This window comes from Acomys minous, assembly GCF_964271855.1.
Source record: "Acomys minous genome assembly, chromosome: 11".
Lineage (NCBI taxonomy): Eukaryota > Metazoa > Chordata > Mammalia > Rodentia > Muridae > Acomys > Acomys minous.
This window is the reverse complement of record NC_140492.1, coordinates 42,961,814-43,033,902: the sequence shown is the minus strand read 5'-3', so window position 1 is coordinate 43,033,902 and position 72,089 is coordinate 42,961,814. Positions and strand designations below refer to the sequence as shown.

At 41.3% G+C, this 72,089-nt stretch overlaps 2 long non-coding RNA genes across 3 annotated transcripts; one reads left to right on the top strand and one right to left on the bottom strand.

Annotated features, from left to right (window-relative positions):
* Positions 1 to 13,010: 13,010 nt before the first annotated feature.
* LOC311609001 lies at positions 13,011 to 13,692 on the bottom strand. The gene is made up of 2 exons (XR_014783222.1): positions 13,363 to 13,692; positions 13,011 to 13,221 (listed from the first exon to the last, which is right to left on the bottom strand). It is a non-coding gene; the product is annotated as an uncharacterized lncRNA (long non-coding RNA).
* A 7,642-nt stretch (positions 13,693 to 21,334) lies between these two features.
* Positions 21,335 to 46,836, top strand: LOC311608555. Of its 2 annotated transcripts, XR_014783008.1 has the most exons (6): positions 21,335 to 21,394; positions 35,222 to 35,316; positions 41,687 to 41,870; positions 42,125 to 42,355; positions 45,035 to 45,200; positions 45,816 to 46,836. It is a non-coding gene; the product is annotated as an uncharacterized lncRNA (long non-coding RNA). The 2 variants fall into 2 exon arrangements; XR_014783007.1 differs by lacking the exon at positions 41,687 to 41,870.
* Positions 46,837 to 72,089: the final 25,253 nt, after the last annotated feature.

Here is a 72,089-nt window from a genome sequence, read left to right as displayed (position 1 = left end):
GAGCTGAGTGGTTAGTCAGTCAGGCAGAATCAATGAGCAACCCTGTCGCAAAAAGTACAGTAGAAATCAATGGAGGAAGGAGGACACCTATAGTCAACCTCTACTGACTTTCGTGTGCTTGTTGTTCAAATGCCACCACTCCATACATACACATACATACATATACACTCACGCACACACGCACACACCCACATCAAAAAAACAAAACAAAAAAAAACTGTTCTGAAGTTCTACTGTCAATCTTTTACTATTCTCCTACAGTAATTATAATATCTCTTTACTCTTAAGGGATTTGGCTATAAAAGTTTAATAAATACAACCCCTGTATTACATAAAACACTGATGAAAAAGAAAAAATAAATAAAACATTAACTGATCCTGAGATAACTTTTATACAGAAAGGTCTTCTTTTTTAGAGTTGGCAGTTATGCTGGACCCTCTAATTGGCTGTGAAACCTCTCCTAAAGTGCCAAATTAAAATGTTTTTTAAAAAATCATTTCACCATTCTCCTTCATGTCTTTGAAAGCACTAGTAGACATGAAATTATGAAGTGAAATGTTTTCTGAAAATAATGGTTCAAATACCTAGATATCAAGTCATAGTTCCCAGTTAATTTTCATTATAATTTCATTAAGAGTTTCACAAGAGAACAAAAAGTAACCCTGTAACTACATGTGAACCTCACATACAAATGTCACCACCATTACTCAAGCATATGACACACATCTGTAACCTACTATTTGAACCTCAAGTTCAAGGCTAGCCTGCCCAAAGTAGCAAGAATTCATCTTTGAAAAAGAAAGGGGTGGGGAAGCCAGGTGGGGATAGCAACATGGGCACACACTCTTGATCCCAGAACTCAAGAGGCAGAGGCACATGGATCTCTGAGTTCCAAGTAAGCCTGGTCTACAGAGTGAGTTCCAGCGCACCCCAGGGCTACTCAGTCCTGTCTCAAAAAACAAACACCAACAAAAACTAAAAAGAAAAGAATAGAAGGAAAGAGAGAGAAAAGAAAGGGAATAGAGTGAGGTGACCCTAACATAAACATACTCAAAGCTCATTCTTTGTCACTATATGGTCCTTCTAATTCCCATCTTATGTTAAAAAAAAAAAAAATGTTGCCAGTGGACAAACTTTTCCCATTACCTTAAACACTTATTTACATGTACAAATACATCTAAGAAAATCAGGAATTTAGGATTCATTTCATTGATATTTTTCAGGCCTTATGACATAAACAACTAAAACACATTTTTCCTAAGCCACTGCTGTTCTGAGTAACAGAAATTTAAACAAGTTGAAAATAAGAGGGGGAAAAAATCTTAGCTCAAAAAGACAAAGTCTGTCTTGCACAGGGGCAGCTCTCTAGAAGAATGGCCAGAATATGTAAATCTTGCCCTCAGGGGAAGCAGTACAAGCTCAGTCACCTGGGTCAGGCACTAAGTTTAAGCACGCATCTTCATCTATGGAATGGGAATAATGCCCTATAGCTACCTCACAGACAGTTCTTAAGTACACGCAGGCTCTAAGTTACACAAGGTGTAAGATTTTACGACTGCGCAGTAGTATCATGGGTTATAGCCTGGCCATAAAGATCCGATAACGTAATGACTATCTCCAGATAAGAACAGAGCAGCCTTAACTATTACTCACAGATCATACCAAAATGCAAGAAGATCTCTAAGAAATTAATCTTGCATTCTCCTATGGAAAGCCTGCGCAGACTAGGCTGTCACTGTAAGACAATAAATAGGGAACTTCCTGCATTTGCTACAAGGTATTAGAAAAGCAAATTAGAACACTGCAGCTTATTTCGTGTGCAGATGTGAAACTGCTTTAAATAAACATGTACCTGTCTTGATCAGTATGGCAGAGGCAAAGGACTGTATTCATGTTGCTAGTTTCTAAAGGAGAAAGCTAAAGGCACAGGTTCTCCAGGAGATAATGTCCACTCTCCCCAAATCTGACATCAGTCACTAACACAAAAGGCAATTGAAAATTGTCACTCCAAGGTTAGGAAGTTCCATGAGGTCAGTGCCTAGAACACGACAGGAGCTCAAAATGAGCATGCAGAGCAAGGCTGATGGTACAGGTGAACAGGATCTAGCTAGAAATTTCTACCTTAAGATAAAAAGTCATCTACTTAAGGTAAGTAAGTATTGTAAAACTGTAAGGAAAATGGTGTAAAATAACTTTGTGATGTTTATTTACAAATAAGTTCAGTCCTACTTGCGATAGTGTACGGTCAGGATGGCACATGACATACCCAGTCTTAGTACTGGGGAAGGAGGAACAAGAGCAGCGCAGTTTAGGTCACCAAAGAACTTCCCTGTGGGCAGCACTGGCACAGCACAGAATTCATTTACAGGCCTTGATCCATCCTATAGGCCACAGGCTCTTACACACAATGTGCAGTATAAAAAAAACCAATTCAACAAAACTTAATCAGACACCTACTAACCACATCCTACAACACATACCACACAGGGTACAAAGATAAGTAAAATCAGATCTCACCGTCTCAGACAGTCTTGATTTTACCTTTCCGATCTGAGGTCTCCACAGCCATTCCCTGGAGACTTTCTTGCTAGCTCTCTAACCCCTACAGGTTCAGCATCCCAACTACCCATACAGGATCTATCTCCACACATCATCCTGAAACTTTTCATAGCACCCAACAACCTGCAGCTCTGTCAGACACCTCACACTGAGCTACAGGGTCTGCACTCCTCTGCTGGAAGCTAGAGAGTATAGCAGGCACTTTGAGAGACACAAAAAGCACAGCAGTGACAAACAATCCCCTTTCTTAGCAGATTCCTTATACTGGAGCTAGACTGTGTCCTTACCCTTACCAAACACCGTGATTTACATATCCATTTAATACTGTTGTGGAGGTCCTGCCATGTTCTATATGATAACAGACATTGCAATGAACAGGCAACTTAAAATTGGTATGGCACTGCCTAGTTTTGATATGTGGTTTCCAGAGTGGGTTTCTTGAGCCCCAAAATATAAACAAGACGGTCTATTTGGAATGAGAGGAAAAAATTAAAAGAGTTTTATTTTATAAAGTTGACCTTAGTAACTTTCTAATCTTTTACTTTGTTGTATAATAACCCATTACATGCCATTCATAAATAAAGAGACATCAAGGATATATGCTCAAATTCTTTCACTGATGAGAACATCATTTTAAACCTGGAGGCAGTGGCTTGGATGAGTGTACACTCAGGATGAGATGTTTGGGCCTCAGAGGGTTAACCTGGGTTCTCCATTGCTCTATTTTCTCTCATTTACGTTAAAAACATGCTTTCGGGAAATGGCTAGAGATGACTCCGTGAGCAAATGTAAAGTCCAAGTCCATCTTAACTTTTCTTTTTCATCATGCTTTATCACCCTCTATCCACCAGCCCCATAACTCATGGATACGATGAGCCCTTGACTTTCTGTTTCAGGGTAGGTATGTGTTAGTACGCCATTAGAAGTACACTACCACTGGAGCCATCGTCTCTTTGCTCTGCAGACTCTACTCTTCATTATCAGTTCTGGTTGCCACAGCAATAATGAGTTTCATTATGACATTTTCACACGTATGTATCATTGTACCTTGCTCATATGCACACCTCCATTACCCCCATCCATTCCTCGCTATGACATTTTCACACGTATGTATCATTGCACCTTGCTCATATGCACACCTCCACTACCCCCATCCGCTCCTCACTATGACATTTTCACACGTATGTATCATTGCACCTTGTTCATATGCACACCTCCACTACCCCCATCCGCTCCTCACTATGACATTTTCACACGTATGTATCATTGCACCTTGTTCATATGCACACCTCCACTACCCCCATCCGCTCCTCACTATGACATTTTCACACGTATGTATCATTGCACCTTGTTCATATGCACACCTCCACTACCCCCATCCGCTCCTCACTATGACATTTTCACACGTATGTATCATTGCACCTTGTTCATATGCACACCTCCACTACCCCCATCCGCTCCTCACTATGACATTTTCACACGTATGTATCATTGCACCTTGTTCATATGCACACCTCCACTACCCCCTCATCCTCTCCTCACTATGACATTTTCACACGTATGTATCATTGTACCTTGTTCATATGCACACCTCCACTACCCCTCATCCGCTCCTCGCTATAACATTTTCACACGTATGTATCATTGTACCTTGTTCATATGCACACCTCCACTACCCCCCATCCGCTCCTCACTGTCCACTTCTTTCCTACAAATTGTCTCTCTTTTGCTTTCATGTATATAGGGGTGTGTGGGTGTGGGGGGTGTGTGGGTGTGAGGGTGTGTGGGGGTGTAGGTAAATCTAGACTTCATGAAAGTGTTGTATTTTGCTCCCTGCCCCGTTACCTTCTTTTGTTCACCTCTCTGCCCTCCCTTAGTTTAGTCTTCCTCTCCTATAGTCCTCTTTTACTTTCATGTCATGGGAGAAGAAACATGACATTCATTTGAATCTGAACTCTTTGAACCTGATGATCTTCAGCCCCATTTTCCTGCAACAAAACATATTATTTACAACTGAAAAAAAAAATCTCATTGTACACCAAACCACATCCTTTATCCATTCATCTGTTGGTTGGCATCCAAGCTGGTTCCATAATCGACTACCATGAAAGGCACAGCAAGAAATAATAAACATGGATGCTTGTGGATTCTTGTGACTTAGATTTCAGGGGCCTACCCAGAGTGGTGCAGCAAGACTCCTACGGTGGTTCCATCCTCAGCGTTTTGAGGAACCTCCATACTGATTTCCGTTATAGTTGTACCAGCTTACAACTGCACTAGTATGAGGAGTGTCTCTTCCCTACATCCTCACCAACATTCGCTGTCATTTGTTTTCTTCACAATAGTCATTCTGACTCAGGTGAGACAAAATCTCAGTGAAGTTTTTTTGTTTTGTTTTTTGTTTTTTGTTTTGTTTTGGTTTGGTTTGTTTTGGTTTTTTTTTTTGGTTTTTCGAGACAGGGTCTCTCTGTGTAGCCTTGGCTGTCCTGGACTCACTTTGTAGACCAGGCTGGCCTCGAACTCACAGCGATCCGCCTGCCTCTGCCTCTCAAGTGCTGGGATTAAAGGCATTAACCACCACACCCGGCTCTCAGTGAAGTTTTAATTTGAGTTTCCCTGATGACTGACAAAGGATGCTGAATAATTTTTCAAATATATATTCACCAATTCTGTTTCTTCTTTCAAAAACTATTCAACTTATTTGGCCATTTATTAAGCAGTTAATATGGGTTTTTGGTGTTATATTTTGGAGCTCTTTGTAGAGTCGAATGTACAGCTGGCAAAGGTCATCTTCTCATCCTACAGGTTCTCTCTCTAAATTCTGACTGCTCGCAGTGTAGAACAGACCCTCATGCAAGCACATTCGTCAACTGTTGTGATTAATTCTTGTGCTACTGAAGACCTTTTCAGAAAGTGTTTCCCTATCGTGAAGTGTTTGCTGGTATTTTCCTCTAGCAGTTGCAGAGTTTCCATCTTATGTTCAGACTTTGATAAATCTTGAATTTGATTTTATATAGGGTGAAAAACACAAATCTATTTTTATTCTTCTGTATGTGGCTTTCCAAACTTCCTAATAACAGTTCTTGAAAAGGCTGTCTTTTTTCCAATATCTGGTTATTTTTGTTTGTTTGTTTGGGGTTTTGGTGGTGGTGGTGGTGGTGGGGTTTTTTTTACATTTTTCAACAATTAAGTGGGGTTATAGAAATGGCTTAGCAAGTAAGAGCACTTGCTGCATAATTATCAAGGGCGGTTTGGATCATAGATCCAATGCAACAAGTCAGGTGTCCTTTGCATGCCTGTAACCCCAGAGATGTGGGAACAAGGGAGGGTATTGCTGACTCTAGCATATCCCAGAAAATGAAAGCCCAAAGCTCAAAGAGGGACCCTGATCCAAAGAAACAGGCATAGAGTGAAACAAGAATACAAGATAAGGCCTTCTTCTGGCCTCTGCACATGGACAGGCATGTGTACCTATACAACACATGTGCACATACACTGTCAAAGACACAGACATACACACATTAAATAATTAAATAAATTTTTTAGTTAGCTGGCTATAACTGAGTGGGTTCATTTTGTGGTTCTTTATCTTATTTCATTGGTCTATACAGCACTTTCTACTGTTTTGGAAATTATAGCTATTAATAGTATAGTTATTATTATCTATAGTATAATTTGAGATCTGGTGCCATGATGCCACTAGAAAAATAATACTATATTTATGCAGTTTCTCAATACATATTTTAGGGAATACTGATTAAATTAAGATTTGGGGATAAAACTTCAATCTAAAGCTGGGCATAGTGGTGCATGCCTTTAATCCCAGCACTCAGAGAGGCAGAGGCAGGTAGATCTCTGTGAGTTCAAGGCCAACATGGTCTACAAAGCAAGTCCAGGACAGCCAAGGCTACACAGAGAGACCCTGTCTTGAAACAAATAAATAAAAATAAAACAAAACTACAATCAGTGAAACCAGTAGCCACTGCTAAGTGAATGTCAATTAGAAATAAACATGAAATATACTAAAACTACATCAACAAAAGCATTTTTTTTTCTATTTTGAAAGACAGTCAAAACTTTTTAGAAAGTCACTTACTTAATGAAGAAAAGCACACATTCTCCTGGCTCTTCAGATCTGCATATCAGCTCAGAGGCTACCTGTTTATTTGAATTCTGTGTATCAGGAATACTGCACGGGATCACGTGCAGGGAAATTAAATGGGAAGCAAGAAGTTCATGGCAACAGTCGTGAGTGTGCCCTCAGAGGTGCAGCTTTGTGTACACAGAGTGATCCCATTCAAGGCCTTCCATACTACACCAGAATGTGTGTATTATTTATGCAGAGATTATAAGTAGAAAATCATGGACATAAAACAAAGCCCAGCCTTACAACAGATCTGAATGAGTGTTCAGGGTCTTGAGCTTTTCCAGCACCAAGTAAGAATGTGTGCCTACAGATGAGACTTGTAAAGACATCCATTATTTCCATAAGGAGTGGGAAATAATAAGATTTAATGCTTTTTCTTCAATGAAGTCAAATGGCTCCAAAACAGAAACTAGAAAAAAGACTCACCAATTATTAATCGCCATGTTTCTGTCCTCCTTGCTACTCTGATAAAAACATTACAGGCATTATCCATGCTGTGACTTTATAAAGAAGTATTTTCCTAGAGTAGCTTCTTCCTTATGATACCATTTTCGAGTGTATTTGCTATAAAAGCACCCAGAGCTGACAACTGGGAACACTGAGTACAGTATTTTAGAAACAAAATTTCACTCCACCCTGGGCTGAGAGTCAGAAGTCACCAAGGGAAAGAGAGAGCCACAAATCAAATTACATGAAATATACAAAAGCCATAATTATAAGATCACAGCCTACTCATTATAAATAAATGAAAATACTTACCAAAGTGGAGTATCTGCCAGATCACAACTTCCTAAAGAAAAAGCTGTAAACCTAAGTACAGATAGAGAATATCCTAGATAATCTGAAAACTATTTGATGAAGAAATAGGCATAACTTACTATTACCTCTCATGAGCCTCTGTGAAATCCATGTTAATACCTGAACTAGAAATATTTTTAAGATACTTCTAATTAGTACAACTTACCTAAGTGAAAGTATTAGTGACTGTAGTACGCATTTGCACTGGCATGTCTTCCGGCCCTTTCACATCTAGTTCAAAGTCACTGTTCTACTCTACTCTATTAGCCATGCTCTTAGCATTGGTGAATACGGAGCCCTCTCTGAGATACTACACAAACACTTCTGTTCAGTCACACTATCATCGCAGATTGAGACACTAATAGCAGTAACTAAAAAGCAACCTCTTAAAACTTGACCAAAATATAGCCCTGAATTTAAGTGTTACCAAAGTTAGTGCCTATCAGAAGAATATACTTATACTTAATTAAAATTAAAAACTAACATTACAAACTCAATTCTTTCTTATTGAAATTGACTTGTGGTGAGTTGTTTTTGTTTTTGTTTCGGGGGGGTTGGTTTTGCTTTTTGGTTTTTTGGTTTGTTTGGGGTTTTCTTGGTTTGGGGGGGGTTGGTGTTTTTGTTTGTTTGTTTGTTTTGTTTTCTTTTTTTTGAGAAAGATCTCAGTATTTAGCCCTGACTAGCTTGGAATCATTATGGAAAACAGAATGGCCTGGGATTTGCCACCATCCTCCAAAGTCTCTGTCTTACAAATGCTGGGATTAAACATATGCCACCGCCGAATAGAAAATTTGATTTTTAAAAATAGACCCCAGTGCTCAGATAAATTAGTTTTATAATTAATGACAATTAGGACAAAGACAAGTGTCACAAGAACAAAGTCTTCCACCCATGTTCCAGTGTTCAACTCCTGTGCTAGAACTGGCCTGTTTTTCAATGGTACTTACTTAGGACTACTGTATACACCATCTATTAGAACAATCATGTGTATTAATGAATATGATAGGCATTTAGATCTTCTTCTTTGAGGACAAGGTTTGTTTTATATTTACTTTTATATCTCCCAAGTCCAGGTCAAGTATCAACCAATACACAGTAAGCATGGTGAATCCATAAATGTTGACTTTAATTGACAAGAGTTTTAACTAGTTAAATCTCATTAGCACTTGATCGAATTTCTTTATTAGGAAAATATTATTTGAGTATAACTTAAGATATCAAGGAGAAAGAAGTACTCCAATTATCATTAATTAAACTAATTCGAGTTACAGGCTACTTGATGAGAACAGTATGAAAGCAGCGGGGGCTGGGGAGGGTAAAACAATAAACAGAAAGGCAGCACCGTTGGTTTAATATTATTTGACCAATGCAAGAAAAGTGATATTCTAAAAAGATGACCATCCGCAAGAGCTACTTTACTAAAATATGTTATTTACAAGGTTCAGGAATAAAGAGACAGGAGAGACAAGAAAGAACGAGGAAAGAGACACACTTGCAATCTTTTATAATAGAACTAGGCTGAGTGTTGAATTTTCAGACTTAAAAATAATTTGAGGAACTGGAATTTAGCTCAGTGGTAGAGCACTTACCTAGCAAGTGCAAGGTAACTAGCACAAACAACCTAGCTGGGCGCTGGTGGCACACCCCTTTAACCCTAGTGTTTGGGAGGCAGAGGTAGGTGCATCTCTTGAGTTCAAGGCCAGTCTGATCTATAAAGGAAGTTCCAGGACAGCCAGAAATACACACAGAAACCCTCCCCCCCCCACCCCCCCCCTCTCTCTCACACACACACACACACACACACACACACACACACACACACACAGAGGCGTAGGAGAGCTGCTCAGTGGCAAGAGCTCTTACTGTTTTTGCTAAGGACCAGGGTTTGGTTCCCAGCATATGCACAGCAGCCCAGAATGTCTATAACTCCAATCCCAGGGGATCTGACACCCTCTTCTGGCATCCACTGGCATTGAATGAATATATGTGGAAAAGACACATGCAGGCAAAACACTTACACACATAAAATAAAAATAAATCTTAAAAAAAAAAGACTAATTTGAGTATGGATCTTAGTAATAAAACATGTAACTATATTTTCTGTATATTTATATACACATTTTCCTATGTAAACTTTTATTTTATAGAATCTATTCTACTTATCACAACAAAAACATGTTTCTTAAGTAAAAATAAAAGGAGACATATATTGCAACCCACTTTCAAAAACTGATGAATTTGGAACTTTAAATTCTATACATAATTCATGTAGGATCAACAAGAACTTAGATATGATCACGGGGAAATAAAATAATTCACTAATTTTTCCACAAATACTGAATTTTCTTTCAAGGTAAATGTCAGAAAACTACTTTATAATATTCCCCATGTTATATTGTCAATTCCTCTAGTAAAATGTATTCACTGATTGGGTATTTTAAAACTCCAAAATATAAACACCACATACTATTAAGTTAAAAAAAAAAAGTCAACTGCTCATAAAAGAAACAAAACATTAGGCACCTTCAGGGACCTTCTCACAAGATTCCATTAGAAGTGATAAAGAACAGAGTTCCATCGTTTCAGAATGAAGACTTCTCTTTTGAGAGAAAGAAAGTCTGGGGACTTCCTGGAGGAATTTTTCTCCAAACTTTCTCATGTCTAGCTTCTTGGAATGTGACCCTAATGGCAGGTAAATACAGACAAAGCCCCCCAGGAGACCACAGCACTGCACACTGGCAGTGTACACCTGGCAAAATCCCTCTAGCTGTGTGACCTCAGACACAATATTTATCCTGAGACTTGGTTTCACTGTCATTAACACAGAGGCAAGAAGGCTCTCAATCCAGGTTAAGTTTCTCTCTTCCTTCCAGATTAAAACACTTGGTACACCATTCCACAAAACACACCCAAGCTTCCCAGTATTAATCAAACTACTAGCCATCCTGTCACCTTCAAAACTAAGAATGAGGAGTTTAGTTCAATCTACTTCACCAAAACAACAGGTGTCTTCATTTCACACAGGCCCGCTGAAGGTTCCTCATAACACTGCCCTAATTGACACTTAGATGTAGGAACGTTTACAAGTCCCGAACTCATTTATCAGCAGTTTTATTATATGAGCAGCATTAAATACTAAAATTACTCAAAACCAATAAACTTTTTTAAGTAAATAAAAAGTTTTAAAAATAAAATATACCTCCATATCTTTGTTTCAAAATATTCTCAGGCAGTATTGCTGAGCACAGGCTCAAAGGGAGACTGGAGGAAGAAGGAAGGGAAAGGAGGAGAGAGGGGGATGAGAGATAAAAGAAGCAGCCCAAGATGAAAAGGAAGGCAAGGTAAAGAAGAGAAGGGAAGAAAGTGAAATAGGAAATTTAAATTTCCACAACAGCTACAGGCAGATTTATTTCTCTCTCGTTTTGTTTTGTGTACCACTACACCCTATTTGTAATGTACATTTAGGTAAGTCTTAAAAGGCACACTCAAAAAAAAAATTAAATTAAAGCCAGGCATAGTAGTACAGGGCTATAATCCCAGATTTGGTCAGGCAGAGGCAGGATTACGGGTCAAGCTCAGGCTGGAGCAGGGGCACAAAGGGCACATGTCTTTAGTCCAAGCACTCAGGGAGGCAGAGGCAGGCGGATCTCTGTGAGTTTGAGGCCAGCCTGGTCTACAAAGTGAGTCTAGGACTGCTGGCTACAGAGAGAAACCCTGTCTTGGGGGGGGGGGGGGAAGACCAGCCTGGACTATAAAACAAAAGCATATCTTTAAATAAAAGGCAGGGGTGGGAGGATGGCAAGTCAGAATTGATTAATATTACAATAATCAACATTACTAGTAAAACTCCCTCTGAGTTCTCAATCTGTAGCTTTCCTAAACCATACATAAGTAGTAAAAGCATAATGATTAACCAGACAAGGTGTTACTTTATTCCTAGAATGGAATACTGTCATGTACCATCTTTGTGGCAAGCTTTTCATTTGCCCATGGTGGTTATAGTGGAATTTAAAAGTAAAAGGCATAATCTTAACATTTCCTAATTTTAAAAAGAAGGAATCGAGAGTCTCTAGAAAGCAAACCCAAAAACATTCTTATCTGAGAATAGAATAACTTTTATGAAACCTCCCTCCAATAACAGCAAAACATTGTGAAACTAGCCTGTATTGTGTTCAACATGCTAAGAAATGACTTAGTGGTTCTAAAAGTTTTAGAGATCTGTGTTTGTTTATAAACTAAAAACTACAGCAAATTGGAAAATATGAGACTCATGCAAGTGTGCATTAAGCAGCTGCGTGTGTGTCAGCCCTTCCTACTCTAGGAGCTGTCTGCTCTGCTCACCTGCGGGTACAGATAGCAAGGCCAATACTCTGGCTTACCCGGCTCTATACCCCTTTTATGCCTTGAACCCTTACATGTAGGACCACAGAGCTTTCATAGACACAGCCAAAGCACTTACAACCTTGTGGTAAAGTCAAAATGACCAAGCCATGATCACAAATTAAAGTCAGCAAAAAGATATTCCTTGGGGCTAAACAGGAATGGGAAATAATTCACTTCATGGACGACAGAAGTTAATTCTATAGGATCATCTTCTTTATTTAAAGCACATACCTCTATACACAAATCAAGATTCAGACTTTAATAAGGTTTTTTGTGGGCTTTAATTCAGTAAAATGCTGCAAAGAGCATCTATATTTAATTCTTAGCTAGATTACAATAGAGCAACAATAAACATATATTGCTATGTAAGTGGACTTGAAAACTATTTGAACAACCCCATGACAGTTAGGGTTAGGTTTGGGTGCCAAATGAATATTGATACCAAAGTTTTGAGGAAAAAGAAAAAAACCAAATTATTTACTTTTTCCAATAATATAAATCTATATGGAAGACATGTGAAAGTACAAAGAGATATTCAAATTATACAGAATTTATTAGTTTATTGGCATTTTTTTAAAAATGTGACAAATTAGAATTCATAAAGTGGGAAAGAGTTCACGCCAGGAATGCTAATCCTAAAACTTAGGAAATACTTAATTCATTCAATAAATTAAATGGCTGTTGAGACTACCTAAAAATCAATGTCTATGTGCAGAGCAATGTATAAACTTCAGCTGGCTGGTGAGGACCCTGACTCCCATACTTTCTTTGCATTTGAGTTCACGTTTTGTTTCCCCTGGCTTTTGGGTTTTACACTAAAATTTTCAGGGATTTAGTTCATGTACGTCCCATCCACCCTCTAGTTAGCTCGCCCTTCCTTTTTACGTTCTGCAATGTAACTTAAGCACTGAAATTTATCTTGCCACAAAGCTAATGTCAATGGCTTATGAAGAATGCCCTGAGTAATTAGTTGGAATAAAGTATTACAGTTTATAAACAATGTTACATATGTGTCCATGAGTAGATTTAAGAGTTTTATTATATCATGCCTACTTGTACTTTGATAAGGAAAAGAGTGGAGGTTTGGGGTTTTTGTTTGTTTGTTTGTTTTTGTTCTTGAGGGTTTTGTTTTGTTTTGTTTTGTTTTTTCCAAGTCAGAGTTTCTATGAGTAACAGCCCTGTCTGTACTGGAACTTGCTCTGTACATCAGCTGGCCTCAAACTCACAGAAAGGAGTGTTTTTAACCACACAGAGAACCTCCATACAACCCACAGTGTGGCTTGGATATAGTTCAGGGACCAAGTACTTGCTTTGCGGCCCTGCAAAAAATTACCTGTGTCCACTCGGGAGGCAGAGGCAGGTGGATCGCTGTGAGTTCGAGGCCAGCCTGGTCTACAAAGCGAGTCCAGGACAGCCAAGGCTACACAGAGAAACCCTGTCTCCAAAAACCAAAAAAAAAAAAAAAAAAAATTACCTGTGTCTATCACTGAGAGGACTCATAACACCCACATGTGAGTATCAGTCATGTGTCTTACCGGATGTTTAAGAACACATGCTCTCAGGCAGTGGTTCTCAATCTTCCTATGCTGCAGCCCTTTAATACAGTTCCTCATGTTGTGGTGACCCCACCCACACAACGATCTCAATGCTACTTCATAACTTTTGCTACTTTTATGAATCGGTTATTTGATACTTGACCCCTCCAAAGGGGTTGATTGTGACCCACAGGTTGAGAACTACTAAATTATAAGGCATCCTAGCATATTAAAAGTTATCAGGGAAAAAAAATGTTCAATGCTCTCAATTAACCACCGTGAAGTATGAAAAGTCATTTTCTTGTCCTCTTGTCCTATGCTATGCCTTTGGTTAAGGGGGGATTGGACCAAAGCCAGAGCTTTGCACATATAGCACTCTACCACAGAGCTGTATTCTAAGCAACAGGCTCTGCCTTATTATGCTGGACGGCCTTTCCCTGGATCTAAAAACCACTAAGGCACACCTTAGCTTTTTGGCTTTCGTGGCTGCTGTTGTTGTTGTTGTTATTATTATTATTATTATTATTATTATTATTATTATTATTATTATTATTATTATCATCATCTAATTGCTTGCCCAATAAAACACAAACACTATATATTGAGTTCTGATTACAGCTAAGAACCATTACAAATGTTATTGTCTTCTATAGTTCTCACACTGTTGCACAGTAATTACATTCTGCACATACAATAACAGAAGTTTTAAAGCTGTGAGGTAACAAGCTCTAAGTCCCTAAAGTTGTCTGCAACAAAAAGAGCAGAGTAGAGCCTAAGGCTCTTTGTGTACAAAGCCTCATTTCTTGTCCTGTACACACTAATACAGGGGTATTTCCAGTGATGAGAGCTCTGTCAATATTGCATTGAGCACACTGAAACACAGCCTAAAGCTGCGAAGCTAGAACAGAGCTCAACAGTCAACAATTGCAGAGGGTGACTCCTGTTTAGTCTTTAGCCATCAGGCCAGAGCACCTCAAAGTCCTTCCCACCTACTTCAAAATCACCTCTGTACTAGCTAAAATCTAACTTTGTGGGCCTCATCAAATCAGAATCTAGTAACGGTGCCTACATTTTTAGCACACGCTCATATTTTCAAACAGTAAGTCGTAAAATCAGTTTAGGTAATATGCACTATTTTTGTTTAATAAAATAGCCTGGAACAAATGCAATTCATAAAGATTCCACCGAGACAGAAAATATCAGCAGGTACCATACACAGTATCAGGAGAGCTGCTTAGTACGTGGATGCTGTTTAGGAAGCAAAACGGTATTGCATACAACTCAGTCAAATACCTTTTCAAAATATAGCTGTTTTAACTATTTTTAATCTTCATTTCTCTTTTTAAGTAAGTTATTTAAATATTCATTTTACTACATATATATATAACCTTCTGTCATTTTAAGATCTTAGTTAATCCATTCCAAGGGTTTCTATTATAACCCCTGAGTCTTCCTGAGTTCTGTGTTTAACTGCTCATAGAATTATTCAGCCAATATTTTGCAACATTTTGAGTTTTCTCATTCTTAATGACTTTTGCTTTGCTGTTTTATCCACCCTCCTCACGTGTGGAGTTATTTCACCACCTAGACCCTTGAGTTGATTGGTGTAGTTTAAATATGCACTCTGGTGTCAGGTAAGTCATAAGTCTGGTGGATAAGTATTCTGGTGGATACTCCATGGAATTTAATCTGTTAAGTCTTGCGTTCCTTCATTTTCTCATCTTCAATTTCTATCTTCAGATAAAATTCCCTGCTGGCTTGCCTTCCTAAGCATGCTCTTGTTTGACTGGCACTTGTTTCAATACTTACCATATTTTTTCTTCAGAAGGAAAAAAAATGGCAAGGATCCCCTATTAACTTATGAAGATTTTCTAGGTAAATCTGGAGAGCTTCAAGATGATACGCCATGACTGTACTGGTATTCCAAAGAATGATAACCTTTAAAATGTTAAAATGATCTACTATGCATACCAGGTGAAACTGCACTCAAACTCAGCTTATGCATGACTGAAAAATATAGAAACATCTGATGCAAAGCAAGCAAGCGACACCATATCACTCAAGCTATTTTAAAAGTTGCCCTTGGTGGTGATTTATTTAAAAAATGAGGTGGATGTCAAAGTGCAAGTTCAAAAAAAAAAAGTGTCTTTTTCTTGAGCTTAGTATCTGTTTAACATTTAACTGATATTCTACGTTGCTACTGATTCGGTACATCAAAATTAAGCATATAACTTAATATGATCACCACAACTGGAAACATGGTCAGCACTTGTGTGAGACACTAAGAAGAAACTGGGTAACACATCGCCCAGGCACATCAGACGTGACACTTTCCCAAAAGTTACTTGGTTTCTCTGCAAGGGCATGCCTGGAATCCTTCATTACTTCATATAAAGATGTCTAACATAAAATTGATATTCATAGCAAGACTCACTTAAAGATGTGGACCTTGCTGTTACCTGTGCTCTCTATGAACTAAGGAAAATCTACACTTCAAGGATGCTAGCTAATGAATAATAATTAGAGATTGTTTATAATTTCACTGAAAATGTGGCTTTATTAATTTAGCTCCCAAATAACACATAATTTTCAGGCTCATTGTCCCTTCTATATTAAAAACAAAGCTTATCTCATTAACTCATAAATCTCACACTTTTTTTTAACCTGATGTAAAGATAAAATGGATTTATTAATTCTCAAAATTGTAAATCTTTTAAGATGCCTAAGTCTATAATGAAAGATATCCTCAATCCACCCCAGTACTCCATAGATGTAGCACCATGAAGCAACAGATAAGCCACCCTTTTAATAGCTGGCATTTTTATGTGAAATGCAAATTAGGACTTCCATTTTAGAATTTAATAAAGATATACAAAATGAGAGAATTTGGAGAACTCTTGATAATGCAGAAGCAGAAATCTCTTTAAATTCTTACTGTGATAAGCAAAGACTCATATTCAGTAAATACACTGTGGATGTGAACAACTGGTAATTCATGGCAAGGTGACTTTTAAAGATCCCATTGCAAGTTTTACACTATCACAGTAACTGAACTGACTTCAAAGACAATTCTTGAAAACATTGTTTTAATGAAAAAGTCATTTGCAATCTCAAAGAAGTACAAGAGCTGATCAGATTGCTTTTATTCTAGTATTGATTCTCATATGAAGTTACTGAATTGGTCAAATACATTTCCAGATGGAAAAATAACATTAAATGTTCGCCACAGTGAACACAATGTAGCTTTGTGTGTAAGTGGGATGTTCTATAGAAAACAGTAATGCCTTCTGAATCTATTGCCAAATGTTAAGAAGGAAAAACTTTTTTAAAAAAATCATCATACTGAAATGCACACATTGTGGTACATACTAAATTCACCTTGCAGTGTAATCACATCATGGCCACTCCAGTTGGCCCATTATATATGTGACATTATGAGGTCTCTGATTGAAGGATATATCTAACGGTGAGGACAAGGGTAATATATTACTCAAAGAAAAGAAAACAAACCCACAATATTTAGGTTACATAAAGCACCCAGTAACATCCAAGTATATTTGTTACTGGCTATAAACTACCACAATGGCCTGATCTTCAAGTGTAATCCCTTTTAACACTAACATAATTTATATATATAATATCCTACCCAGCCAATCAGGAAACAAGAAAGGCAAGGATCCTAAGTTTCTTGAATATGAAAAACTGAACACAACTCATTCTCATTCACAAAGCACAATTCCTAAACTCACTATGGTACTATCATAAAGAACCTCAGTTGATTTATAAAATTCAGTACAGCTAGATTTTATTAGACCATCAGCAACTCAAAGTACCTTTAAACGGAGGGGCAGACTTGCTAATTACTTTTCTGTAGTTTCCAAACACTGTGTTGATCTTAAATGCTCTGCAATCCTGTTTTCACTATACTTGTTATCTCTTACAAACTTTTCATACACTTACTACCCCAGACATATTTTGTAGAATTTTCCACTTTGGAGATTTGGGAGTCATGTATCTGAATATGGGAGTTAACAACAAATCTCAGATTAGATTGTTTGTTTTATGTACAAGACTAGTAAAATACTCTTAATTTCTCTGATTGCATATCTTTATGCAAGTTAGGATCAATTTTGAATCAGGCTTGTACATTAAATAAAAAATTTACTATACTACCTAAATGCAACCTTCCCCAACCCGAAAGTAACTGTTCGAAGTACCAAAGAAGATGAGAATCTGGGAGGAAGTGAACATATCACATAATTAGACAAGTCCTCTTTATGGCGCTTCCTTGGATTTTTAATAAGTTTATTCATACATTAATAAGCTTTCTACATTGTTGTCTGACAAATTCACTAGGCCTTCAACTCTGTGTAAAAACTTCATTACCAACTAAAATGCCTATCTGATAATTAGTTTTCAAGTGACACTTGCAGATAAACAAGAAACAAACATTTAAACACTCTTGAACTGTTAATAACCTGCAGCTGAACTGTAGCGACTAAAAAGCCTGAGCTCTGCTGTGAGAAAGTCAGTGAGAGAAGCTGGGTGGGGGGAGTATTACAACTCCAATAAACATCTAATAATGACCCTTCTGTCACTACCAAGGCCACCCACTTCCCTCTCTCAAGAGTGGGAATACTTACCCAGGAAGGTAAATGGGAGGTACACAGGAAGGAAGATGAACTGCAGCAAAGCCTTTGTCATATGAGAGTGACCTATAAGGAGCACATAAAGGCACATCATCAGGATGGGAAGGCTTTACAGGGGTACAGTTCAGTGCAGGAAGGGCACAAAACCCAGGAGTCCGATCCACACCAACCCCTTGCCTGTCCCCACCCTCCTCCGCGGAAGAGCTTCAAGGGCAGAAAGGGAAAGCATCTTCCCTTATTCAAAGCGGGTTGGGGGCAGCCCACCTGACATCCCAGGGTCTCCCCAGAACCTCGCTTCCTTCTCCCTGTCTGTACAAAGCAGAAAGTTGATCCGTTCGGACCAGCAAAGCCCACATCACTACCATTCATCAACTTGCACCAAGTGATCACCATCCCCTGGGCAAATTCACCAGTAACCAAATCGTAAAGATCGATAGGCACTCCTCTGTGCCTCGCTGTGCCCAGGAACCAGCCAGCCTGAGGAGCCCAGCAGCAGCAGCGAGTCCAGGTACCACAGCCCTCAGCCCTTGCAGACCTGGGCGGCCACAGCCAGCTCCCAACAGCCTGGCCGGGTCACAATCCCGAGACTGGAGATCGAGATCGGAGTCGACCTGGGAAAACACATTCTCCGGAGCCCACGACAGCAAGCTCAAGCCACCAGGTCGGCGAGGTCGGTGTGGGGGGGAGGCTAGGAAACGCCGAGGGAGAAGGGGAGGGAGGGATCCCACCCAGGCTTTGTTGCTGGTCACCGTCAACTTTGCATCTTAGTACAAAATGTCGATCTTTAAGGCTGACAAGACAGAGGTAGAGGGAGAAAGAGAAAGGCAATAGAGTCCATCTTGCTTTGGGGAAGAGGGGGAAAGGGAAAAAAATGAAGTGCAAATCTCACACTCAGGGCATAAAAGTCTGCTAAACACCTTTCCACAAGGCAGGAGCAACGAGTGGGGTGTCCCTGTGCCCGTGCCCGCTCGAACTGGCGGCAGTCTGGGCAATAAAAAACGCCTCCCTCGCCTCCTCTTCCTCCTCCTTCCCCTCCTCTTTCTCCCGTTCCTCCTCCTCCCGTTCCTCCTCCTCCTCCTCCTCCTCCCAAGGGCCCCGGCGAAGATCCCGCCGCCGCTGCCTCTGCCGCCCCCCAGGGAGGCACCGCCGCCGCCCGGCCCCGCGCTGCCATTCCAGGCTTGGACCGTGCGGCGTGGCGCGCGTGGGGCCGGGCGCCGGGTGGCCGCGCGGAGATGTCCGCTCCGGGGACCCCCGCGCCCCCTGGCCGTAGGCTCGCTACAAAAGTCGTGCGAGCAGAGGTGGCGGCGGCGCGCAGGGGAGGACGCGCGTGGGGAACCCACGTCGCGAGTGGGCAGCCCCAAGGGATGGCCGAGAGCGCCCCTCCCCGTGCAGGGAAAGTACCCCAATCCCCGCCAGCCAGCCCCAGGAACAGCAGCCCGGCGTCCACGGCCGGTAAACGAGAACTGGACGTGTCATTAGCAGGACAGGCAATGGTTTCAAAGCCCCAGGCCAATGACCATTAGCCGAGGCAGAGCTAGCTCGGTCCCCATCCCCCACCACCTCCACCCACCTCCCCCGCTAGCACTCCCCCCACACACACACACCTCCACCCCACCTCGCGAAACTTTTCAACAAGATCCACCTGGGCTAATTTGGCCTCAGACAGTTAAAATATTGACTAGCCCCTACACACTGGGAAGGAAGGGGAATGCTCGCTTTATTTTCCTTTCTACAGAAAGGAAAGCAAAAAATAGCTTGTCTCTGTGTCTCTCCCTCTCCCCCCCCCTCCTCTGTCGTACATGTTGTGTCTTAGCTTTTTGCATCGTTTCGTTTTACCTTCCTCATTTAGCAGAAATGATCGCGGGTATTTCACACATAAACGTGTTCCAGATTCCTGGATTCAGGGTCCTTGTAAATTACAGGACTCGGGTTTGGTCTCAGTTACGTTAAGTTTCATGCGATATCCCCAAAATTAATAAAAAAAAAATAATAATAATACATTTCTGAGGGTGAGTGAGCGAGACGAGGTGGAGGAGGAAAAGAAGCCTCCAGTCTGATTTCTGTAATTTACTCGCGACCAGGATCGCAGCAAATAACAGTGTAACGCGAGCGTGGCTTCAGAGGGTTGGGGAGCTCTTTCTAGAGGCATCGACCCCATCCCCGGATAAAGGATCTGCAAGTTTTCTGTCATCGCGACCGTGCAATGCCATAACTTACCTTCAGAATGAGTCTTTAAACAGCCAGGGCCTTCCTCCTCCTCCTCCCCGCCACCACCCCCAGCCTCGTTCCCTCCACCTTAAACTTATTGACACAACATAATCCCACATTCAAGCAAAATCCTGACACAGCCTCCCTCCTCTCCCCTCCTCTCCGTTCTCTCTCTCTCTCTCTCTCTCTCTCTCTCTCTCTCTCTCTCTCTCTCTCTCTCTCTCTCTCTCCTCTTCCCCTCCCTCTCCCTCTCCCCCTCCCCTCCCCTCCCTTCCCTCTCTCTCCTTCTTCGCCCTCTTCCCCTCTCCCCTGTTCTTCCTCTAGGCTACTCTGGCACTAGAACAGCACTTTCTCCACTCGCCGCGCATTTGGCTGGGGCTGGGGGGTGAGGGGGACACCGTTCTCGGGGCCGGAACACCCAAATCCTAACTCTCCAGATGAACAAGCCACTGGGCTGCCGTCCGCCACCACCCTCCACCGTCCCCCCACCCCCACCCCACCCCTCCGGTCACCGTCGCACACACGAACCCGTAGCCCAGACCCACCGAGGGCAGCCATCCCCTACCTTCCTCCCCTGCCCCGGGCTCCTCAGGCCCCACCTCCCCAGGCAGCCGAGCCCTGCCCGGGGCTCCTCCACGTACTTTCGCCTCCTTGAAGTTTGGGGCTCCCGGGGCGGCCACGAGCCGCCCGCCGGCGTGAGGACCGCTCCGTTGTTGTTTTCCTCAGGCGCCTCAAGCCCGCGCCCCGGCTCCGTGCCCCCCTCAGGCGGCGCTGCCCGGGCGCCGAGAGGTGCTGCCTGCAAACGCAGCCTGGCACCGGCTGGCCTACTCCTCCCCAGCCCGGCCCCCGGCTCGCGCTCGCCGGGGCAGCGCCGCGCGCCCCCCGGCCCGGGGCCCCGCCGGCGCGGCCGCCGCGACCCCTCGGCCCGACCTCTCGCCACCCAAAGTTTTGGCTGAGGGGAAAGTGGCCCGCGAGGCGCCGGCCGGTGGCGGCTCTGGCTCCGGACGCGCGGGCTCCCCTCGCCTTCCTCAAGTCCACCCTACCGGCTGCCGCCGCCGCCGCCGCCGCCGCTCCTGCCGCGGAGTCCTCGGGCTGCAGCCCCGGCGGCTCGCAAGTGAGTAGGAAAACAGAAAGTGCGGGAGAGCGCCCGCGGAGGCTTGCGGATGGCGGGCGCCTACCTCGCGGGCTCGCCGCGGCGCGAGGGCGTGTGTGTGGCTCGCCCTCAGCGGCCAGTCAGGGGCTCTCTATGGGAAAGTGGAGAGAGGAGCTCGCGGAGCCGCGCTGCCTCCGCTCCACTGTACACTGCTCCACATACAGTACATGCAACCCGGAGAGACTGAAAACACTCATTTTATATAAGGCAGCCTGCCATTGGCCCGCGCCGTGACGGACGGGCGGCGCAGCCAAACAGGAGGCGCGTTACACCCAAACACACGCACACATACACACATTTCGCAGAGACACACAAAGATCATCACATTTTCTATTTTCCAGTGTTCGGGACCTGTAGACAGTGGGCGAGGACAGGTAGAGAGGCCCGGCAGAGCAGGGATCTGGGGGGAGGGCCTCTCTGTACCAACTTGCCAGGCTTGAAACTGTTGTCCTTTTGACTTGGGAGGGTTATGGTAATAAACTACAACTCCACTGGATATGGAAGTGAGAGGGGGGGTGGGTTTGATCGCTGCCTTGTGGTGCCCCATGAAAGAGGCGAGCATTGTGTTATGATTTTACAGCCCGGCCTGCTAACAAGTGGCAGAAAAACGCTTTTTATTTGGATTTCTTTTGTCAAGGGGCTAGCCATCACATAGGCCAAAATAGTGCAAGATAAGTTTATCAAGACAAGAATGTATTGAGATTGTTAATGCCTCGTGTGCAGACAAATTTTTTAAAAATCAACATAAAACGCAGAAACAAAGATAAACCTTTTGCTAAAATAGCCAAATGTACACTAAAAAGTCAGAGGGCAATCACCTGTATGGGCGCACAAGATGTGCTGAAAGGTAAACACTTCGTGGAAAAATGACTATTGACAGTGTGCCTTAGAAATAGGCCCCGTGGTTCAATATAGCCAGTACACAAACACACACACACACACACACACACACACACACACACACACACACACACAATGTGGCCCTTTATTTTATATATTTCCCAGTCTATGTGACTACTCTATGTCCAGTGATTTCTAGAGATGGTGAATGTGAGATCTAGATTTAATGATATTTTTCCTATGCTACATCTTTGGCAGATCATGTTTAACAGTTTGATATAAACAAGCCAAAAGGTTACTGAGAAAAAGCCAATTCTAAGAATTAAAAAGAATAAAATTCACACACAAGTTGTTAACTATTTGAGCAATCTTGTGCAAATGAGTTTTTTTAGTCTCTTTCGTCCTTAGATTTGATTTGAGTTTTTATTTGAAGATTAAAATATGCTTTCCCAAGATTGCCTTCATTAAATGGTTATTCAGCATCCACCGCTCACTGGCACTATTCTAGGACCCAGATGTTTTCCTGGAGTTCCTTCTGACCAAGATCCAATTTTTTTTCCAAGACTCTTACATACAAACAGTTTTGAAGATTAAATAGTATGACTTTTATGGTCTAGCTGATAGCTTAAATTTTAAAAGAAAACTGAATAAGATGTCCTTTTTGTTATTTTTTTTATTTTAATTATTTGAGACAGAGCTTAACTGCATAGCCTTGCCTGGCTTGGAACTACATATGTAGATCAGATGAAGTTCTCTTTGAACTCACAGAAATCCCACTGCCTCTACCTCACGAGTGCTAGAATTAAAGGTGTGTGCCACCACATCTGTCCCATCCATTTTATTTCCTTATGCCATCCTAAGATAATTTTCTCACAGTCATAAGTATATTCAATGAACCTGTGTTTGTGTAAGAGTGGAAAAAAAGAAACCAATTTTTAAAAAATAAAAAGTTTATGAAATTTAGAAGACAAAGTAGTGTGTAGAATGTGGTGTTATATCTATTTTTAAAAGAAAATATTTTTTTTTTAATCCTCTAAAAGCTGAGCAGTGGTGGCACTTAGGAGGCAGAGGCAGGCAGATCTCTGTGAGTTCGAGGCCAGCCTGGTCTACAAAGCGAGTCCAGGATAGCCAAGGCCATACAAAGAAACCCTGACTCAGGGGGCTAAAATCCTCTACAAGCACAGTATTGGGTGTGATAACACTGAAGGTCATATAAGATCCCTCTGCGCTCAGTTGACAGAAAGAAACAAATGTTCCTTATTCACACTACACTGCTCTGAAGTCCGAGGTTAACTGCTTTCTCTATTTTGCCCATTAGAGAAAGGCAGCAAGGGCAATCTAGGTAGGTACAGAATGTCAGTGATGAAGGAAATTAAGGCCAGAATTTTTAATAGGTTTTGAGCAACTTGAAAGCCCTGTTTTTTTTAAATAACTAACTTCAGAGTCAAGAGGCAAATAGAAGAAAAAATTGTTGAAGGACTTCTATGCACTACTTTTTGAAGAGTTAAAAATCAGCAAAAGTTGGTATACTTAATGGCTGGGTGAGGTGTTATGACTTACTTTTAGCATATTATATAAAATGAAAAATATGAAAAGCTAGCCCATTCCCCACTTTTTCTTCCAACTTCCACCACAGGAAAACATACTTTATTTTTATGGCCATAAAGGTTTTTTCTGTTGAATGAATAATATAAATAATATAAAGTTCCAATAATCAAACTTTCATATTACACAACACTATCAGTTAAAGGAGTGATATTGTAGGGGGTCAACATTTGTATATTTACCTGTACATTAAAGTATATCAGGATGGCTAAGTCATTTATTGTTTAAAAAGCACACGGTCACAAAAAATGAAAAGTCATGTGATAAGTGAAAAATAAAATTAGAGTTTTACTTTATTTCATAGTCCCCTTGAATATGGACTTTTCTTAGTATACTCCAGGGTTTTGCCTTCTAGTTTAGCAGTCTCTGCCAGTGAGAGGTGCTAGCTGGCTCAGACTGATGCATGATATAAAAACCTAAGAGTAGTCAATCAGTGTTATTTTTACACATACAAGTCAATGGCAGAGGCATGGCACAAAGTTTTGTGAAGCTTAATAATTGTCTTACCAATGGAGTTTACAGATCTTGTTACGGCTAATGTGCCCGTGTGTGGTCGCCTTCCACACCATACTCTATGGACTCCAGCATGTCTAAACACATTGATGAGTGTGAGTGTGTGTGTGTGTGTGTGTGTGTGTGTGTGTGTGTGTGTGTATGTGTAATCCCAACAGTGGGAGGCAAGAGTGTAGAAGAAGCTCAAGGCCAGCCTGATTTAGAGTGAGAACTTCTCTCAAAAAATAAAAATAAATAAATACTATGAAAGAGCAATGTCATCTTTAGCCCAGAATAAAGCAAGCAGTTGGGCATCATAGCACCTAAAAAAGCAATTTTATTGATCATTCTTTGACGCAGACCAACTTGAGAAAGTTACAGTGACTTAGACAACAATTTGTGACTCATCCTTGGCCTTTCGGAGATTCACTTCTTTTCTGTATATTATATATATTTGTGTACGTGTGTGTATGTATGTATGTATGTATGTGGTGTATGTATGTATGGGGGTGAGAATCATACCTCTTCCCTTACAGCTAATGTTAAGGGGCTAAGAATTAGAAATCTTATCGTTGGACCAAAGCAGAAATTCACAGGGCTAAAAAGGCTGCAGAATTAACAGTAAGAAGAAAGAATAAATGGCACACTCAAGTAGGGTGATGCTCAGCCGAGCACTGTGGAACCCCTAATCGCTTCTGATCCTCTCTGGGATTCTCGCTGTATCACTCTTAAACACAGCCAGATATTTTTCTTAGGACTGCATATTGATGTATTGACAGAAGTCTTTAACCAGTGGCAAACACCTTGAAGAAAGCGGTGGCATCTTCCTCAACATCTGGCTTTCCGTAAGTGGCTAGAATGGTAACAACCGCTGGTGCCGGAAACGTAGCAGGAAGCAAAGATCTAAACAACAAGTCAACGAGACAAGGAAACCAAACTTGGAAGGGCCATCCCTGCTAGACACTAAAATAAAAAGTTAAAACACAGTATTCAGAAAAGAAAGAGGCGACAGAGAAGATGAGGGCCCTATATAAATCATAAACAGAACTGATATCATAGTCACTGGAGTTTATATTTTCATATTTTTAATAGTCTAAGGTATATTACATTTTAGATAACCTGGCATGCTCACTAAAATCCATACAAGATATATAAGACAAGTAGCAAGATAGCCTTTTCCCTGTCATTGTTTTATGTTTTATCTTCTATATAATATCTTATTTATATAATGTAATTTTACATTATAATTTGTATACTACTTAACATGTATTATTTGTAATATAATTATTATAGTTATATAATTACATCATTTTTACCTTCCCTTTCCTCCATTGTTCTTCAAATTCAATAACATTTTTTCATTGATTGTCGGTGTGTGTGTGTGTGTGTGTGTGTGTGTGTGTGTGTTCCTAAATACATAAGTACAACCTGCTCAGTCTATGAAATGTCAGTTGTATGTATGTTTTTGGTGCTGACCATTTGGTTTTGGATAACCAGTTGGTAAGCTGACTCTCAGCTTTCCTCAGTTGCCTGTACTTGTGTAAGGCTGAGGCCTCCTGAGCTCTGCTCCATCCACATTGACACATCTGTTGGTATTATCCCTGTTTCACGATCGCTTTTTGTTTGTTTGTTTTTCGAGACTGGGTTTCTCTGTGTGGCCCTGGCTGTCCTGGAACTCATGCTATAGACCAGGCTGGCCTCAAACTCACAGATTTGTCAGCCTTTGCCTCCTGAGTGCTGGGATTAAAATCCTGTGCCACAACTGCCAGGCCCAGGCTTGCTTTTTTATTTTTGTTGTTGTTGTTGTTGTTGTTGTTGTTGTTGTAGATTTTTGGTTGTTTTATTGGTTTTTTTTTGTTTTTATTTTGTTTGTTTGTTTGTTTGTTTGGGGGGTTGTGGGTAGGAGAATTTGTTCTGTTTCTTTTTTGAATAGGGGACTCATTTTAGGCCACGCTGGCCTGGAAATTGATCTGTAATGGAGGATGACCTTGAACTAGAGATTCTCGTGCCTCCAACTCTCCAATGCTGAGATTACAGCTTGTGCCACCATGTCCAGCAGGGTTGTCTTTTTAACAATGAAAATTTTAAGCAAGCGAGGAGCAATCAAATGGCTGCCTCGATATTATTCAGCTAGTAGCAAAGCTGAGTTAGGCGCTTAGTACCTCGAAGTTTCTCTTTCTACCTCCTTTCTTCCTCTTTTTTTTTTTCTTTTTATTTATTTGTCTCTGTGTGAGTAGAAGGAAGTGGAATGTACCAGAAAGTCACTTGAGGATCGTATCATACAAATTGGTCTCTGCGTGGAAAATAGATTCCCACTAGTGAATGTGTTATCATTGAGCACCAGCCGGGGCGTCTTCCTAGCGCTGTGCTGTTGGAAGCCTCCCCTGCAGTCTCAGCAGGGAACACCGGTTCTCCCACACCCAGCTCCTGCCCCGTGGCCCTGTTCCCGAGACAGCCCATTTCATCTGGCGGTTTTGAACATTATACAGTTCTTCCTGGCGTTTAGCATAATTTTTCTCCTTTTAGGTTTTAGCTACTGTTCTTTTTTTTCTCTTCTCCCCTTGAGACCACATAGGGTCATCTAGTCCCGGCTTCCACACAGTACAGCAAACACGCAAAGACCACTCTGGGAACCGCACCTAGCTCTGTTGTCTTTTCCCAGCTACTTGCCCTATCTCAAGGCGTTCTGTCCAGAGCACCGTTCGTGACTCTTGGTCTTTTCACACAGACCCTGCCTATTGTCCTTGTGGAGGTACTCCTTCAAGTGTGACGCACAGGCGGAGGCTGACTAGTGTAGGGTACAGAGTGACCACAGATCCTTGATAAAATAGTTCTGTTAATGCAAACTAAGATTTTTTTAAGCCCTGTTGGCCTATTTTGTGCTTCATCTCAAAAAGGAAAAAAAAAGTTTTTTCTTTTTTCTTTCTTTCTTTCTTTTTTTTTTAAAGGACGGGCCAATCTTGTGTAATTTGCTTGGGGGAACTGAGGTGCAAGCATTTATAGCCTATATATTATATGATAGTTCAGAACTGTGGCCTTAGGGGTATACCATCATAGGCTGTTATCCATATCTCCGTTCCAACACATGCTAGCGTTGTGATCTTGGAAAGATTTTGTAACTTCTGTTCGCCTGAGTTTGATGTTAACATTTCAGAAGGTTATTGTAAAGAGTAAATAATATGCGCAATATACTTAGAGCAGTATTCAGCATGCAGTATATGCCCAGGATATGACAGCTTTCTTTTTCTTTTCTTTTTTTCTCTAACACTTATCCCCAGAATTCCTTTCGCAGCACTATTTTGTAGATCAATTAGTTCATTCAACACATGTGCTATTGATCTCAACATCTGTGATATATTCACAAATTTCATGCCTTCTTACATTTTTCTCAGTAATTTTTTAAAGCGTCATTGAAGGTAGAACCCAAAGCGCGTGCCTCCCAACAAATTCACCTTGGCCCATTAATCAGCATTCCACATTTACTGAGCTTGTCCTAGAACCACCCAAAGTTGTGTTATTTGAACTCAGAGGAATTCATAGTGCAAGATATAATAGGCCCAAGAGTGTCACTAGAACTTAGCACGCTTATAGTGCCTCAGATTTCTTTTTAAGAAACTAAGCAGTGAAAGGTAAGTTGAAACCTCTTTCTTTGTCTGTTCTTCCTCTAGTTTTCCCTAAAAATAATTACTGTTTCATAATTTTGCTACCATTATACCCATGTTTTTACAGACCACTCATAAAAATACCTGATACAGCTTTGTCAGAAAGCTTTATAAAATTTTAAATTTGCACTTAGTAATTTTATCAGAGAAGAATTCGTTCTTAATGAGGGTTTAATATCTCTTGGCTAAATAAAATAGAAACATAAACTTCCAGCGAGATGTGGGATAGAGCTTAAAAATAAAGGAAACACTGAAGAATCAAATCTCAGAAAACCAGTTGTACCACCTTTTCCAGATAATGAGATAATTTCATTTGAATTTTTACCTAATATTAATTAATATTTTACCTAATGATAGTCTACTGGTTTTATTAGAAATTATTTTATTGTTTTACAAATTATTATTAATGTGCCCCAAGTTTCCCCCATCCCATTCTTTGTGTCACTTAAAAAAGGACTGAATTCATTTGCTTTCCCCAATATTTCCTGCTTAGGCTATGGACCAGGTAGAAGAGGACATTTTGCTTGATTCTCTCAGTAAACATGAATAGTTAGCCAGTGTGGGATATAAGTGGAGTCAGTGGTAGAAGAAACAGGAGTTTCCATTTAAAAAGAAATATTTAAATGAATCTAATTCTTGTTCATTTTATAGACCACACAAATGCTATATTATTATCATCTGTGTGTCAAATGTACTTTTAAAATGAATAATGACCATGGGGAAACTAGACAAAATTAATTCAAAGAAATTTTTTTGGTTCCTGAAGTAAAAATAATAACAGTACTAAAAGAAGGCAAATAGGTATTGAACAGAGGCAAGCAAGATATCCCCTGTAGACTCATGTTGTTGTTGTTGTTGCTATTGTTGGTTGGTTGGTTGGTTGGTTTTCTGAGACAAGGTCTCTCTATGTAGCCTTGGCTGTCTTAGACTCCCCTTGTAGACCAGGCTGGCTTTGAGTTCACAAAGGTCTACCTGCCTCTGGCTCCCAGAGTGCTGGGATCACAGGTGTGCACCACCAGCCTGGCTAGACTTCGTTTCTTCTAACGCCATTACAAAAGTAAACTCTGGGTTGGCCTCCGTTACCTACTCTGCCAATTGCTTTGTCCTTTCTTTCTTCCCTTCACTTGCCTGTCTAGTCAGATTTCATTTAGTTTCAAGGGCCATAAAGCCAGACACATAAGCTTCAGGGGGAGAAGGGGAAATTAATTGTACCACAATTGGAATCTCCCACAGAGCGCAAGGACTTCAGGATAACAAAGCACAAAAACAAAAGCACATAGCCTGACAGTTACCAAGTGAGGGGCAAGGGTCCCAAGATATGGGCATGGGGCAGGGGGGTGCTGGGTATCAAGTATACATGTGTGTGGTTAAGCAAAAAACTGCCCTTTAAAGGGAGCTAGCTGGGGAGGGCAGAGTGAAATGGGTATTGTACCACATAGCATTTTCTAAACCCTTGCCTCTACTCTGTGATTCATTTACTACCCTGTAATTTGCAGAATCTGCCTTTTCTCCCCAACCTGGAGAAATTCAGCTACAATTACTTACAATGTTTATGACCTGATGTTGTACCTGCAGCTATCCAGAAATATGTTATTTCTCTATATGCCTGCCCATTGGTTACGTTCTCCGACTGCTTCTGGCCACAATTTCCAGCTCCACGCTTGGCTTTTAATGGTGTGTATTTCGGAAGACTTGCAGGTACTATGTGATGGAACTAGAAAAGGTGGGTTTGTAGGTGCACTCTGTATTCCACTGAGAAGCATTCAAAATCAGATGAAGGAAAGGGAAGGTCTGTTAGAACCGTGACGCAAGCAAAGCATCCGCAAAGAACTATGGAGAGAAAGCCCGGCTTCCTCCCAGCCCCCACGTGGAGGAGGATCCTCAGGGCTGGGAGATAGGCCCGGAGTGTTATCTGGAGGCAGAGTTTTAACACAGGAAGCACACGTGAGCAGGAGTAGGATGGGGACAGTAGGAGTCACATACCATTCAGAAACTAAACTAAAAAATGATACACTGAGGGAGGCGCTATTAAATGGCAAGTTTTGTATGGACTCACAGCTAGGCTTACCCTCACTACACAACAATTACTAACACAAAAGCAAATATATTGAGGCTGGCCTTTGAAAAGGGGTTTCTTGGAAAAAAAAAAAAACGAAGTGCAAAAAGGAGACACGAAGTAGTATTCTTGAAATTAGACTAAAAACTTCACAGTGGAATAATTGATCCTGGATCTTAGTACCTAGCTATTTGGAAAGATATGGTCTCCTTTTCCTATCGCTCCATACTTTTCCTTAAAATGCCATCTCCTTTTCTCAAAACCAAAGTTTTATGCTGAACTTTGGATTGGATATTGTTTTCCTTACAATCTTTAGATCGGCTCAGCTAACAGGCTGGCTACAGCTAGTGCTATAGAAAAAGAAAAAAGGAAGTGAAAATGTCAAGAGAGAGTCAAGAGAAAAGGAAGAGAAAAGGGTAACAGGAATATGGCCTGTGGTAGTTTGACTGAGAGTGGCCCCCAGAGGTTGACATATTGGAGTACTTGGTACCCAGTTAGTAGAACTGTTTGAGAAGGGTTAGAAGATGTGGTTGGTTGAAGGAAGAGTGTCACTTGGGGTGGCCTTGGAGGTTCCAAAGGCCCATGCCAGGTCCAGTCTCATACACACATATCAACCATACACAAAGGCATGTAAACATGTACAGAGTTATGTCTGGAAAGGATGAGGAGCGAGACTTTATTCAGAAATTAAAGTTTAGAAGCAACAACATAGGTCAACCTCAACCATTGCCTTAATTATGTATGGAGCAAGCCGGTCTACAGAGTGAGTTTCAGGACAGCCAGGGCAACACAAAAAAAAAAAACCCTGTATTGAAAGATTAAAAATTAAAAAAAAAAAGATAGCTGCAAAGTACGATATAACACAAATTGTTCCTCAGAACTAGGGATGGTGGCAAAGCGAGGTACCTTGGAATACTGGAGGAAAATAGACCAGAAGAGCCAACCTCGGAGCCTCCAGTGCATAAGGTTGGAAGAGAGGAGAGCATTGCTTCAGTCAGCAAAGGGAAGACTGGATTATGGGATATTTAGTTCTTAGGTTGTCTTTGTATCCTAAGAATAACAAAATGGACCTTTGGGACATATTCTTTTTATGATCAGTGTATTCACTATGATTTCTTTCAATTTCTTGGGTTTGTACTCTGTGTAGTACTGAATGATTGAGACTTATTTTATGTGCCTCAGACGCTTCAGTAGGAGACTAAATGTATTAGAGTTTACGATAGATAGATAGATAGATAGATAGATAGATAGATAGATAGATAGTAATATAAATCTTTTAATTCTAAAATGTAAGTATTCATTGTTATAAGAATGTTAGGAAAGACTCCACTATGGAGGTTTCAGGTGGTTGCCACACAGATCGCAAAAAGTTCAGATGCCGGCAACAAGAATGACACTTTCCATAGTTGAAGCATGTCGGCCAGGATTGACAGACACTGAATATTGATGTAGATTTGAGGTTTTATTTATATTTGGGAGAAGCATAATTACATTTTGATTTTATGTCATTTCTCATGGAATAGATTTGTTATTCAACTGGCATTGTGCAGTAAGCTATGCAGTTTGTGTTTGGTATTTTCTTTATCTGTGTAACTTCATGGGGTCTGTCTGCACCAAAGCTTCCCATAGAAGCAGAATTGATTCAAGAGTAAGAGCTGTTACTTTGGGAATCAGAAAGATCTTCAGTGAACACTGGCTCTTCTATTTTCCAGTGATATGACCTTGAACAAATCCTTATGCTTAGTACTCCTTGGGCCTCAGTTCCCTAATCTGTAAAATGGGAATAAAAGTGGTACCTACTTTAAGGCTTACTGTGAGAATTAAACATGAGCATGAATATAAAAACAGTTCTGGACAATAAATAGCAGGTCTTATATGTGGCTTGTCACACAGTGATGTTTAGTGTCCAGTCCATGGTGCTCAGGATGATGAATAGCAATTTTATCTCCTGAGTAAGGTAATTAAAGTCCTTGAGAGATTTGGGAGAGCATTCTTTAAACATTGCTGAAATTTAATATGGTGACACAATAATTATAGTGGATGGATGAACAAAATATTTTCTTTACAAAAGATAGTGGTCTTACTAATTATTTAAGTAACGCCAAAAAATTCCAGTGTTTATGTACCTCTGACTTGAATTGTTCAGCTTTCTCCATATGTATTGGCAGTAAATCAAAAACAAAAAACAAACAAACAAACAAAAACCAAACCCCTCAATTTTGGAAGGAGGCTGAGGAGATTGCTCAGTGGGGAACTGAGTGACTCCATAAAAGCAGAAAGTGGTAGCATGCATCTGTAATGCCATTGCTGAGAGACAGAGATAGAGTGATCATGGGGTGCTTGGTGGCCAACCCGTCTAGCCTAACTGGTCAGCTCCACGTTCAGTGAGAGACTCAATACCAAAACATAACATGGAGAGCCACAGTGAAGCAAATCTCCATGTCGACCTGTGTACCTGTATAGGCAAAGGTTGTGAGCATGTGCACATGCGCGTGCGCTTGCACACACACACACACACACACAAAGAGAGAGAGAGAGAGACAGAAACAGAAACAGAGAGCGATAGAGACAGAGGCAGAGACACTCAGTTTAATACCAATGTTTCATCCTTTGTATTCTAAGTCTTATATAGTTTTTGGTTGGTTGGTTGGTTTAGTTTGGTTTTAAAGTGTGGATTATCAGAATTAACAGTCGGGTTTTTTTGTTTGTTTGTTTTGTTTTTCCAAGACAGGATTTTTCTCTGTGTAGCCTTGACTGTTCCAGAACTCACTCTGTAGATCAGACTGGCCTTGAACTCACAAAGATCCCCCTGCCTCTGCCTCCTGCATGCTGGGATTGAAGGAGTGTGCTGCCACCACCCCACCTTACCAGTGATTTTTAAAAAATAACTTTTTAAAAACTGTGACTTTTTAAAAATTCAAATAGTTGCTTTGGGCATGTAGAGAGATCTGTAAGTAATAAGAAAATATCCAACACTAATTTTTTTTTATGAATACTTAAGCTTAAGAATGGCTTGACAGATGGGCATGGTGGCTGGTGCCTGGTGGAGCACGTCTGTAATCCCAGCACTCAGGAGGCAGAGGCCGGCAGATCTCTACGAGTTCAAGGCCAGCCTGGTCTACAAAGCGAGTCCAGGACAGCCAAGGCTACACAGGAAAAGCCTATCTCAAAGAAATGAAACAAAACAAAACAAAAATGAGAGGGGGGAGGGCGGAGAGAGAGAGAATGGCTTGACTACAGAAGTAATTGTTCTACAAGTAAGCTGTGTTCTCTAAGTGGTTCTGTGGTTGGGATCCTTATTTAAATGGTAACTTGTATGAGGCATCCACGTGACACGTCCTGACATTTGCAATGAGAATTGCAAGTTTCCAAATGACTTTATCACTGGTGATATATTTTCTCTTCTGATTCTTCAGAAACAACTGACTCTCAGCAATTACTGTGCTAACATCTAAACTGTTTGTTATTCCTATTCAGTGAAGAGGGGGGCTGAGGATGGAAAGGAAGTGAAAATTTGTATGATTAGAATCCACCAAGGCCCCTTACTTAATGTAAACATCTCCATGACCAACCTCTTTGAGCTGGACTTTCCCTTTCCTGGTTCCTAAGTGTCATAAGTCACTAGCTTATGTTCCCACGGCATCTCTGTCCTGAATATTCCTCTCCCTTTCTATCTTCACAGCTACTCCCTGTCTCAAGGGGGAAAAAAAGAAAGAAAAAAGTATGAGTCCAAGGCTAAGGGGCACACCCTAAGACTTAAGGCATGACAAACCCCAATATCCAGCCTCCACAAGATCTAAATGATCCACTGTGGATGTTACTGCCCATCAAAATGGAACTCAACATTCTTTATAGGAAGATTTAAGGACATGTTCCTATCGCACATCTCCCATAAGGCCCAACATACAATAGAGCACCCATGATGCCTGATATGTAATAAAACTTAGTAGACATGGGGGCTGGAGAGATGGCTCAGCTGGTAAGAGCACTTGCTGCCCTTTGAAGTCCCCATATCCGTTTTGATTGGGAACCAGTTATCTGATTCTGTTCTGCTTCTTGAACCATGAAGGTGGTAAACCATGTTGCATGTTTCAGTCAGCAAGTAAAGGAGAAACATACGTGAGAAAATGTCAGCATAATTTGAAGTGTGAGAGAGAATGCAGAAAGTGCTCGTAATTATGTTCAGGGGGAAATTGCTCTCTATTGCCTGACCCTTAGGAAATTGCAGACCCAGAGACAGGCATGCTACAGAAGCAGCTCTGCTCCCTGCTGCCATACTGTGTCAACTCTACAAGTATTCAGCTTACTAAGCCGTTTCCCAATGCCAGGCAAGATGACGAAGACTGATATTTTAAAATCTGTGCTTTGTGGATTGATAAGGTGTTGAGTGAAATGGTGCTGACTTCCTTTTGTTTGTTGGTTGTGTTTGGGTTTGAGACAGGATCTTACTCTGTAGATTGGGCCAGCTTTGAACTCGCAACAATCCTGCTGTCTCAACCTCTCCCATTCTATGAGTACAGACATAAAGTCTTGTGCCTGCCAGCTAACTTTCTTTTGATTAAAAACCATTTTAAGAGCTCCTTCTGGCTATAGAGTCATGTTGTGTGTTAAATGTGAAGATCACAACAGAAGAATCTTTTCAGTATGAATTGACAGGTATGTCACGGAAGGCACGTAGTTAGCAGTTAGCAACTTTAATAAAAAGAAGGACCTGGAGGCTGAGGTGGCTTTATATGCTCTCTTGTTCAAGGAGCTCGCTCTCAGTTATTTGTCCCAGAGCAATGATTGTACTCACGGGCTTTGGAGTCAGAAAGATGTAGAGTTTTAAGTTCTGGGTCCACCCCTTATTAGTTGTATAGATCTTGACAAACCATCTGTCTTCACTTTCACCAACCATAAATTGAATATAATAATAGTGGTCATGAGAAATACAGGGCAGTGGATGCAAAACCTTTTAGTATGATCCTCACCATGTGGTAGCACCCCTGGGCCTTGGCGTTCTACAATTCTATTGTTACAGTCTTTTCATATATTTTCTCTAAGTACTTTTAAAAAAATAGTGACATATCAAGATGTTCCAAATGGCCTATTCCTTGTTGTCTCAACTTTACTGATTCAACAAATATTCCCCAGGTAACTATTACATTCAAAGACTGTTCTACCTTCTTAAATCATAGAAGAAAACAAAGGAAGACAGCAGCCATGGAGCTTTCGTTGCAGATGAGAGGGTAAGTACAATAGGCAATTAACACAGTCAATAAGTTAGTTCCGTGGAATGAAAAATGGAATGTGTATTATGGAGGCAGGGTATGGGAGTGTGAGCATTCCAGTTTTGAATGAGAACAGAATAGGACTTCTTAGGATGTGTAAAAGCAGAGCCATGGGAAATGTGTGTGTGTGTGTGTGTGTGTGTGTGTGTGTGTGTGTGTGTGTGTGTGCTCCTGAGGTGACAATGACTATTTTTTCTTTTTCTGGCCTCGCTCTGTTCTTTAGGGTCACAGGTTGTTCATTCTTTAGCCTCTGTGGCCACAGGACATTGGGTGATAGATAATTTCATATATATTTTGTATATTTCATATGATAAGTTAGAGAAACTTAGGCTTTCTCTCTACGTGTTTTGTAACAGAGTTTATATACAATCAAACTCAACATTTTACACATCATAGAGGCAAATGCTTTGTAGCTCACGGAAACATATTCAATTAAACTATAAATCCATGGATACATTTACTCAGGCAATTTTTATTAAAACATAGTACAAAATCGGTTTTACATCTCAATTAAGTAGGAGGAGCACTGCAGTGGTATTCAAAGGCAGAGTCTGCCCCTAGCTGGCCCCCTCTTACCTTTATCGCATCCCCTTGCTAACTGTCATTATTTGACAGTTCTGTGCCCTCAGCTTTCTCAGTTATGAACTGGGGGTGGCATGCAGTGTCCTTCCATATCTATAATTCCATGATTCTTTGGAAAGCTGAAATAATGTTTCTTCTAGAAACTAGCACAGGTATAAAGTATAAGACTATAATCTCTCGGCATCTGTTTTACTGAAAACTGCAATTAAGTTGATTTATCCATTTTTGGATGGGAAGAAAAGTAGATCGTGCTGATTGTCCACATATTATTGGTGATTCTTTACCATTCGTGTTATAAATGACTAGGAGAATATATGCTTGCCACAGTCTATTCACCAAGAGTCTTGCCAGGTACATAGAACTTTAAGACATTACTGTCATATGTTAGTTACCACATACTTGAACTACCCCACTGTCTGTGAACCTATAGAGACTTACATGCCATCTAGCCTTATCCTTGATGTCTCAACGGCTTTACCCATCATTATTTATGTCAGAGTTAATTCTATCAGTCATGTGTTATAAACTTCATTTCTATGTAGGGAAAATGGAAATAGAACCAAAGTCCACTAATAACTAAAGAGACTACCTACAGATATAATTCAGTGATAGGGTGTTTGCCAAGCATGTGTGAGGCCCAGGTTCAGTTCTGCCATATCTTCAACAATCAGTTAAGAGATCTTGTTGCTCTTCCAGAGGACCAGGATTTGGTTACCAGCACCCATGTCCAGCAGCTTACACCAGAGCAGGCAACTCCCTCTTCTGGTCTTCGTGAGTACCCAAAACCTAGAGAAGCATGTGCATGCACACACAGAAGTACAGACACATAAAAAGAAAAAGTAAATCCTACATAAATTAACTAAAAATCAAACTTACATCATACCACAAACTCAGACCTTTTCTTAATCGTGTAAACCAGGCCTGGCAAACTACTGCCTGCATAAAGTCTTGGTCTGCTCTGCATTTCTTCCTTTCTCCCACTGAGTATCTCAGTATGATTTTTTTTTTACATCTTTTAATGCTTAAAGAATGAAAAGAAGGACTATACCATGTGGTATGTGTGCATTATATGAAATTTGAAATTCAGTATTCATAGACCAAGGAGCTTACTGGGATACTGATGTTTTATGTTATCTGCCCATATATGTATGGCTTCTTTCTCAAGAAAATTGTTTTATATTTGTCATGGGATTGAGTGGTTCCAAAGCCTAGAGTATTTATTATTTGTCTTCTTCCAGGAAAAAAATAAATGCTGATCGCTGGTCTAGACTATATGGACATCTTGCTAAAATATCTAAATTAAAATTTAAAAACAGACTAAACTCATGGTGCCTATTTTACATGAATGTGGGCTGGTGCCTTTGTATAAGAAAACTATCCACACTTTTTTTAGGCTACTGTTTCGTCATTATAGGTCGCTTGGATACTTGTTTCTTTGATTGCTACTCTCAGTTCTTTTCACTTTCACTCATCTCTTCACTCTAGCAATACAATTAACTACCTGAGAATAAGTTACTAATCAGACATAGATTCGTTAGTTAAATTGTCCAAACACTTGGTCTTGCTATGCATTGGTAGGAAGTGGCAGCACAGAGTATCTGGAGAGGAAACAGAGGAAATGTCCTTGACTCAGTTGAGAGGTTGGTGGAGGCTTCCTAACAAAGGGGGGGGGGTCCTTTAGCTGAGGACCTGATGAGGAGGGTGAGGAACGGGTAGTAGAAAGGAATCAAAAGCACCTGCTCCATCACTTTTTCTCAAACCCTGGATGAGCTGGGGTGACTTCGCAAAGCTTGTATCAGCCGGGATTGAGCGAACAACGGAGCAAAACAATGTACTAGTTTAAGATGGGTTCGGTGACTAGGGCAAGATCTTGAGAAAGCCAGAAGAGTGAGCTCTAGACTGGCCTAGCGAGAACGACTCCCAGAAGACTGCAGTCCTGTCCCTCTGAGGCCACCACTAGAGTGATTCCAACAAGACCATGTGGCTGCCACAGCACCAGCCAGGAAATCAAGGAAACAGCGTCAGCCCTGTCTCCAGTTCCTTGGTGTTCGAGTGATCCATCTGCTTTGTGCATCCTGAGCTTCCTTCTGCTCTCATACTTTGAGGGAAAATGGAAAAGGTGCCTACAGCTTTCTGGTTGTTGTGGCCCAGATAAGCAGTCTGAGCCACAGAATCTATAACATGTACAAAATTAGTGTCGTTGTCCACTCAAAGAGTTCCAAATAGTTTGCAATGGCTGGAGCAGCAATGTCTAAATATTCAGGTGTGGATCCCTTCTCAACATAAAAATACATAGCCCCCTGATAGTGAAGGCACAGGTTATGTTTTAGCATCCTGTATTGAAAATAATATATACTAGAAATAGTTAACACTTCAGTAAAATTGTACTTATTAATCACAAGACTAAACACACACTTTGGAAAATGGTAGCAGTAACAATAGCTCACATCCCTGCCTGTGTTTCATGAATTCACTTATTTAGTAGTGAGGCATACATAGCCAGCCTATTGTACTTCTCCAGTCTGCAGTTGTGCAGTCCACAACTCTTTCAAGTAGGGCCTTGAAACCCAAGTATTTTAGATACATAGTTGGAGAGAATTGAGCCATATAAAACATTGAGGCATACGATGAGTGAGGAGCCCAAAAACAGGCTGTACACATATGCTAATAGATTTTGTTATTAGATGTGACGTGCTGTACAGTCACAGAATTCATGCAAAAGAAGGATAAAACCAATTTTTCACATGAGAGCGATTACTCAGCATAGACAAGGCCATGAGCTAGGGGAATAAAGGTGAGGGTAAGGAGGCTCTTTCAGCAGCCTTCTGTTAAATAAGGTATAGGTAATGGAGATGATGAGGTTAGGTACTTAGACACAGAATTGATTACGTTTATTTATTTACTTATTTATTTAGTGTAACTTGAATGACTAGTAGGAAAGTGCTTGGGTAACCATGTCAACACAGAACAGCTCTTCCAGCTTCTTGAGCAAGATGTTCACATATATGAGATGAGCACTGAATTAACCAACTCCCAAATATCCCATGGCATAATATAATAAAGATAAGTTTCTCATTTGGATCACAATCTAAGAGAATGTGAGAAGGGACACAAATTCTATTCCACTTGATTATTCAGACCTGGCCTTCTTCCTTCCTTGGATCCACTTTCTTCTAGGACTGCTGAATTCTCTAGACTGAAATTATGAAGCTGAACTGAAAACAAAGAGACCTTGTAGAAAAAGAATTCACCACTTGTGCATGGATTTCATTGGCTAGAACTTAGTCATGTGGCTTACCTGTGCTGGTTATGAGAAAGGTGGTCTGGTTCTACAATCAGAGAGAAAAGAGGCACTCTGTTTCACAAATGTCATTTCCATCTCTTCTATAACTATAGGTTATAGCACTAGGGAGGCAGAGGCAAGTGGATCTCTGTGGGTTCAAGGCTAGCCTGGTCTACAGAGTTCCAGGACAGCCACGGCTACATAGAGAAACCTTTCTCAAAATACAAACTAACTAACAAAAAAAAATTAGGCATTATCTGCACATGATCGTTGTGCAGAAACATGAACCCCTTGATTATCCTGTGTTCCTGTAGTTTAAAGAGTGGAAAAATGGGTAGGTTCAATACATCTACTGAGGCAAGAAACTGATAAACTGAGGACACAGGACCTATAGTGGGGGCATTTCACTGTCTCCAATATGTCTGTAGGTTGAGATACTCTTTATGTTAAGAGACAGCTCTTACCTCTTAAGGGTCTGCCATTTTCCAGGTATTGCTTGATATGCTGGGACAGAAATGTGTCCTGTCTGCTAGGTTGGTACACCTCTATGGTAGAGGTGCATCACAGACATCCTCATGACCCTCTGCCCTAAGTTTGTATGATAGCCCACTCGATTCGTTCTCACCCCACTCTACGCATCAAGTGCATCCTACTTCTCATTTTACTGGTTTTGTTATTATTGTTGTTATTATTGTTGTTGTTGTTATTATTGTTGTTGTTGTTATTATTGTTGTTGTTGTTGTTGTTGTTATTATTATTATTATTATTATTATTATTATTATTATTATTATATGTGTTTTTATTGTGAGAATGTGTGCCACAGTGCACACATGGAGGCTGGAGGACAACTTGTGGGAACCAGTTCTCTACTTCTACCACTTGGGTCCTGGAGATGGACCTCAAGTCATCAGGTTTGGTGGTGAGCACCTTTTCCAAGCAAACGGTCTTGTTAGTGGCCTTCTAAATGAACTGGCTTTGCTCCCTGGAAGAAAGGACACTGACACCAACACAAGTCCTCTAGTCTCTGGTCAACCCCTTTCTCCTCGTTCTCTGCACCTGCCTTCATTGTTGTTGTCACCATTGTCATGCTTACCATTACAGCAGCCTTGTGTTAGAGATGCCACCTGTACCTTCACTGTGATGACAGTTGCACTTTGCAGATTTGAATAGTGAGAGCCTGAGAAATTCAGCGCCTTGACCTTAAGGGACACAATGATGAGTCTGGCTGTGAACACAGGCCTGCTGACATCATAGCACACGACCTGCCCACCGCAATAAAGACAGATCCTGAATCTATGTATTTAGATAAGAATTTAGAAAGTATGACTTAAGGCTTGCTTCGGTCAAAGGTCAAATTATGCCTTGATTTCAACAAATCTGGGTACTCAGACAAATTCAAGTTATTGGACATAAGATATTCAGGACCTCGTAGTGAGTTAGGGAACTTCCTCAGAGATCATTTGATCCCATGAGGACGTGGCCAGGAAACCAGGCTGACTGCTAACCCTCTGGCATCCCTACTTCTGAACTTGAATGTCAACATTGGTGACCTGGTGATTCTACAACATATTTGCTAGAAATAACTGTTACCATTTTTATTTTTATAATACAAAAATATTTTCATATGTAGATTTGAGATATAAAACTTGGTCAGATTACCTAATAAAAATTATGTTTGATTTTCTCAACAAAAATATTGTAATGTATAGCTACTTACCTTTGTTGAACAAAAAGAGTAATCAGAAATGTGTGTGTGTGTGTGTGTATGTGTATGTACTTAAAATGAATTGATAAGAATAAAATCAAAGTAAACATGTTTTCCTCTGATCATAGTTTTAGTTTCCCTGAGAGGGAATTTAAAATTGCTTCAATTGTGTCTAAGTTAGTAAATAGGAAAAGTGCTCGAATGACAATAACACTTGTAACGAATGTTCAACCAGCATGGAAAAGACGACAAGGAGAGAGTGGTTCTGTGCGCACCACAATAACCTACACAGACACTATTCCATAATGATTTTTCATGAAAGGAGAGACATCCACTTTGTGTTCTCATGTTAGTACAGCTCCTTAAGTAAATGGTCCCTTGCACAATGTACATTCCTTCAGTTTCACAATATTCCTGACCTTTTGAGTCACATTTTGTCATTTCTGCTGGTCCTTCTGAATTACCTCACAGTCATGTTATAGAAAGAGTGAAAATGTAGGTCACGGTATGTCTCCGCAGCCCCACTGTGGCAACACGGGGAGACACAGAGGAAGACATAATGGGCCGGCTTTGTATACTATGCTAAGCATCGCACTGCTCTTCTTGAGAGGGTGCCGTAGTACTTGCGAAGTTTGGTCAATCACAATGGTTTTCTGGTGAATTACTCTTGAAGGCCCACCATCTCAAGTGAACTGTAGTAAAGCCAGCTTTCATAGAGAATGTGAGAGATGAGTATCAAGTTCTACTTCTTTCCATAGAGTGAACAACTGACTGTAAGGCTCGCGGAAGAGCTTGATATCTCATACATGTACTGCCACTTGAGTGCAGCTTTGAGAAATCCTACTCCAAGAAAGTGGGGAGGCATTGCTTGTGAGTGAAGATCCCTGATTCTACCCTACATTCAAGTCTCTGGCTCTGAAGGAGTTGTTTTGCATTCTGAAGGTCTGGCCCTTTAATATATAAGATTAAGGAGTTGGGCTAGATCTATTTCTGAGACCCTTTTAAGATTTAAAACGTGGCAGTCCCCTTCCCTGTATGTGGCTGAGGAGGAACTCCCTCTCGAAAACTGATTAGTAACATCGGCTGTGAAGTGATTGATAAAATGATTGCAATATTTATGATTACAGTGACTTCTATAGTGACTGAACATTAGCACAACAACAACAAAGTCTTTTCTTTTCTGTCCTGTAAGCCAGAATCCAGATCCGTGTTCCTACAGGCCAGTACCAGATTCGATCTGTGATGAGTAAGTCTTCTCAACCCTGGATGCATTCATGCAAAATTTCAGATCATCTTGAGATCCCACAGCTCTTAAGGAGCCATCCTGGCTAGCCTGGAGGCGACACTGGTCTCTGCTGAAGCCCGTGCCTGCTTGGAAAGGCCTTTGGCCTCAGGGCTGCTGTGATTTGGAGGCAGTGCTGATGCTGGTAATGCCTGCACCTGGGATTCACCCCACCTGGACTTCAATCCAGGGCCACTTTCCCAGAAGTTCTCCCGCCTTATCTCTGATTTCTATCTACTTACTAACCTTAAAGTCCTCCTTTCCCCGAAAGCCCTTAAGGCAGTGGTCTTTAACCCACCTGATGCTGTGACACTTTAATGCAATCCCTCATGTTGTGGTGATCCCCGAACCACACAATTATTTTTGTTGCTACTTCATAACTATAATCTTGCTATTATTTTGAGCTATAACGTAAATATCTGATATACAGGGTATCTGAGATGAAACCCTTGTGAAAAGGTAGTTCAAGACCCAAAGGGGTCTTGTCCCACAGATTGAGAGCCACTGCCTTAATGGATGTTTTTGCCTCTTGTCGGTCTCTGGGATATTCTATATAACCTCTATTTAAATTTACAAAACCTCTTCAAATTTGCTTCCTGTAACTTCTGCCTGGCTTTGCTAATATATCTAAAATAAAATAAAAATAAAAACGAAATCTTGAGGCTAACATCTAAGTCAGAGAGTGCAAAATACAAAAAGATACTTCATGTTTTTCTGCTATATTATTCATCATTAAAAATATAATTATTTTGGACAGAACATGTGGCCCTTGCCTTTAATCCTAGCACTTATGAAGCAGAAGCAGGCAGATCTCTGTGAGTGCCATGCCAGCCTAGTCTACAGGGTGAGCTCCAAGTCAGCCAGAGCTATATAATGAGACCCTGACTAAAACACACACACACACACACACACACACACACACCATTTATACATACATGATTATCTTAAGGGGAAGAATTTGTATTTATTTTTGCTATGTTTTTAAATAAAACTTCATTGATGTGCCATTGAAATTCCTGTCATATAATTTATAATTAGCATTTAATGTGTATGTTTTACATTTTAGTAGTTTGAATAAAGGAAAGTTTAATTAGTATAGATGCATTTTAGAGAGGACTTTTGAATTCCTTCAAAGAATTAGAGGGCTAGCAATAGGTGCTAGCTTTTGTGTGTGTGTGTGTGTGTGTGTGTGTGTGTGAGAGAGAGAGAGAGAGAGAGAGAGAGAGAGAGAGAGAGAGAGAGAGAGAGAGAGAAGGTCAGAAGAGGGAACTGGAGTGGCATGCAGTTGTGAACTACCACATGAGCGCTGGGGATCGAACCTAGGTCTTCTGGAAGAATATCCAGTGCTCTTAACACCTGAGCTATTTCTCTATCCCCGATTCTACCATTTTTTTTGTTGTTGTGCAAATTTTCAAAATAGAATAGGCCATATTATAGCACAAAAAGTTTTATACTATAATGTTAACTGACAAAGACAGGCTATGGCACTATAGACCGAACAGGATCACACCTAAAATAAAATACAAAAGAAAAGAAGAAAAAAAAATGACTGGATGGTCATTTTAGAGTACCTTTTCTATTTTCTCCACTTTATAGACTTTTAAGTTCCTCAATTGCCACGAATACTTTTAGAACAAGAAAGATGGCTTTATTTACACCATGAACTCCCTTTTATCCAGAAGCACATGCCATGGCCACTGCTCATCAGCCTGCTTGGTTCAGTTGGGGAGCTCAGAATGGTGAAATAAACTACACTGATATACTGGTTTCTACTTTGCAAGTTGCATCCAAGAATATTGTCTCTTTTCCTGGAGCAAAGAGGTGAGGATTTTACCAAGGAGACTGTCAAAAGTTAGCAAAGCAGAGGAAAGCAGAGGGCAGCCGGAAGAACCTATTCATGTAAGCAGTCCTCTCTAGGGAAAGGATGTCACCTGAGCTGATGAGCAAAGAAGGTAGAGGTGAGCAATTCCATGAAGCTGAGGAGGATGGGGGTGGGGGTGGGTGTGGGTGGAATCAAGCCTTCTGATTCTTGTGGGCAATACTGTTCTGCCTCCTGGGTTTCATCAGTTTAGAACAGGTTGAAAGTCACCCATGGATTTTTTCAAAGGAGGAAAAAGGGCAAGGAATAAGGAATCCCATTGCAGAGTATGTGAAAGAGTAAGATACCACACAGCCATATGCCTAGAACAGCTGTCATTTGATGATTTTTTAAGTCTGCAAACACTACTTTAAAGTAATAAGGATGTATGTAAGACTAGCTCAGGTAATGTGCGTGTCATGTAAATTTCAAGAGGAACGGAGTTTTATTTCTTCTGACATAATGTGTAGATTATATGAGCAATAAGTAAGGTAAAGTGAATGAAAACAGTTCTCAATAAAAACAAGTTTTGCATCAAGACTATAGACACTTCTTTAGCATATAGTTTGGCATAATTATTGGACCCTGCTATAAAAAATATATCTTTTTTTAAAATGACGCAGCCGGGTGTTGTGGTGCATGCCTATAATCCCAGCACTCGGGAGGTAGCGGCAAGCGGATCTCTGTGAGTTCCAGGCCAGCCTGGTCTACAAAATGAGTCCAGGACAGCCAGGGCTATTACATAGAGAAACCCTGTCTCCAAACAAAACCAAAACCAAAAAATGCCTTCAAAGCAAGTCTATGAAATTCAGAAGAAAAAGCACACCGACTGCTTTACTTAAAGGTAATAACTTATTTTGCCAGACTCATCAAATTAAATTGTCCTGGGCTGTAATATTTTGTTGTTGTTGTTGTTGTTGTTGTTGTTGTTGTTGTTTTTGTTGTTGTTTTGTTTACTGCGACAAGATAGCAGTGATGAGCCAAGATAGGAGACACTATTATCGTGTGTGCGACGGAGCTGTACGGTGAAATGGAAATCACGCCAAATGGAAATCACCACGCCACACAGCAGATCCACTTTAGAGGTTTATTAAGGGAAGGGATACAGAGACAGTCTCCGGAGACACACAAGGTAAGAAGGGGCCAGGAGGAATTCCCTTTTTAAGTGACCTACTGCATGAACAGAAAGTGCACACGCATGTGCAAGTGTAGCATGTCAGGGCTGGAAGAAATTCCCTTTATAGATTGACCTAGTGCATGCACAGAGGGTGCACTTGTGGCTTAGGGGAACTGAGTCCTGCCGGCTGGTGGTGACGTGTTTCCGAAGGCATGCTTCCAGAGTGGCTTTCATGTTGCCTGTTTTCCCATGGTCATCAGGGCCTTTAGGGGTGGCTGTGTCGCTGCCTGTTTACTAACACTGTCAAACCGGTCAGGAGTTCTGCTCACCTGACATCCAGATTCTTTGAAAGGCACTTGGTGTTCATCTAGCAAATTGATATTTGACTTCTTCTTATCAATTCACCATCAGGTTACTTTGATCATGAATACCTCTGGTCCTAAACCGTGAGCATACCAGCAGATTACTTTAAAATACTCCCTTCCAGCTCCGTAAAAACATTAGCTCAGTTCAAGTGACTTTAAATGCTAGAAATCTCGATAAAGCTAATAATGATTAATTTTAATATGCTTACATATAGAAATATAGCTTATATTAATTTGATTTTAAGATTCTGATTTTTTTTTACAGCTATTAACTGCTGAACTCATTACATATATCGTACCAATCAAAATCACCTTTACTCGACTACAAGCTAAAACCAGGATGTGAAATGGAAACCACTCAAAACTGCTCAGAATCATGGGGGCAAGGGCAGCTGTGAGCAGGGGGTCTGTAGCTGCTTATCATAAGGCTGACTTTGAAAACAACAGGTCAAGCCAGATCTTGGCAGTGGGTCAGTTCTTCAGTTAGCTCCCCTTGATTCTCTTTTGATTCCAGAACCGTGGCCTCCAGTATGTCTGTCTCTGATGGTGTCATCAAGATGTTAACTAACATGAAGATGCACAAGTCATCAATGCCGGGGCACATGAAGAAGGGCAAAAGGCGCTCTTCTGCCTGAGTACAGTAAGAAAGCAGAGGGCACGACGAACCTCAGTCACATATGCCAAGAAGCTGCCAGACAATGATTGTAGCTATGCCCTCTATGACACAAGACCAAGGGGATGCAAGGAGGAGGGCCTGGTGGTCATCTGGGTTCCAGAGAGCATCCCTCTTAAGAGCAAAATGACCTGTGCTAGTTCCAAGGACATGGCCAAGAGGTTGGCTGGAATCAGCATGAATTACAAGCAAGCTAGCAGGAGGTCAAGACCCATGCCACTGTTATCTCCCTGGAATGCAAGCCTTTGTGATCAGCCTCCAGCCCCCTGCCTGAAACAGCTACTAGCCCAGACCTGCCCTGTCTGCAGGAGTTGCAGGTTGTCTCTGCCAGGCTGGAGGGGTCTGGGAGGATCCCAGCAGGAAAAGGACAGTGCCTTTAACCCAGTTACCTGAACAGTCCTTCCAGCCCCTGGACTTTTCTCCTACCCCTATATCTGATAGTGCTGTCTTTCTCCAAACTACTTTTGATCTTTTGATTCCTCTTGGGTTGAAGCAGAAGTTTGTGCCTGTCACCACCCAGTTGGAGGAAGAAGCTGGTGTTTTTATTGTATGTGGGAGAGTTTAGAAGGCAGAAAGAGAAGGGGGGAATGGTGTAATTGTTATCATCTCAAAGATTAAAAAAATAAAGGAAAAAAAATCAATGCAAGAAACACTAAGAAACTCTGGTGCCTCATATTTGACCACGTCCTCTGGATGGGGAGACCTGGTGGCCCTCAGAGGAAGGACAGCAGGCCACCCAGAGATTTGATACCCTATGAGCATATACAGGGGGAGGAGGTCCCCCTCAGTCACAGTCATAAGGGAGGGGAATAAGGGGAAAATGGGAGGGAGGGAGGAATGGGAGGATACAAGGGAGGGAAGAACCATTGAGATGCAATATGAATAAATTAATAAAATAAAATAAAAAAGAAACACTAAGAAAATTACATATCAATACATAATTAAGGTACTTGACTACCCTGGTGCAATGGCTCACAGCTGTAATTCTAGCACCTGGGAGGCAGTGTCAGGAAGATGGCTACAAGTTTAGAGTTCTAGGCCAGCCTGGTCTACAGCTTGAAATTCTATCTCAAAATGGTGGTGCACTCCTGTAATCCCAGCATTCTGGGAGGCAGAAGCAGGTGGATGTCTGTGAATTCTAGGTCAGCCTGGACTACAAAGTGAGTCTAGGACAGCCAAGGCTACAGAGAAACGCTGTCTCAAAGAACAAAACAAAACAACAACAAAAACCTCACTATATAAAAAATATATAAAATCTCACAAACTTAAAATTTTTTAATTTAAAAAAAATTAAAATACATGAAGAATTTTTCATAGCCACAGTACATATAAAACTCTAATATCAAGAGTAAAATATGAAAATCCCATATTTATTATTAATTTTTAAACACATTAATTTGATTTCCCCTAATATAATGCCTACCCCAAAAATGATGATATTTTCAATTGTTTTGAAATTTTTAGAAAAATATGTGCAGAGACTTAACATAAAAAAGAATACAGACTAAATACCAAAATGTGCATAAATTACTAAAATAAGAGAAATATGACAACATAAACAATATTTGCAACAACTAAATTGTTCATTTTCTTTCTAATCTATCTCCTTGTTGTGTGTGCACCCAGATGTTTTCTTATTTGGAGGAAATGCACATTAGTGTGTGATTTCAGGGCAGAAATTTAGCAACAGTTAAAACAAAGATGGAAATGTTCATATGCTTTGACCAACCATATCTTTCTACAAATTTCTCTTAAGGAAACAATAAAATATGTACATAAATATTTCTAAGAACACTTGCCTAAGCATAAGTTGTATGTTTTGCACAATTAGTTGGATAGATTATTGATGGTGCTTCATATAATAAAATATTACTCAGTGACTAAAAACATTCTTCAAAAAGAATTTAAAGATATAATAAAACACAGCAATTCTTTGGTTGGAAAGGACAGATTACAGTTTTCATAAACATACAGTTTTTATCTAATCCTAGTTTCCACAATGTTTACCAAATTGTTAAAAATAATGGCATGAAATATTGGTAGCTTTATCTGTAAGTAGTAGGATTTTTAAATGTAGTTTATATTTAAACATATTGTGTTTTTAAGTAACTCTATAATTACTTATTTTTGAAAAACATACAAAATGAAAAATATGTAAAATTATTTCAAGTAATTCTACAATTACTTATATTTGAAAAAAAAATCAAACATGGAGTGGTTGTAGCGCACTCCTTTGATGCCAGCATTCCAGAGGTAGAGACAGGTGGTTCTCTGAGTTCAAGGCTAGCCTATCCTACAGAGTAAGTTCCAGGATGGCCAGGATTACACAGAGAGATCCTGTCAAAGGGTGGGGGTGGGGAGAAAATAAAAACCAGATCATATCATTAAAGACTCTTCAGGTTGTCTCCCCATATGAAGCAACAAATTTAGTAATGTGCTCTGCCTTCCAATATAGTAAGGAAATAGGAACCAATATCCACTTACTCTATTTTTAAGAACTTTAGCATTAGATAGAGCAGGTGTTAATGATCCCAGTTAAAAGAGAAAGAAATTTAAGATTGAAGAGACTAAATGACTTCCCACTATTCAGTTAGTTCAACAAGCATATTTTATTTTATTTCTTCAGTATATAGTAATTAACTGTGAATTGGGCTAGTCATTTAAGCATGAGCTATAAAAGATAAAAAAAAAAAAACTGTTCCCAAGAGTTTGCAATCTTACAGTAAGTGACATTATTTTAAAAATTGATATTTTCAATTAGTGGGTAAGTGCTGTTAGAGCTATGCAGGAGGGACTACACCAAAACTATTAGCTTGAATTATTTCAAGTTGCCAATATTGAACTATTTCTTACCTACAAAAATAGTAAAAATAAAGTAAAATAAAAACTCTGAGGCAGAATCTCTTTAAGCCAAACAGGCCTCAAATTTGTTACCGTCCTACCTCAGCCTGTCAGGGATTATAGGTACATACTGCCTTCCATGTCTAGCAAAGATGTCGTTTTCATATGGTTCATTCAGTGCAACCAAACCTCACGAGACTAGCAAGATGATTCTTGATGGGGGAAGGAGACTGTCAGATAAAGATATTTTCATGTAGACTGAGGAAGGGGAAAACACAGTAAAATGAACAGAAAAATTTTAATATAAAGACTTATCAGCAGAAGCAGGAGAACTGACTAGTGAGAAACTGCTAGTGAGGAAGAGAGTTACAAAGACTATAGATACAGTAGATACCACCCAGCCCTGACACTGAGGGAAAATATCCAGGAAGTCCTTGTTTTTTCACTGTCCCAGGTCTGAGAACGTGTTGATGAGGTTATAACCATGACTCACTGAGTGACAGAGCTGCGTGAAGAAGTCCTTGACTCACACTGGGACACAGGGGAAAGTTGTCCACAGGCAAATACCTGAGGAGCAAGCAAGCCAAGCCATAGGTAGAGCAAGAAGCTCCTGTCTGCAGAGGATGCGGGAGGAGCCGCCCAGAAGCCAGGAGCCAGGAGTGCTGACGTGCTAGACACATTCACAACAAGGAAGGGAGCTCCATCCTCCTGCAACTGCTCCGCTCTGTCGACAGAAGTTAGCATCAAGTCACGTACAAAGAAAAACGATCTAAAAGACCAGACGCACTTTTGTGCCGCAGACAGTGAAAGGCAGTTTGTATTTTGTAGCATTTGGAAGAACTTTAATCTGTGTGAGTCTAAAATTTGGGGTAAATCTCTATACCTGGTCAATGTGACCAGGAACCTACCTCTCTTTGCTCCCTGTTTGCTAAGAGAACTCTGAGAAAACTCAGGGTGTTTTACTATGGCACAAACTGAAGGAGAAATATCCCATCAAAGTTTACAACCATTAGCTGACCTAAAGAGAACGGCAGCCAGAATTTACACTACCCATATGGTCAAAAAAAAAAAACCTTCAAGGTGAGATCATATTTAAGGTGAGGCTAGCTTGGTAGTGCTCCTGGAGGGTTTTGGAAAAGTTAGCACTCTGAGATGGAAGGTGCCTTGAATCCAGATTTTAAAATTAAATAAGAAATAAAACAGACAAATGCCAAGAATTACTAAGTCCCTAATCAAAAATCACAAATTCTGCGGTTGGGGAGATGGGCTCTGTGAGTCAAGTACACGTTGCACAGCTGGGAGGAACTGAGTTCAGCACACACATAACGGCTGTCAGTTGGGGTGACCTGTCTGTAACCCTAGTGCTTATGAGACAGGGACAGGGGCTCCCTCAGAGAAGCTAGTAAGCAAGGTGGCTGGCTAGATTAAATCAGCAAGCTTCGAGAGCAGCAAGAGATCCTACCTACATCAAACAAACAAAGAAACAAAAGTGGAAAACAGTTGAGAAAGATACCTGAAGTTAATCTCCGTCCTCTACAAGAGCATGCATATATTTATGCACGGCTGTACACACTTATGCGCACCACACATGTGTGCAATTCTACCTACATATATACTTGTAAAAAAAAAAAAACACAGAAGAAAACTCACCATGAAGCACAAGAATTAGCAGAAACAAACTCACAAAGGCTTTAACTACATAAATTGTCAAAATAATTGATATGTTTAATATAGTTTTACAAGAAATAAGACTAAACCCAGAATTGGGGACATGCCTGTAATCCTAGCATTTGAGATGCCGAGGAAGAAGGTTACTGGCCCTTTAAAGGGAGCCTGGGCTGCATTTAAAAAAAAAAAAAACCTTTCTCAAAACAAACAACAACAAAAGCAGAGAGAGAGACTAAAAGATGACCAAGACGATCTGAGAATGAACTATATAGGACTTCTGAAAATGAAAGCTCTAATATTTAAAACATTTCAATAATTGATTAAATAACATTTTTAAGAACTGAAGAGGAACATTTGCAAGTTATGTGGCACTGCCTATTTCCCAGGCCAACAGCATGGCCTCAGAGGAGGGTTTGCAAATGGATTAACCTGCACCATGAATATAACCCTAAAAGCATGTTGGCAAAATGCTAAAAGGTAGACTGAGGCAAAGCTATGATAATGTCACTAATGTCCGGCAACAACCTAGAGATATTTCTGTGTGCCGGGCCTAATGACGTGTGGTAGCTACTGATCCCTCTGTTTTGCCCAGTAGAAGTAGCATGAGAAATAAACAAAAGGAAAGCAAATATCTAGGTCAGATTAGGCAACCAGAAGAAAAGTTAAACGTAGAGGACAAATAAGACACTCAAATTATTATCTTAGTGATTCTGCTTAATGATCAGCTGGTGTTCGAAAATATATATTAAGCTAATTATTTCAAGGAACATGTATCATGTATGCTGTTGTTCCAAGAATGTCTTCAAATGACAAAGCTTTTTTTTTGTCCCTAACTTGATAGATTATTATAAATCTCACAGAAGCATTGTTTGCCACAATAGCAAAACTGAAGGGTGTGGCATTGCTTCTGTGAATAAGAGAAGTGTTTCTGAAAGACAGACATGTACTCCTGCCTCCTTGAGAACAAGCACAGTGGAGCCTCTTAATGGTGGTCATCATTCTTTCTCGTTTACAGCATTCCTTGGCTGTCCTGGACACACTTTGTAGACCAGGCTAGCCTCAAACTCACAACTCATAGAGATCCACCTGCCTCTGCCTCTGCCTCCCAAGAGCTGGGATTGAAGGCATGTGCCACCACCACCTAGCCTTCACAGCAATCTTAAGGGATCATACACCCCACAACACTGGGAGAAAGAGGCCTTTATTCAAATGTTTTTAACTCACCATCATTGTCTCTCGATGGTGACCCCCAGTCGCCATGTGACCATACACATTTAGCTTTATGTCCATTAAGTCACTCGCTGAGCTGAGTTCCTGTTTCAGACATGCAGTGCATGAAATGAGAGGTCAGGGTAGAGCAGTGGGTTCTGATTTTTCAGTCTAGTCTCCTCTCACATTCTGCAGCTTTCGTGGTGTTGGTCCCCACCTGGCCTTTCTCTGCAGTGTAAAAACACTTGAGATCTTTGGATGTAAGAGAAGAGACTTAAAAAATAAGATAGTAACTGACCATAATTGTAGTATATAACAATTAACCGGAGAAATACAATGGAAATACTGTCAACACGCCTAGAGTATCAAATACTTTCATCATGTTTACCCTTTATTGAGATTTACGATTGGAGTTCCGTAATATTCCTTATTCAGATAAGTTTACAGAGTAGCCTTTTTTTGGTGTTTCTTTGCTTGTTTTGGGTTTGGAGTTTTTTGGTTTTGTTTTTGTTTTTTGGGGGTTTTTTTCTTTGTTTTTGTTTTGTTTTGGTTTTGGTTTTTTTGAGACAGGGTTTCTCTGTGTAGCCCTGTCTGTCCTGGACTAGATTTAGGCTGGTCTCAAACTCACAGAGTTCTGCCTGCATCTGCCTCTCTGAATGCTGGGATTTATAGGCAAGCACCACCGCACAGGCTTTGTTTTTGTTTTTTTGAGACAGGGTTTTTCTGTGTATCCTTGGCTGTCCTGGAACTTCCTGTGTAGACTAGGATGCCCTAGTCTGACTTCACTTCCCATGTGCTAGCATGAAAGATGTGTGCCACCACAGTCTGGCCAGAGTGGCCTTTTAAGGTAGATGTCTAGTATGTCCCAGGAAAGAGTGAAATGTAAACATTTTCGGTCCTATGGCCCATTGAGCCCCTGCACCTTGTGTCATTGTATGTAAAAAGCACCCAAGAAGGAATTCATAGACAATCCAGAAATAAGATGAGGTCAAATAAAATATTCGGTAGCAAAATTGGTCACTCAGCCGTTGTTTACTGACCAATGGACTAGGCCACACGAAGCTCTGGGCCTTATCAGTCTCAAGTGTTCTTCCAAATTCCCTGACACAGTGACACGTGTTCAGTGTTTCCCAGACTCGTGTTCTTCAGCTTAGGAAAGGATGTGATGCAGGACGGATATTTAATTGTTCAGATTAATTGGTATTAACTATAGTGACGGGATAAGAACAGTGTCTGGCACAGACTATTCAACAAACATTATCCATGTTCGACTTTGCTCCCAGCCCCTGAGAGATAACAGGAAAAGAAAAACCACAACCAAGTAGTCCAGTAAAGCCATCGTTAGCCATTTGTAAGAGGCAGGTAAGACACTTGAGTTTGTGAACTCTTCACATTTCACTGACCAGCCATCTATTAAATCAAAAGGTTTGAAACACTTAAAACAGTGATAAATTCAATTAAATGCCAGGAACTATCAATGGGAGGGGGTTGGTAAACCCTACCGCGATTGCTTTACACTGTGGCTCGGTATAATGGTATACGTAAAAGACTTACTTAGCTGGACACGAGTGTATGAGTGTTCATGCCTGAAATCCTAGCACTCAGGAGGCTGACGCAGGAGACGAGAAGCTGGAGACCAGCTTAGGCTACCTAGCCAGACCTTGTCTCCAAAAAAGAGTGTCTAATCTTCAGGCATCCACTCAGGAGGAAGGGTCCTGTAACTGCTGCTGAGATGACTACCTGGCTTTGGTCAAGTTTCTGAGTAAGCCTCTTCTGAAGATATTAATGATATCAAAGGCTTAGGAAACCCCATGCCTGTCCCCTGGGTTTCTTTAAAAAAAAAAAAAAAAAGTCAAAGGTTGAATGGCTGAGAGAGAGAATCTCTCTCATTGTCCCTTTAACAGTCTGAAGTTATCTCTTCCAGATTCGAGATAGAGTATAAAGGAGTCGTCTCACATGCAAGCCTGTGCTGGCTTCCCGAGTCCAGGAAAGTCTTAACTCTTATCACCTCCAATTTGTGGGGTCCTTGAAACTTCAGACCATTTGCGGGCCTGCTTTGTCGCTGTGAGTGAAGGCACCCTTTTTAAATCATCTTCCAGCATGGGAAAGGGTGGAGGGCGCAAGGAAGTGGAAAGAAAGGCAAATGTTCCCTCTCCTGAAAGAGGAAAACAGAGTCAAAATTGCTGTTGGGATGGGCGTCGGGACTGCTTGGCCCTCGTGATAGGTCTTTCGGTCAGGCTGCGGTAGCTAGCCCCAGGCCAGCCACCTGATCCAGTTACCTGGTGACTGTCGGGAAAGGCTCTGGACGGCTTCACGGGTTTCTTCTTCCTGTTAGATTTGGAAACACAAATTGCTCTCCAAGGGGGTCTCTAATGAGTTAGGCCCCAGGTCAAAGTGCACAATTATCAGTCACTTAACCATCCCGCCTCAGCTTGAAAAATGCAGGTTCCCGAGCCGCCACAAACCTACCAAATTAGAAGTTCTGAGTTACTGGGAGGCAGAATTCAGAGCTCTGCAGGATTTGTTGTGTTTGTTTATTTTGTTGTTTTTCTTAATCAATATGCCAGTTGCTTGTCAGGCGAATTAAAGGTAAACACTTTTGCCTGCAGAGACACTTCTCTAACTGATCTTTCCCCACAGCACGGCTTAATTCTCACCATCAGGCCATCGTTCTCACAGGCCTATGTTTAAGCCTGTGTTGCGCTGAAGGACTACCCTACACTGGACACGGTTCTTGGCCAAAGGTCGTAAGAGAGTGGGAGCTGAAATAAGGAGTTTCTTTAAATCAAGATACCCATGTTGAATAGGATTAAGTGGGCTCAGCTGCCATAAATGAGGTTGTTAACCTAGGATCCACAGGTAAGTAATGGAAAAGAATGTCTTTTTTTTCTACTATGTTAAGCAGGCAGTCACCAACAGAAACCAATAGCAACACAGATATTTCTATCAGTACACATCAGTTGTTATCAATATCTTGAAGTAGCATTTGTTTCCATTAAATTGTTTTTAGATTTGTCATTGGATTTTTACATTTTTTTTTTGAGAGTATAATATAGTCACATCATTTCCCCAGGCCCTTTCCTTCCTCTAAACCCTCCTTGTTCTCTTTTAAATTGAAGGCTTTCTTTTAAATTAATTGTTGTTATATACATATATGCATATGTATATACATATATTTTCCTAAATACATAAATATGACCTTCCCAGTCTATATAATGTTACTTGTACATATGATCTTTCAAAAAACATTAACAAGAAGCTGGGAGTGGTGGTGTACGCCTGTAGTCCTAGCACTTGGGAAGCAGAGCCAGGCAGATCTCTGTGAGTTGGAGGCCAGCCTGGTCTACAAATCAAGTCCAGGACAGCCAAGGCTACGCGGAGAACCCCTGTCTCCGAAAAAAAAAGTGTTAACAAGAAACATGGTATTTTATCACACATTCTAAAAATATTGTGAGGACTGTATATAAATATAATTGTTACCTTTTTAAAAAAAAAGATTTTATTTATTATGTATACAGTATGCATCAGATCACATAATAGATGGTTGTGAGATACCATGTGGTTGCCGGGAATTGAACTCAGGACCTTTGAATAACCGCTGAGCTATCTCTCCAGCCCCAATTGTTACCTTTTTAATCCTATGATTTTATTATATACATTAACACTTAACATTGTTATTATTGTTCTGAGACAGTTTAGACTCCCCCTCTACTGTTTCCTACAAATTAGAATTACACATGTGGAGGTAACGCACTCCCTTGCGTGCCCACCTTAGTCAGCGCTAGAGATCAACCCAGGGCTCTGTACCTCCCAGGCAAGTACTCTACCAAGTGAGCTACAGCCCCAGCCCTGAGAAATTATTATTGGGGAGGGGAGGTTCGAGACTGTAGCCTTGGCTGGCCTTGAACTCACAGCAATCTGCTTGCCTCTGCCTCCCAAGTGCTGCGATTAAAAGCGTGAGCCACCACACCAGGCTGAGAAATATTATTCTAAGCAGTTCATAATCTTTCCTCAAAAAAAAATTCCCTAGTTATATATTACACTATGTTATATGAGTTCACATAGGGCTTCCTGAGAAGTATGTGAAATTTAAGGAAGGTGAGGGGTCCATGCTCAAAAAGAATCCTACATTTATCAAATGGTTTTCGAACAATGAGCAAAGGGCACCACTGTGCGATCTGGTGGGTTTAACACCGTGTTAATCATTCCCAGGAACAGAATGGAGGCTCCCCAAGTACCACCTACACTTTTCAGACCAGAGACACAAACTCCTTTGACCTTTCTCATTTAGCCAGCTCCATGGTAGCCACCCCTGGCGCATCATGGAAGCTATTCCTTGGCCCTGACTGGCAACCTGCATACAGGATGTCCTGCTACTGTCTGTCTCACAATCCTTAGCTTCTCCACTTACTTCCTGAACATGAACCTAACAAAGGTACTTTGCCCTTTCTGTATTTTAAGCACTCTGTTCCTTGGGGAAAAGGACTATGAATTATGTTTCCTACCAGGACAATGATTCTTAAGCTTGATATTTGAGGCCAAGCGATTAGATAAGCATGGATGGCTGGGCTCAACTCTCTTATCCACTGTTCGTTAGCTGGTGGGCTTTGGGGAATTGGTCTCTATGCCTCTGTTTCCTCATCAGCCATGTGAAGATGATATACATGGATGCACTCAAAACAGTACTTGGCATGCAGTAAGCATGCGACAGATGTTAGTTGTTATGAAATATGCAGAATTCAGGGACGCGGTCCAAACTCCTTATTCTGAGTCTCTGGGATCTTGGCCATCTGCATTTTATCAGTCTCCACAGGTAATTTAATATGTTTTAGAGAACCCTGGTTTCTTATTATTGCCCTCTGTGCACTTATTTCAGATACTTATTCCCTAACTGTCTCCCAGGAAATGTTACTGTCAAAGATACATGGTGCCATATATCAGTTTGTGTACATAGCCCTCTGAAAGGTGGCACATAATTGCAATATCTAGTTTTGTATATGACCCCACCACAACCAATGTTTCAAGTCCCTCCTTCCTGTTAAGAGACTGCTTCAAAATAGATTGGATTCTCCATCTTAACTTTTCATTTAGAATGAAATAAGGAAGCTGTTTTGTTTTGTTTTGTTTTGTTTTGTTTTGTTTTGTTATTCTAGACAGGGTTTCTTGTGTAACAGCCCTAGCTGTCCTGGACTTGCTTTGTAGACCAGGCTGGCCTTGAACTCACAGCGATCCACTTGCCTCTGCCTCCCAAGTGCTGAGATTGAAGGTGTGCGCCACCATGGAAGGAAGCTTTTTAAGAAGTAGTCATGCATGAGATACTAAGAAAATTGGAAGCCGTAGGGGCAGGCTTCTTAAAGCTCTTTACCTAGCTGCAGTGTGCAGCCAAAGGTGCCAAGCAAAGCTGTGGGGTTTGGTATCGTCTTACAGGAGATTAAGATCTAGTCAGGGAACAGACCTACAAACAGGAAAATAAACAATGCGTGCCCGAGTAGAACAGTCCGTACTGCCACAGTTCGGCAGTGTGAGATGCTAATGCTGTATTCTGGTTAACAGGAGCTTGCCAGCTGGGTGCAGACACTGAGCAGAACTGGACAGAAGTCAATAGAAGAGAAACTCCCAATTTCTGTAGAAAAGTAATGTGTCCAAGGATAGAGAAAGGACATAGGAGGATCTAACAGACTCAGCAATCCTCCCCCAAAGAGTATATTCACTGATACCTGTGCGGTTGACATTTTGGGGGGAAAAGGATCACTGTGTGTGTAATTGAGCTGGCATCTCAAGATGAGGGCAACACTCAGAATTAGAGTGGGCCCCAATCCAATGGAAGGTGTCTTTACAAATGAAGAGAAAAGGAGCAAAGGGTGTGTGAAGACTGAGGCAAAACTATAAGGACGTGTCTACAAGCCATGGAGCAGCAAGCAGAAGCTTGCAGAAGCCGTGCAGGGCTGGCTTTCCTTTAGACATTTCACAGAGAATAAATACAGCCCTGCTCACAGCTCATGTCAGAATGCTTACGCTAGAGCTCTCTATCTGCATTCATATTTACGTAAGCCGCCTACTTGAGGTCACTTCTCCCCTGTAGCCCTTAGAAACTAATACCCTGTGTGTCACAAAATTCTGGGTGCCTTAAAACAGAATATTTATCTGGCTCCTTTATCAAGAGTTCAAGTCTTGCCGGATGGTGGCGGAGAAGAGAAGTAGGGGAGATGTCTCATGCAAGAGAAAAACTGTAGTTAAAAGTTCAGATGGGCGGTGGTGGAAGTGGTGGTAAGGAAAACAGCCAGACCAAAAAAAAAAAAAAAGAAAAAGAAAAAACAGGATCATAGAGAAGGTCCAAATAGGAAAGGCGTTGCTCCACTGTGCATTGATCAGCGTTCTCTAGAGAAACAGAGTCCATATGGCACATGCAGAGGGCTCTGTGAGGGGTTCTCTATGGAAATTGATTCACTTGATCTTGAAGCACAACAGGGACCAATACTGTAACTGGGCTGAAGGCCTGAAAACTTGAAGAGCTCCAGTGTCTAAGAGCAGATGCCAGTGCTCCAGCTCCAGAAGAGAGCAACTTCACCTTTTACAGCCTTAGATGATGCCTCAAGCACATTGATGCATAATGAGGTATATGGCTTAAAGGCTGGTCTCTTCTAGACACCCAGGCACACACCCCAGAAATCTCTCTCTCTCTCTCTCTCTCTCTCTCTCTCTCTCTCTCTCTCTCTCTCTCTCTCTCTCTCTCTCTCTCTCTCTCTCATGCCTGGCTGGACTTTTTATTTTTGGCTCACGTGATGAAGTTCACAGGAAGAGCAAGAGAGGTCCAAATAGGTAAGTCGTTGCTTTGTTGTTCATTGATCGACGTTATCCAGAGAAACAGAGTCCACAACAAATATGTAGAGGGCTCTGGCCTGTGTAAACATGAAGGAGGAGGAGGAGGAGGAAGAGGAGCATTTCCTTGGTCACCAAGGTTTGAGCTCTCTCAAGATCACAAGATACATTTGATTTCTCAAATTCACTTTAAAATTTAGTTTGTTTGAGGCTGGTGAGGTGACTTAGAGATTAAGAGCATTGTTTGTTCTTCCAAAGGTCCTGAGTTCAATTCCCAGCAAATACATGGTAGCTCACAACCATCTATAGTGAGAACTGGGCTCTCTTCTGGCATACAGGCACACATGTGAGCAGTATACTGTACAAATACTAAATAAATCTTCGAAAAAATGAGTTTATTTGTAATAACATCACAGAACTATATTTTAATACCAGTCACCTGAATCAAGCATGAAATTCAATGGGTTTTGGTAAATTTACCAGGTGAAGCATTCATCAATATAAGTTAGTCGCAGAACATTTTTATCCCCCAAGTAAGATTTTTTTTTGTTCTTTTTTATTATTTTAATTTATTCACATTACATCGTGATTGCTATCCCCTCTCTCTTATCTTCCAGTTCCCACCCTCCCTCCCTCTTCCACCTTATTCCCCTCACCTAGACCTCTGATGGGGGGGGGGGCTTCTTCTCCACTGTTTGATCACAGTCCATCAGATCACATCAGGGTAGCCCACATCTCCTTCCTCTGTGTGCCCCCAAGGCTGCCAAGTAAGGTTCTTATGCTCATTTTTAGTTAGTGCTGGTTCATGCCCTAGGAAACTATGGATCTACTTTCTCCATAAGTTTATGTCAATAGCATATGTATGTATTATGAACTGACCCATGAAAAATCTACATATATGCTATGAATTAGCACATAAAAATCTTACATATATAGTATAAAATAGGAATCCTGCAAGTTGGGCCTTTTGAATCTAGCTTATTTCCCTTCGCATGTTTTGATGTTTGTCCCCAATCTATTATGAGTCAACAATCTCTTCCTTTTTGTTCATACATGATATTCTACTGTATTTATTGACTGTAACTCATCTCTCCAGTCACAGACTAGTGAACGTTTGAGTTGTTTTCAGTATTTGCTGTTTTGAACATTCTGATGCACATCTTCTTGGGAGCATATGCTCTCTTGTCTCCTGAGTGCATGCTCGGGGGCAGAATTACAGGGCTTAGTGACCATTTTATGTTTCTCTGTGAGAAGCATCCATTTTGTATTCCTGTCACCTATGGATGATGATTTCCACTTCTTCATGTCCTCTTTAGTATTTGTTATTGTCAGTGTTCCGGTAACTTGGGTAGCTATAGAATGGGGTCTTCTTGTGGTTTTCTTTAGTGGGAGTGTAACAAATAATGGTGCTAAGCATCTTTTGCATGGTTCACAGTCATTTATGTATCTTCATTAGTATGAACTGTTCTGTGCTTTGTTCATGGTTGGATTGTTGATACTTCCTTTTCATTGAATTTATGAACTCTTTATACTCTGACTAAACTCTTATACTCAATATGAGTTTAACAAACATTTTTCCCTCAGTCTGTATTTTTCTTTACTTTGTTTTTAAAGATTTGTTTATTTTATTTTATGTGTTTGGGTGTTTTGTCTATATGTAGGTCTGGGCACCAGTGTACAGTATCCATAGAGGCCAGACCAGGGCATCAGATCCTCTGGAACTGGAGTTACAGATACCTAGGGGCTGCCCTGTGGGTGCCAGGTCCCCTGCTAGGGCACCAAGTGGACTTCACTGCTGAGCCTTCTCTCCAGCCTCATCTTTTCATTTCCTTTTTTCTTTTGTTGTTTTTGAAGCAGGGTTTCTATGTGTAGCCCTAGCTCTTCTGGAACTCTCTCTGTAGGCCAGGCTGGCTTCAGACTTAAAAGATCTGCCTGCCTGTGTTTCCCACGTGCTGGGATTAAAGGCATGTGCCATGACTGCCTCGCTCGTTTGCTTAATAATGTATTCAGATAGCAAAACTTAAATTTTGATGATGCCTAATTTATCATTTATTTTCTTATATAGACTGTACTTTTGGTGTTTTATCTAAGAAATCTTTGTCTAACTCAAGGTTTTGAAGATTTTTCTCCCATGTTATATGTAGATTTTCTCATAAGGGCTTCTCTTCTATATCTATATATATACACATATATTATATATACATTTAGTATATACACACATTATACACACACACACAGACACACACGCACACACATTCTGTATGTAGTACACACATACATGTTCCATACAGATTTACATTTAAATATGCTATGAGGTGAAACTCTAAGTTCATCTCTTTTTATGAATAATCTCTTTTCCCCAGCACGACTTGTTGCACGCAGTCCTCTCCCCAGTAAACTACGTTGGCACCTTTGCGCCAAATCAGCTGACTGTGAGTGTTTGATGCAGACGCCCTGTTCCCGTCCACCAATCCATGTCTGTCCTTGTGTCACTTCCACTCTGTCTTGGAAACCATAGCTTTATAGTAAGATTTTAAAATGGGAAATGAAAGCTTCCTGATTCTGTCGTTTTGTAAAACTGTTTGGGTTTTCTAGATGTTTTTCATTACCATACAAATGGATTTACTTCTCAATTTCTTCAACAGAAAGTGTTAAAAATTTGAATGGAATCTACAGATCAATTTTGAGAGAATGCTCATATAACAATATTGGGTCTTCTGATTCACAAACATGAACAGTCTCTGAACTTATTAATATTGTCTTCAGTTTCCTCAAATTTTGTAATTTTTGATACACAAGTACTACAGTTCTTTTCTTAGATTTGTCCTTTAGTGTTATATTACTTCTGATGCTATTTGGATAACATTGTATTCTTAATTCCAGTATTGAATACTTTATTGCTAACATATCTGAATTTATTATCTGAGCCATTAGTTAATACTTTAAAATGAATGGGACTATGCAAGCATTAACAAGAGAAAAGTCTTCAGCTGAGGAGAGAAAAAGACATAAGCCTAAAGACAGCATGGGTGACAGACACTTGTTCTTGACATGTGTAAAGGTCCATGATGTTGTGGTTTATAGTGAAGCTCATGATTTTGTTAGAATAAATATTGTTGTGTGTGGTGTTAAAAAGGTCTTCTGCCTGGCGTGGTGGTGCATGCCTTTAATCCCAGCACTTGGGAGGCAGAGGCAGGTGGATTGCTGTGAGTTCGAGGCCCGCCTGGTCTACAAAAGTGAATACAGGACAGCCAAGGCTACACAGAGAAACCCTGTCTCAAAAAACAACAACAAAGAATGACCCTGAACTTCTGATCCTCTTGCCCCTACTTCTATAGTGCTGGAATTATAGGGATGGGCCACCACATCTAGTTTCATGCAGGGCTGAGGACCCAAGGCTTCCTGAATGTCAAGCCAGCATTCTATCAAGTGAGCAACAATCCCAGTTCTAAAGACCTCACCTTTTTGTTTCATTTCATTTTATTTTGCTTGGTTTGTTTTGGAGGCACGGTTTCTCTGTGTAGTCCTAGCTGTCCTGGAGCTCACTATGTAGACCAGTTTGCCTTGAACTCAAGAGACCTGCCTGCCTCTGCCTTTCAAGTGCTGGGATTAAAGGTGTGAGCTAGCACTGCCAGGCTAGGTGTCTCCTCTTAATACATTCACAATGGCAGCTGAATCCTAACCTGAGCTTTGAAGGTCCATATCACACTTCTTTATGGGACCACCAATGTCTATGTTTGGTTGATTTTGCTTAACGGTCTCACAGGGCAGAGTCTATGATACCCACTTCATAGAGTGGTTGTGAAGATAAAATAGGATGTGTAAACCTCCTGGAGGAAATGCTCGCCGCAAGCTGGAGTGCAAAAGTGGGAACTGCCTGGGTGTGGTAATGTATGCCTTTGATTCCAACACCTAACAGGCCTAGGCAGGGGTTCTCAGCAAATCTGAAGGCAGCCTAGTCTACATAGCAGGTTCCAGGCATCCATCCACCCAGTTTAAAAGGTGGAGGTAGAGAGTGGGGTGGGAGGCACATCCTGCTGAGGAACTGAACTAGATTCATTTCCCCAGGTTCTTTTGTCAGCCAGGAGATCTGAGGGGTTGCTATGATTGTCCCTGGAGAACTGTTGGGGTTGTTATGACTGTCCTTCATAAAGAGTGAGGCTCTCCTAACTACTTTGTTTGCTTGTAATGGAGTCTTTTTCTAGAGTTCAGGCTGGCCTTGAGCTCTTCTTGCTCTTCCTGCCTCCCAGGCAATTCTGGAATCGCCAGCATACACTAACACACCCAGAGAACTCTGCTTTTGCTTCTGCTGCTGGTTAATTCAAAAGTTTCCTGCTGCCTCCTTCTTTTTCATTCTTTTCACTTAAGCCAGTCGGAATGATAATTGTTAATAATTGGATTCTTTCGCAGCAAAATGTTTAGAAAATATTTTTTGGCAGAGTTTAATAAATTGATTTCCTGATTGTGCTTTCTTTATCACCACAGCTGGAAAAGCATTTGTTCATTTGTCATCCCATACCCCTTTCCGAGTGAAGAGGGAGCCTTGTTTATTTATTCATTCCTTGATTTACTTATCATTTTCATTTCTTGAATGCTGGTTGTACTCCAGGCCCCGTACTAGCTGGGAGGAAATTCCCAAACAAACAAACAGACAGAATGTATGTTTTCCCTATCTTCTAAGGAGAAAGCGCTGCATTTTCCATAGTGTGAGAAGGAACAGACGCAGAACCTGAGAAAACACTGCCCCTGTTCAGGATGAAGGCAGGCCATGTGAAAGTCAGTGGCCTCATTACCTCTCTCTCTGGGTGAGGGGTTCTTTAAAAAAGTTATCTCCACTTGGCTAATGATTCTGCTCAAAGACACCTTTGGGTGGTATACAAAAGTTATGGACTTAAATAATCACATTTTTTCAGATCTCTCTCTCTCTCTCTCTCTCTCTCTCTCTCTCTCTCTCTCTCTCTCTCTCTCTCTCTCTCTCTCTCCCTCTCTCTTTTCTTAAAGGAATCTAGCTTAAGACTGTCTCCCAATTAGCTATGTGTCTTTGAACAAGTCATTCTACCTCAAACTGTAGTCTCTGAAGACTTTCCAAACTCTAAGTCCTGGTTTTCATCTTTAGTCCTTGCCTGGGTGATGAAGATGACAGGGAGGGAGCACAGAAGGAGGAAGATGACAGGGAGGGAGCACTATGTTACTATGTTTTCAGTATATAATCACCCAGGTAAATAAAGGACTTCAGTGATTTATGGACTAAAGGCCGGATAAGGAACCGGACATGCCTACCTCTTTGCCTTCTCAGAGTGTGAATTTTGATTTGCTTTTCTGTGTCTCAAATTTGTGTCCCAGGGTTAGTTCCCATGCAGGGAGAGGGTTGCTGTTAACTACCTCTGCAGATAACTTGTTGGGTAAGTGCGTCTATTGCATGCTTTGAACATCAATAGTTATTATTGCTTTTCGCCTAAACTGCGTCCTCTAGCCCAGCCTTTATCAACTATAATGATAAAAGTGGCACGGTTGTTCTCTGTTGACGTTACGCCTTTTGCTTCAAAACTCAAGCAAGGAAAACAGTAGCATTATTTATCGGGCTTCCACAAACCCCAGCGCATGTCTTTATGACTAATTTTCTGCTAGGCCACAGTAAGGAAAATAGTGAAGAGGTGGCCTAAAGGTACACAAGAAATATTGTGTAGGGCCTCTGCAGGTACGTACCGCAGGAGTACAGCCTCCAGGGGTGGGGAGGATGTCAAATTAGAGGAAGCTGGCAAATAGGAATTGGTAACTGCTTTATTTCATACTTTACATTTAGTAGTTTCCCTCCCGTAACATAACTGGGGAATCTCGAGAGTCAGTGACTCGCTGCTATCTGGCACTTTTAGCCGTTACCGAAAACAATGCCGTTTTGGTTTATCCTCAATTTACATCTCTAGTTCCTACATTCTATTTCTCCCATACTCCTTTTTAGTATTTGCTTTTAAATTACATGTCTGTAGGAGGGCCAGTATGTATATGTGAGTTCAAGTGCCCAAGATGATCAAAGAGAGCACTGGTTTCCTAGAGTTGGAGTTATAATAGGCAATGGCTGTAAGCCACCCGAAGTGGATGCTGGGAACTGAATTGTGCTCTTCTACAAGAACAGTACAAATGCTTAATTTTCTGAACCATGTCTCCAGCACTATTCCCTATATTTTAATTCATAGATATATCTATGTCCAACGAGAGTTTGTATTTTACGGCTATATAAGCCTTTTACTCCCATACTTAAAGCAAAAACTTGGGAAGCAGAATTACCAACACTAATTAGTGAGTAGGTGAGAACGATCCTTCCAAATTATATTTAAAGAAAAACGTTCCAAATTATATTTAAAGAAAAACGTCGCTAAGTCTGACTATCTGATGGCCAGCTCATAGTGTTTTCATTTTCATCCCTTCCTTTGGAAAGACTCCTATAGTGTGCCTGTTTCTCCACTTTGCTCTGGAGGCTCCAGACCCAGCTTTTTAAAACTCCTTCCTCCATTTGTCCAGATTAACAGCCCACACTGAATCCAACAAGCCCAAATTCCAACCACAAAATCTGTTCTTCCTGCTATAATTTATTACCTCAGTTAAAGACAACATCAATTCTATGAGTCAGCATCCTTCGTTCCTGGGGCCCTCCCTTCCTCTTCCATCTTTCCCTATGGTATGCCTGGGAACCTCGCTCTGACCAGGGTGAGAGCCTCTCTGTGTCCATGCTCAGTGCCCTCGGAGCAGCACTCACTGCAGCACACCGTGGCTCTATTCTTTAGGGGTTCCTGTCTGTCTCTTCCAGGCCATGCCCAACATTCTGAGGTTTGGGGAAACCATCTTGCCAAGATAAAAAAAAAATTTAATCATGTCATTCCTGTAATCAAACTATTTAATCACCTTGTTATCTGCAGAATCAGGTTTGCCCATGTTGTCTGGCTTGGAAAAAAAAAAGAAAGAAAGAAAAGAAAGAAAAAACCCCCAGCTAATTATGTGCTAAAATATATAAATAAAAGTCAAGTTGCCAGAAGGATTATTTGAAGAGGCCTGAACCTGAGCATTGCGTGTCTTTTTAGTTATAGTCCCTGTTCTTCCTTCCCTGGTAGTCGTGAACTCTGGTTCCCCAGGGAAGCTGGTCTCCCGTGACAACAAGATGCTCTTTTCCATCTGTTTCTGTCTTACAGTCACTCCCGCCAAGGTCGGCGCTCCTTCATCACCACCTCCATCTTTGTCTGACCTTGCTGAACCTCCACCACTCCCCGCAGCTTTTCATGATCACATCTAGACTCACATTCCACCCTGTATCGTTGACACGATCTGTAACCCCACACCCCCCTTTCTCCTGGAGGTACCACCTTCCCTAGACATTGTTGGATCGAGAGCAGCTTCCTGCGGACTCTCCCTTTCAAACCTAGAACAGGGCAGGACGCGGGTGCAAGGAGTCCCGCCCCACCCCACCCCCACTCCCCCGCCCCGCATGAGGCACCTTCTCTGGCGTCCTCACAGCGCCCCAGCCCCAGGAGGACGGGGGCTCCAGTTGTTCACAGCAGGAAACTGCTTCTTTTATTACCAGTTACTCTGCTTCCTCATCTAACTTCCTCACTCCTCTCCTGCTGCGTTCGGTGATCACCCCCCCCCCCAAATAAATGCAAACACATTCTTGTCTCGGGGGTCACCAGTGGGGAAGCCCAGAGTCTATGCTGTCAAGACAGGCTGCTTAGCCATTTCCTGTTAGAACTTCATTTGCTTTGAGAACACTTTACTGGGAAAAACCCCCGTCATGTCAGGAACTGTGTCTTCCTCTGCATGTCCCTTCCAACCTGAGGTGACTGTCCAACATCTAAAGATTGAAGAAAGCTGTTTTAATAGAGAAGACAATCAAATTCAGGTACTTACAAGAAGGGAAAATTTAAAAACCTTCATGCACTTCCAGTAACGCTGTAACTGCTCTGTCACTCCGTGGGAGCTGTGCCCTGGAAAACAAGAGTTATCTGTAGCCTCCATTCCCCACTTTTTCCAGTTAGCTGGAGTTGAGAGTCATTGTCTTCTTCTATCTGCCTCGTTTCACCTCTGGCCCCTTTGCTCCCTGAAGACAGGCATCTGACCTATGTTTCTTAATAATAAAAGTCTCTCACCTGCTTCCGGCAAGTGCAGATCCAAAAACAATTACGAAATAAAATAAAGTCAAGAGTAATGAGGCACCTGATAGTGCTTTAAAATAATCTTAAACAGTTTATTTTTCAGCAATCATTTACGCTAGTCACTTCTATACCTAATATAGGAAGACCAAAATAACAGAGTTCAAACCTATTATGTAAATTTTAAGTTGAGAGTATCCAAATTGGTGTTCTACTGTACTTATGAAATGGCTTGAACAATTACTTAGATCATGGTTGCGCGTGGAATGTAGAAAGCAAAGGAATTTCTGACTGTCCTGGCTGCAGTCTTTCCCCATCACCCCTTCACCTTCTGCCTTCTTTTCATTTCCCTCCATCACCTCCTCTGCAGTGCTTAGTCACATTTCCTTTCTCTCCCTTGGCCTTCCTCCTGAAGAGTCAATCTACAGGTCTGGTAACTTTTCCTGCAGCTAGAAAAGTCTAACTCATTCAATCAGACCCATCTGTGTGTTCCCCAGGCTTCTGTAGACATATATGCTCCTGTAAAAGTTAGCTTAGTTAAAGGAAACAAAACCACATTAAAAAAAATGGCCTGGGGGATTGGACCAACTCCTACCACTAGAAGAAGAAGGAGAAGGAGAGGAGCAAAAGATGGAGAGGAAGGAGAGGAAGGAGGAGGAGGAGAGAAAAATCATGGTAGGCCAGAACTGTTTGGCCCTGATCTTTTAGGAAATAGTGCTGGTCTCCTCAGCCAGTCGAGTTGGAAGCCAAGGAGGATGAAATTAAGGGCCGGTTTGTACTCATACGGAAAGACCTTTGCTTACCCAGATGGTCCAAATGTCTGCGAGGATTTGCAAGAGGATTCAAGTCACTTGAGTAGAGTGTGCACACGCTATGGCTGGCAGGCTTGTGGATGGAGGTGTTTCTGATGCACTTGCACACCAAAAGGATGCACAGACAATGCAGACAGACATAAAGGAAAACAGTCTGTAAAAAGCTGTTCTTCTAGGATTGCAGTTCTGATATTCTTTAAAATAAAAATTGGAAAGCTGGGCGTGGTGGCATACACCTTTAATCCCACCACTTGGGAGGCAGAGGCTGGTGGATCGCTGTGAGTTCGAGGCCAGCCTGGTCTACAAAGGGAGTCCAAGATAACCAAGGCTACAGAGAGAAATCCTCTTTTGAAAAACCAAAATAAATAAATAAATAAAAATAAAATTTGAAATTGAATAAGTGTACTTGTTTGCTTATTTGGTTTATTTATTTGTTTGTTTTATAAGGCAGGATTTCTTACTTTGTGTAGCTTTGGCTGTCCTAGACCAGGCTAGCCTTGAACTCAGTGATCCCCCTGCCTTTGCCTTCTGAGTGCTGGGATTAAAGGCATGTGCCATCACCTGGCAGGACTTGTATATTAGTATTAATGAACAATAGAGTACGTAGTTGGTAAAGAAGACACTGTGGCTTTGAATTACAGTCTATTTTGAGTGCTGTCTGATACATACGACTCCTAGGAACAGAGGCAGGGCAGAAGACATCTGCAATTCACTTATCGGTTTGTTTTGTGATCAGTGAATGAATGAAAAAAAGAAAAAAGAAAGAAAAAGGAAAGGAAAAGATGTGATGCTCCTAGGTATGACGGAGGAGAGAGTTTATTGTGCATATACAGCCGAGTCCAGCCAGAGGCAGATACATGTGGGAGAACCCAGGGTTCTCATGACCCCGATTCATGTGTAGAGAAGGGGAAAGGGGAGAGAGGGCGTGGAGTGGGGAACCAGTTGGAGAAGCCAGGAGGCCAAAAGTACAAAAGGGAGCAGGTAACCAAAATGGCTGGGTTATATAGGGAAGAGCCTCTGGGGGAAAGGAAGCGCAGACCCTGGCCTAGAGAGTTCAGGGTAGAGGGCCAGAGGTATGCCAGCTGTACCTTCTAACAGGTAGGGACTGAGGGATGCTGGGAGAACCTGGAGGCCAGGTCTGAGGTTCGAAACTTAACAATCAGGTAAGTTGCTGCTTTGAGAAAAACAAAAACAAAACAAAATAAAACAAAAAACCCCCACATAGCTTCTTGTGCAAAACTTACATTTTTGAGAGTTCCACTCCCCGACTCTACACTTTTGGTGTTGGAGGGAGCAGTTTTAGGACCTGAAAGATGCTTAGCAAGGACTCTTAGCTGAGCTACACTTCCAGCCCCATCGCTGATTTAGTAGAGTGGAGCATTAAGCCCAGTGGGGTAGGGGCTGGGCCTGGGCAACTCACAGCTCCTGCCCCACGACGCCAAGCTTGGTTACCTTCCATTTACAGAGACGCATCTCCACCAGGCTTTACTCTCATTCATTCTTGATTAAAGTGTACCTGGAGCCACAGTTGGTGGTTTGCACAGTTCCATCCCCTTTGACTCTTCACAGCGACAGTGTTGAGAAGTGGTGCCTTCAGGAATGGATTGCTTTTTTCGTGTGGGTAAGATCTTGTCTCTTGAGGATGAGTTGGTCAGACAAAGGGAGCCCATCTCTTGTGCTTTAGCTCTCTGGCCGGGAGTCTGTGTGGCCTTCTGCTTTCTTTCATGAGTTGAGGCTTCCTGAGGACCAATGCCCATTGCCAGCTAAATTCCCGTCTTTGACTTCTCAGCCTCCAGAACAAAGTGCATCCCTTTCCTTTATGAATAACCTAACCTTAGGCATTCTGAAATCACAACCAAAAACAGACCAAGAAAAAAAAAAAAAAAAAACAAGGGAGCTACCCAAACATAATTCTGTGATTTCTTCATGCATGGGAGCCAACCCACTCCACCGTGGGAATCCTCAGGGATTTTGGAGGTAGTACCGATTCTTAGTAAAACTTCAATAATTAACCTTGGAAAGTCTTTAAAATCCTTTCTGCTTGATTATCAGTGGGTTAAAAGCTCAGACCCGATCACAGAACTTTGAGGTCTCCTTTGTGCACCTCACCCCACCAAAGTTTGGGGAAGAAGGAACATCACTTACACACTGTCATTTCACTGTGGTCTTTCCCACAAATCTCTCCCAGCCTCTGAGTCCGTAGCCTTTTGTATTTCAGGGCCTCCCTCTGAGCAGGCCTCTTCCCCTCCTCCCTGTGACCTCCATAGGCAATCAAAGGGAGGAGAATAAATCTACTTGAGTTGTACAATGTGTTCTTCACTCCTCCTGTCCCAAACTGCACTCCTCTCCTTATCTTGGAGGCTCAGCTGTGTCCTTGACTTGTGTCACTTTATTCTCCCTGGGAATAGAGTGAGGGGCTAGAACAATTCTTGACAGTGGAACAAAGATGTGATTATGCCACCTCCTCCCTCTGCCCAAACTTCCAGCTTTGCATTAACGAGGGGTCAGTTTCCTGCACGGACTCAGGGACAGGCAAGCCGAGACCCACATTGGACTAGCCATCCTGGCGACTTCTATAGCGTGGTTCTACAGGAGCGCCTCTGGGTGGATCAGAAGTCTTCACACAGATTGTCATAGCTTCTGTGCCCTGAAAAGAAGCTCTGGAAACACATGTGCTCTGTGATTTAAATCTTTAAATGGTTTTCCTAATTAACTTTTTCAAAACACTATGTATTTGAGTATTTGCATGAGCGCATGTCTGTGCACTGTGAGAATGTGCCTGGTGTCCAAGGAGGTCAGAAGAAGGCATCGGATCTCCTGGAACTGGGGTTAGAGACAGTTGTGATCTGCCATGTGGGGTCCTGGGAATTGAACCTGCCTCCTTCAGCCTCTGGAAGAGCAGCCAGTACTCTTAACCGCTGAGTCATCTCTCCAGCCCCTTTTAATTGACACTAAAAAGCAAACAAAAAGCATGCCAGGCAGTGGTGGGGCACTCCTCTAATCCTCATACTTGGGTGGCAGAGCAGGCAGATGTCTGTAAGTTCAAGGCCAGCCTGGTCTATAGAGTGAGTTCCAGGGCGGCCAAAGCTACACAGAGAAACCCGGTCTCAAAAAAACAAACAAACAAGACAACAATAAAAATTCCAACACCAAGCAACCAGCCACCCAACCAAACTAACAAAACAGCCCAAAACAACAAAACCAGGGACTATTGGGCTTCTTAAATAGTTCCTGTGACAGACTGGTGCATTCTGCTTTATTTTAAGACAAGTTATGAAACTCAGCAAAGTAAACCTCCACAAATATAAAAAGCAATTATCCAAAAGGTTACAAGAACTGGGGAGATGGCTCATTGAGTAAAGGCACACCCCCAAGGCCAAAGACCTGAGTTCCATATGATGGAGGCAGAGAACTGACTCCAGAAAGTTGTCTTTTGACCTCTGCATGCACACTTTTGGTGTGCCACACTCTCACATATACACAAAATAAATAAGTGTTAAAAACAAAACAAAACAACTTTGTTAAGTTACAAAGAGCATTCTTAGGCAATCTTAAATCTTAACATTACATAGAAATAAATTTATAAAGGTCGAGGTGGCACACGCCTTTGGTCCCAGAACTCTGAAGGCAACTACAGGGAATGGGAGCTCAGGGCTAGTCAGGTCTACATGGTGCGCTTCAGGCCAGCCTGGCCTCACAGGGAGACCCTGTCTCCAAGAGGGAAAAGAAGATGGAATAGAGAGTAAGTCTATCCTCTTATTGACTTAAAAAGAGAATATTAAGTTCCTTGTTTGTTTGGAAACGTTTTTTTCCTTTTATTGAAAATAGACTTTTTCCCCCTCACATAAAACTTATCCTGACCTGATAAGGGTTTCCCTCCCTCTAATCCTCCCACCTCCCCTCCCATAGGTACTCAAGTCCCCTTCTGTCTCTCATTAGAAAACCAACAGGCTTCTAATAAAAAGTAATAAAATAAGTTAATCAAAAACTAGCACATTGAAATTGTAAAAAACAGAAGGAAAAGAGCCCAAGAGAAGGTGCAGGAAACAGAGACCTACTCTTTTGCACACTCAAGTATCCCATTTTTAAAAACTGGAAACTATAATATTATACACAAAGGCCTGGTACACACTGTCCGAGCCCTGTGCATGTGACGCCTATCTCTGTGAACTCAGATGAGCTTTGAGCATGTGGATTTAGAGAGTCTTGTTTTCTTGTTGTTCCTTGTCCCCTCTGCTTCTGATACTTTTTCTTCCTCCTTTTCAGCAGGGTTCCCTGAGCCCTGAGGGGAGGGATTTTGTGGAGACATTCCATTCAGGGCTGAGTGTTCCAAGGCTCTCATTCTTTGCCTAGAGTCTGGCTGTGGATCTTGGGGGAAG